Source organism: Muscardinus avellanarius (assembly GCF_963383645.1).
Source record: "Muscardinus avellanarius genome assembly, chromosome: 16".
Taxonomy (NCBI): domain Eukaryota; kingdom Metazoa; phylum Chordata; class Mammalia; order Rodentia; family Gliridae; genus Muscardinus; species Muscardinus avellanarius.
Window position 1 is genome coordinate 49,027,124 of NC_137802.1, and position 55,731 is coordinate 49,082,854.

A 55,731-nucleotide genomic window follows, 5' to 3' on the forward strand; every position below is an offset into this window, starting at 1 on the left:
TTTCTTAAGCAAGTATTTTGAACATTTTCTTTCTAGCAAAAGAATAAGGAATTCTTGGTAACCAGAATCAAACCCTGTGGTCTATTAGTAGGGTCTGAATATACTTTTTTAAAATTCACCCAGCTTATTATTAAAGCCATGCCTTTTAGGATTCTTAAAGACAAATCAGACCTGTCTGACTCACCCCTTGTGTTGGTTTACATATAAACTTATTGGTTTCTTCCCTGGCTATGTCTGTTTAGAAAGTAAGGTTCCTAATTGCCAATCAAAGCCACATCCATTAGATCATCATCTTCCTCCCCAATCATAAAGTCAGGGCTAAGCCTTGAAGGTCTATCTGTAGATAAGATTGTGTTACTTGTCAAAGACAGGGACTGGTCTGAAGAGATGGGTGATTTAGACCAGCTCTCTGGCTTCATGCTATGAGATTTTTTCTTGTCTCGGTCTTTATCACGGTCTTTGTCTTTTACTTTTTTCTTTTCCTTTTTGTGCTTCTTATGCTTCTCTGTGCTGTATTCTGGAAGTGGTCGGATGCCATCATCTGAGCTAGGACTGTTTTGATAAGATTTCTCTGCTATGGAGGAGCCTGACTCACTTTCACTGTCCAGATTCTGGGGGGTATAAGCTGGTGACTTACTATGGCTGGGAGAGCCACGTTCATGCTTTGGAGTGGAACCACTGATCAGCGGAGAGCCATAGTTTTTGGAAGAGGCCATCTGTGGCCTGAGGCTTTCTCCACTACTTTCCCCAGGTTTCTGCAAAGTCACTTTGGCTTTAATGCTAGGGGAGCCTCCATCATGCTTGCTGATGATAATCTTTGCCACACCTGTGCTCCCCACATTTTTTGACTCTGAGGTCTTCTTAGAAGAATCCACTGAGCCCCCAGAGGTGGAAACCTTTGATTTGTCTTTATCACTTTTCTCACGCTTTCCCTGGAACTCTCCTCCTGACATATTATGTTTGGAGGACATGGGATGACTAGAATTTGTGCTTACTCCCATCTGGCCATCCATTGGATCTTCACCCCCAGGACCACTGGTGACAACCCCATGCTTCAGTTTATCTATGACAGCTGTCAAGGACGGCTTCTTATTTCTGCTGGGAGACTTCCCTTTGGAACTCCCATGCTGGTTCTGAGAGGATGACATGGAAGAACCACTTGAGGAAAATGAGGAAGATGCTGTACAAGAATTAGATGATGGGGGAGTTTTCTGGGACAGTGAGCCTGAGGATCCTAACCCTGAAGAAGACTTCATGCCAGAGCTTGAACTAGTTCCAGACATATGAGAACCACCAGAACCTGAACTGATAGGGGACTTAGCTTTAGAGGATGGAGGAGTCCCAGGAACAGGCTTCATTGGAGAAGCAAGCTTATCAGAGCCTCCAGGAGGCCTTGAATGAGAAGGGGATATGTTTGGTTTACTTAAAGAAGGATTCATGAGTGATGATGGCTTGCCTTGAGGTTTCATCTTGGTACTGCTAGAGCCACTGCTCAGTCCATGCTTAGTAATGGGTGAGGAACCTGGCTTCCCCCCCGACTGGGATGAATTTTTGGACTGACTAGATCCAGAAGACCCTTGGCTAGAATACATACTGCTACTTAACTTGGAACTTGATGAGCCTTCTGATTTACTGCTTTTCATCTTGCCTGAAGTGGAAGCAGAAGATGAGGAAGAAGAGGAAGAAGAATGGCTATGGTGGCTTTTGCTGCCTGAGGAAGACACAGAACCACTGCTGGTATACTGACTGTGAGAGGGCTTGCCCACCATCACTGTTCCCTTAGGAATTTGAATAGTGATTTTGGGAATGGGTGGTGTGGCAACACCTGGAGGAGTCTGAGATCTTCCTGAACTGCCTGGAGATTTGGACCCACCTGTACTGGTAGGTGGGGTGAAAGGTCGATTAGAAGAACTGTGAGATGGAGACTTTCCCTCAGTGTCTGCTTTCTTCCGCTTTGGAGGCTTATCTTTGCTTTTCCCATCATTGGAAGGGGTACGACTGCGCTTCCCTGGTTTGCTGTCTAATCCTGGGCCTGACAGATTACTATTACTAGTACCATTCCCTTCCTTTGCCCTCTTTTGAGTCTTTTCTTTCCCTAAGTCCCCAGTAGTCAATAAAGGACTCTGACTGCCACTGTGATGCTCCATAAGATCTGCAGGACCCAAAGCCTTACCAGCTACTGATATAATACTGAAATCAACTGTGTCAGCTTGGCTATTGCCTTTAAATTTTGTCTCACCATTATCACCTGCAAGCATTGGCACTCCCAAAGTATTCAGTGCTTGAGATGTAAATCCTTTAAAATCATCATTATCCCCACTTTGGCTGCTTTCATCAAAATATTCTTCTCCAAAACCACTTTGGCTCTGGCTGTTTAATAAATCAGGATTGAAATCTACTCCATCAGGGAAAAAATGATTGGTAGGAGAGTCACTACTGGGGCTTCCAGCAGCATCTGCAATAAGATCAGCTGGATCAGTATATGGATTTTCGTTATTATTTGTTTGAAATACATCAGAGTCAAAGAGGGCACTCTGAGAATGCCCAGAACTTGAAGAATCTCGAACAGGGGTGCCAATGGGTGGGCAATCATCACTAGTGCTGGGAAGCTTAGCAGCTTCTTCTGCAATGTCTGAAAGGATATCAGTTACATCTGGGCCAATGCTGTCTGAACTGGATAGTCGGACCATCCTTTGAATACTGGGTTGGGGATGAGGTACTGGTTGTGGGTAAGTTGTTGGGGGAGTGCTACACTGGCTTGGAGCTGGAGTGATATGTGGCGTATCCAGTGTGTCAGCTGTCATGTTGACATCAAAGATAGGGTTCTGTGAGTCAACATCCATTGAAAATAGTTCCCTCTGAAAGTCATCTTCAGTCTGGTGCTTGGGTTTATCCGGTGGTAATCTTGATGATTTCTTTTTCTTGGTCTTGTTGCTCCCTGAGCACATTTCCATCCGGGGTGAGCCTGAAGAGGAGTTCTGCCTTTCTAAAGGGCTGCTTCCATAAAGGGTTGAGAAATCCTGGGCAGGATTATCTTTAAGAAGGTTCATGAGCATCGGGTGGTTCTTGGTGTTGCCGGCCATCGAAGAGACAGGTGGCGGCGTGTGATGAGGAGGGGTCGGACTCGAGCCAATGGTAGACCCCCCGTTCCCTGTGATTTGCAACAAACTGGTAAGAATTGGGTTCTGAGACACCTTGCTGAAGTCCTCCCCATGGCCCACCGACTCATGCCGATCTTTGATGCTCATGCTCATATTAAACAAGGTGGTAATGGGACCCCCCGGAAAGGTGTTGGTTGGTGTAGTGGTACCACTCATTGGGTTGTTGCCTGTGGTCATGCCATACCCTGGGCTGCTAGCCGGGGGCAGGTTCTTTTTCACCATGTCTTCAACTGTCTCTGCAATGAGGGACAGTGCTGGGGTATCAGCCTGAATGGTTTCAGCCTTCCTCCGAATAGCCCTCATCGTCACAGGGATGGACATACATCTGTAAGATAAGATGGAAAAACAAAGTTAACAATGCGCTAACTACTGAACGAAACCAATTTTTTTATTTGGGAAAACAAGCTCTAGTTTTACCTAAGATTTAAGTAAGCCACCACAAGTTTCCACTAAGCAGTTTTCAGGTAAAACAAGTAATCCAGAAGGCAAGAGTTTCTATTAAATGCTAAATATTCATTCCAAAGAGAATCTGACTTTGTAGGCAATTGTTAACCTATTATAAAAACACAAAAATCAAATCACAAACAAGAGTCCAAATGACTGGATTTCATGTTGAACTCAAAGAAAACTGGTAAAGTCAGATGTGATAGTGCACACTTGTAATCCCAGTACCTGGGAAGCTGAGACAGGAGGACTGCAGGTTTGAGGACAGCCTCAGCAAGGAGTGAGTCTCTCATGAACTTGGTGAGAGTTTCAAAGGAAAGAAGACATTGTGCTTAGAACTTGTCAGCAAACTTTTTCTTCTTGAGCCAGATTATTTTTGGCTTTGTAAGTCCTAGGTTTTCTACCCAATTACAATGCCATTTTAGCTTCAAAGCTTCCATAAACATATAAAATGAACAGAGTTCCAAAAAAATAATTTTAAAAATGTGGTGCTAGTTGGGCGTGGTGGCGCACGCTTGTAATCCCCACGCTTGGGAAGCTGAGACAGGAGGATCGCACGGGTTCGAAGCCAGCCTCAGCTACTTAGTGAGGCTTTCAGCAACTTAGTGAGACCCTGTTTCCAAATAAAATATATAAAAAAAAAAAAGGTCTGGGAGTATAGCCCGGAGGTAGAAAGCCTCTGGGTTCCACCCCCAGTACCACCAAAAAAACAAATAAATAAAAATGTGGTGCTAGTCCCTGCTTTACGAAAACTATCTGAGTAGCCGGGCGTGGTGGTGCACGCTTGTAATCCCAGCATTTGGGAGGCTGAGAGTGGAGGATTGCGGTTCGCGGACAGTCTCAGCTACTTAGTGAGGCCCTCCGCAACTCAGTGAGACCCTGTTTCAAAATAAAGAATAAAAAATTGGACAGGAGGTGTAGCTTGGAGGTCTAATGCCTCTGGGGTTCCATCCCCAGACCCGCAAAAAAAAAAAAAAAAAAAAAAAAAGAGAAAACTATCTGAAAAATTCAAACTAATGTTTCTAGAAAGCTGGTTGGTTTAAATAGTTCCATATACACTGCCATTTAACATGGTATATGTGTTCAAAAAGTATCAAAAGAAGATAGGTAAAAAAAAAAATTTGTTTCACCTTATTTTAGCTTTTTCCTACCTTAAAGTTCCCTAATGCAAGGATTAAAGTTATCTAACTTATTTCCTATTACTTTCATAATGATATTAAATTTTTAAAAAACAAAGCTCAGAGAGTGAATTTAAAGGAATAAAAACATTATTTTCTCCTTTATTTTCAATACAATCTAATACTAAAAAACAACATACTTCTAGCCAAGCGTGTAATCACACTTGTAATCCCAGCACTTGGGAGGTTGAGAGAGGAGTATCGTGCAGGTTTGAAGCCAGCTTCACCTACTTAGTGAAGCTCTCAGGCTCTCAGCAATTTAGTGAGACACTGTTTCCAAATAAAATATGAAAAAATAGGTCTGCGCCAGGTGTGGTGGCCCACGCTTGTAATCCCTGCACTTGGGAGGCAGAGACAGGAGGATCGCGCAGGTTCGAAGCCAGCTGCGCGTGCTGGCTTAGGAGACCCTGTTTCCAAATAAAAATGTAAAAATAGGTCTGGAAGTGTAGCCCGGAGGTAGAAGGGCTTCCAGGAACCCCAATACCACCAAAAAAAAAAGAAAAAAAAGAAAAAATAGGTCTGGGAATGTGGCCTGGGGATAGAAAGCCTCTGGGTTCCAATACCACACACACACACACACACACCAAAAACCAAAACCAAAAACATACTTCTAATGGGGAGACTCAGATGGAAAAGGGCCAGTGCTACCTTTGAACAACTTTGGCAATGAAGTCATCTGTGCAGATGAGTGCATCTGACAGTCCCTTGTAGAGTTTACAGCTCACATGTGTAGAATCCTGAACATCCATTACCACTGAAAGACAAAATATATAGGAGATATTTGTGACAGATTTAGTACCTGACCCTCCAAAAATGATACAGGGACCAAACTGCTACCCCAAGAGAGATGTTAGCTATCCATACTCACCACACACCAATGAGTCATTCACAGGGTGCTGAAAAGATACACTGAAACGGGACTCTGAGAGGGGACACACTTCAAACTGGAGGAGCCCAGGAGAATCTAAAAGGCAAAATAAAGTTCATAAGACAATGAAATTTAAGAAAAAAAAAATTGTTTAATATACAGAGTGAAAAATTTTCCCCCTTTTTGGAAACTAATTCTACACTTTTTTTTCCACATAAGAAACCTACTTTAACCAAATTTGACAAAAGGCCTAAGATTCCAACAAATTGTAAAGTTGTCCAAAACAAAAAAAGTAACTGAAGTTATAAATTTTCCTCTTATGCCGGGCGTGGTGGCGCACGCTTGTAATCCCTGCACTTGGGAGGCTGAGACAGGAGGATTGCACAGGTTCGAAGCCAACCTCAGCTACTTAGTGAGGCTCTCGGCAACTTAGTGAGACCCTGTTTCCAAATAAAATATAAAATAGGGCTGGGAGTATAGCCCGGAGGTAGAAAGCTTCTGGGTTCCACCCCCAGTACCACCACCAAAAAAAAAAAAAAAAAAAAAAAAAAATTCCTCTTACAACCCCTGCCCAATTTTACTTATTTGAGAACAGTCTCACTAGGTTGCTGAGAGCTTTGCTAAGTTGCTGAGGCTGGATTTGAACCTGCAATCCTCTGTCTCAGCCTTCCAAGTACTGACATTTCAAGTGTATGCTACCACACCCAGATAAACTTTCAAATTTCAAGATGAAGATAATTGATACTAAAATATTTTTTAAACCATAGCAAAAATAAACACACTGCCTTGAAAGTAAATTCTGAAAATATGGACAAAAATTTTTCTTTTTTATAAGCAGAAATCGAGAGTCAGTCCTAAAACCCTGCTTTCTGCTGGTATTTATAAAGCAATTGTCTGTGTAGCCCAGTGTTTGGTAAGCAGAGCTATAGAGACTGCAACCTAAAATTATAGATTTATGCCAAACACATAAGATATCTACCATCATAGGTCTGGGGTCTCTCTCTCTACTTTGTTTTCCTGTAGTACTAGGGATTAAACCCAGGGCTTCACACATGCTAGGCAAGTGATCTATCATGGAGCTACATCTCCAACAGTCAACAGTCGTTCTTCTTTTTTTAGTACTGGGGATGGAACCCAAGGAACATTCTACCTCCAAGCTCTAATTTATTTATTTTGTGGTACTAGGGACGGAACCCCAGAGGCATTCTACCTCCAAGCTATACCACCAGCCCTATTTTTTTAATTCTTTATTTTGAAACAGGGTCTCACTGAGTTGCAAAGGGCCTCACTAGGTAGTAGCTAAAGCTGTCCGTGAACTGTGATCTTCCTGTCTCAAGCTTCCCAAATGCTGGGATTTCAAGTGTGCGCCACCACACTCGGCTAATTCTTTATTTTGAAACAAGGTCTCACTAGGTTGCAGAGGGCCTCACTAAGTAGCTGAGGCGGTCTACAATCCTGTCTCAGCCTCCCAAATACTGTGATTACATGCGTACACCACCACACCCAGCTCAACCCTAGTTCTAAACCAAACATTCTGGTAACACAGACACAAAGATCACATACTTTCTTGGGGGAAAAAATCATCTAACTCTGGAGCTAGCTCCATTACTACCCAATGAAAATTCATTTTTAGGTACCCTGAAGCTACTGGAGAATCTTCCTAGGATTCAAACTTTCAAAATCACAAAACGATCTGTCATTATTCCAAATGTTGAAAACCTCATTTTTAAAGCAATTGTAATCCCCATGAAAGATATCTCCTGATATCTTCCCTATTTCTTTTTGCCAATATGTGCATTGATACACAGCTTTTACTAAAATTCTTTATGAATAAGGTAACAAACTGTGAAGATGGACACAGTACATTTCTGTAATCCCAGTACCTGAGACAGTAGAATCATAGGTTCAAAGTTAGCCTCAGCAAGTTAGCAATGCTCTCAGCCATTTACCAAGACCCTATTTCTGAATAAAAAATAAACAAAAATTTGGGTGTGGTAGCGCACGCTTGTAATCCCAGCATTCGGGAGGCTGAGAATAGAAGTTTGCGGTTCTCGGACAACCTCAGCTACTTAGTGAGGCCGGGCGTGGTGGCGCACGCTTGTAATCCCCACGCTTGGGAAGGGGATAGTTCAGGTTCGAAGCCAGTCGCGCCAGCTTAAGAGACCCTGTTTCCAAATAAAAAAAATGTATAAAATAGGTCTGGGAGTGTACCCCAGAGGTAGAAGGGCTTCCAGGAACCCCAGAACCACCAAAAGAAAAAAAAAAAAAAAAAAAAAAGAAAAAGAATAAAAAATAGGGCAGGGGATGTAGCTCTGAGGTCAAATGTTCCTGGGTTCCATACTCAGACCAGCAAAAACAATAAATAAACAAACAAACAAACAAACAAACAAATAATAAAATAAAATAGGGCTGGGAGTGCAGCTCACAAGTAGAACGTCCCTGGCTTCCATCCCCAGCACCAAAGAAACAAAACAACTGGGCTTGATGATATACGCCTGTAATCCCAATATTTGGGAGGTTGAAACAGGATTGCAGGTTCATGATCAACCTCTGCAACTTAGTGAGACCCTGTTTCAAAATAAAAAATAAAAAAGGGGGCCTTGGGGCATATCTCAGAGGTAGAATGACTATGGATTCAATCCCCAGTAACACACACACACACACACACACACACACACACACACACACACACACACACTTCTAATACTGTGTTTGAAAAACATCAGCCTTGCCGGGCGTGGTGGCGCACGCTTGTAATCCCTGCGCTTGGGAGGCAGAGACAGGAGGATCGCGCAGGTTCGAAGCCAGCCGCGTGCGCTGGCTTAGGAGACCCTGTTTCCAAACAAAAATGTAAAAGTAGGTCTGGGAGTGTAGCCCGGAGGTAGAAGGGCTTCCAGGAACCCCAGTACCACCAAAAAAAAAAAAAAAAAAAAAAAAAAACAACAACAACAACAAACAAACAAAAAAAACCATCAGCCTCCCAGAATCCTGGTGGGGGGGAGGGGATAGGGCACAGATCTTACCCCTTTAACCCGTATAATTAAGATCTCCAAACAATAGGGACAAAAAAATATACGAAGGACTAGAGCATGAAGTGCTTTCCAAACAACCTATAATTTAAATAACAAAAAAAAAATCTCTCAGCTGAGTATATGGTGACACACCTGTACCCCAGCCTCAGCAACTTAGTGAGATCCTATTTCAAAATAAAAAAATAAGCCTGGTGTGATGCCGCACGCTTGTAATCCTAGCACTCCGGAGACTGAGACCAGAGGATTGTGGTTTGCGGACATCCTCAGCTACTTAGTGAAGCCCTCTGCAACTTAGTGAAACCATGTTTCAAATGAAAGAATAAAAACCAGGGCAGGGGGTATAGTTTGGAGGTCAAATGCCCCAGGGTTCCATTCCCAGACCCGCAAAAGAAAAAAAAAAGAATAAAAATAGGGCTGGGCATGTAGCTTGGAGGTAGAATGCCCCTGAGTTCCATTCCCAGGACCAAAATATAAATTAAAAAATAAAAAATAAAAACAGGGGTGGGGTATAGCTCTCACAGAAGTAGAACACCTCTCAGCTGAACCTTCAGTTCTCTCTCTCACACACACACATATACACACACATATCATTTCTCACTAAATCAAGATAGCTGATGCAAAGAATAGGTCTTAAAATACCCAATTACTGAGCCAGGCATGGTGGTACATGCTTATAATCCCAGTACTTCAGAGGCTGAGACAGGAGGATCACAGGTTCACAGCCAGCCTCAGCTACTTAGTGAGGCCCTTGGCAACTAATCAGATTAAAAATAAAACAGGGTTTGGGGTATATCTCAGAGGTAAAATAGCCTTGGGTTCAATTCCTGGTACCTCCCCCCACAAAAACAAAACATTATATTCAGAAAAATATTTAAACCTATTAAACTGGTTTCCAAATGACAGCTGGAAGACTGGTTGGATCAAAATCATTTGTGGCAATTAAACTAGACTCCCAACTATTCCCACTAAGGTTCTAATTCAGTTCATCTAGTTCTAATTCACTTCTGTATAAACCAATCATCTGTAGTTTAAAAAGAGCTCCACAGGGGTGTTTTGATGGGCCACTAAATTAAAGAACTACTGCAGTAGTTCCCATCTTTCAGTAAATTTATCAAAAAGAATGGAAATACCTTCTTTCAAAATAGTTCTTTTGACACAGCTTCCAATTAGGGTGTTATAGGCCACTTGGTGTCTGATCATATTGAGGATAAGAGGAACTCGGCCAGGGTGCTGAAAGGTGATTTTACTAACAAGTGTTCCTTGTAGACTTCGGCCATCTGGAAGAGGAGCATCCTTGTTGAGGAAATAGCAATGCTGCTGACCTGGAAGAGCCTGAGCAAAAAGAACAAGAAAATGAATGTTATTTACTGACCCACGCTACTCCAACTATCCTGAATAAAAGCCTGGTCCTCAAAAAAGTACAGTGAAGCCTGGCATGATAGCGCATGCATGTATTCCTAGTACTTGGGAGGCTGAAACAGGATTACAGGTTCGAGGCACGTATTAGCCACTAAAGCCAGGCCCTCATCTGTTTTATGTAGTACCAGGGATTGAATTTAGGGCATCACACATGCTGGGCGAGCAGTCTAACACTCAGCTACACCCCAAGCCCTCCCCTTTTTTATGGCAGTACTGGGGTTGAAACCCAGGGACATTCTACCTCCAAGCTACACCCTGGTCCTATTATTTTATTCTTTTTATATTTTTTTAATTTATTATTATTATTTTTTGCAATACTGGGGATGGAACCCAGGGGCATTCTACCTCCAAGTGACATCACCAGCCCTTTTATTTTGAAACAGGATCTGAGTTGCAAAGGGCCTAAGTAAATGACTCTGCCTGCGAACCGTGATCCTCCAGTTTCAGCCTCCCAAATGCTGGGGTTACAAGTGTGCGCCACCACACCCAGACAATTCTTTTTATTTTTTGAAACAGGGTCTCATTGAGTTGTGAAGGCCCTCGCTAAGTAGCTGTCTGTGAACTAGGATCCTCCAATCTCTGCCTCCTGAATGTTGGGATTACAAGTGTGTGCACCATGCCCAACCCCCCCCCCTTTTTTTTTGGTGGTACTGGGGTGGAACCCAGAGGCTTTCTACCTCCGGGCTATACTCCCAGACCTATTTTCTATTTTTTTGGAAATAGGGTCTCACCAAGTTGCTGAGAGCCTCACTAAGTAGCTGAGGCTGGCTTCGAACCTGTGAGATCCTCCTGTCTCAGCCTCCCAAGCACGGGGATTACAAGCATGCGCCACCATGCCTGGCCTGGCCCTATTTTATATTCTTTATTTTGAAACAGGGTCTCACTGAGTTGCAAAGGACCTCATTAAGTAGTTGAGCCTGTCCAAGAACCGCAATCCTCTGGTCTCAGCCTCCCGAATACTGGGATTACAAACGTGCACCACCACGCCCAGTTTTTATTCTTTATTTGAAACAGGTTCTCACTAAATTATGGAGTGCCTCACTAAGTAGCTGAAGCTGCCCAGGAACCTGTGATCCTCTTGTCTCAGCCTCCCAAGTACTGGGATTACAAACGTAATCCACCACACCAGGCTCCCAAACCATTTTTTAATATTTATTTATTTATTTATTTATTGCAGTACTAGAAATGGAACTCAGGGGTTTTGTACCTCTGAGCCACACCTCCATCCCTATTTTTTACGTATTTATTTATTTATTTATTTATTTATTTATTTTTGCAGGTCTGGGGATGGAACCCAGGGGCATTTGACCTCCAAGCTACACCCCCTGCTCTATTTTTTTTTTTATTCTTTATTTTGAAACAGGGTCTCACTTAGTTGCAAAGGGCCTCACTAAGTGGCTGAGCTGTCCAAGAACCCAAATCTTCTGGTCTCAGCCTCTCAAATGCTGGAATTATAATCCTGTGCACCACCACGCCAAGCTTAATCCTTTATTTTTTATCTTGTTTTTTTTTTTTTTTTTTTTTTTTTTTGGTACTGGGATGGAACCCAGGAGCTTTTCTACCTCCGGGATATACTCCCATACCTATTTTATACTTTATTTGGAAACAGGGTCTCACTAAGTTGCTGAGAACCTCACTAATTAGTTGAGGCTGGCTTTGAACCTGTGTGACCTCCTGTGTCTCCCATAGGCTGGGATTACAAGCGTGCACTACCATGCCCAGCTAATCCTTTATTTTTTGAAACAGGGTCTCAGTGAGTTGCATAGGACCACATTAAGTAGCTGAGGCTCTCAGGGAACCATGACCAGTCTCAGCTTGTCTCAGCCTCTTGAATGGTGGGATTACAAGTGTGCTCACCACGCCCGACCAAGCCCTTTTTTCAAAAATAAAATTTACCTTGGTGTGGTGGTGCAATGTTATAATCCCAGTATTGAGGATGCTAAAACAGGAGGATCTGAGGTTCAAGGCCTGCCTCATCAATGTAGTGTGTGATCCTCAGCAACTTAAAAAGCCTGTTTCAAATTAAAAAAATAAAATAGGGCTGTGGTTGTAACTCGGAAGTAAAATGCCTGTGAATTGAACCCCAAGTACCACACACAGAGAAAAAAAAATTATTTTGAACAGTGTCTTGATAAATTGCCTGGGCTGCCCTCAAACTTGTGATCCTCCTGTCAAAGCCTCCCAAGTAGCTGGGATTACAAGTATGTGCCATTGTACTCAGCTCAAAATCTTCTTAATAAAATTTAAATAAAACATCATATGCAAATATAATGCTACCAAAATTTGAAAACTATGTTAGTCTAGACTATAATCAGATATTCAAATTAATTCAAGTCCAACATGCCTGTAATCCTAATATGTGAAAGGATGAGACAGAGAGATCACAGATTCAAGGCCAGACTCAGCAATTTAGCGAAATGCTGTTTCTTATTCTTTTCTTTTTGGTGGTACTGAAGATTGAAACCAGTGGCACTCTACTTCCAAGTTATTACCTCAACCATTTTTTGTTTGTTTGTTAGTTGGTTGGTTTTCTGTGATACTGGGGATTGAACCCAGGGGCACTCTATCTCCAAGCTGCATCTCCAGCCTTTTTTTTAATTCTTTATTTTGGAAACAGGGTCTCACTAAGCTGCAGAGGGCCTCACTAATTTGCTAAGGTTGGCTGCAAAATTGGGACCTCTTATCTCGGCCTCCCAAGTACTGGGATTACAAGTGTAACGCCACCATACCCGGATGAGATCTCTGTAATTTCTTTCCTCACTGAGTAAATAGGTCATGATCAAGCAGTAAACAAAGTATCAGACCTCAATAATACTATCTTGCATCCAAACATAACTTAAAATAGTCTAACTAGATAAGGCCTTACTTACAGCATAAAATCGCATGTTGTGATTCAATGGTAAGGGGTCAGGATCCTTTGACAGTTCAAATTGAGTGATCAGTTCATAGAGAGGTACATAAGTGGGCTGAGTTTCAAACAATGGAATTCCTGGGAAGACAGGATTAATACAGTGATCACATTAATATCAAAATGTGGTGCGCTCAACTATCCCTTCCTATGTTTTACATTCATTCACCCCTTTATTCACAGAGTACTAAGTAAGCATTTACAGATAGAAAACACTGTAATATCTCTGTCCATCAGTACTTTTATGAGGCCTACAACATTGTAAGCAGTCTAGGGTATTCTGAATTTAAAGTCTCTTGTTCACATATATAACAAGTATTATTAGTTCCTGATGACTTTAAGGAAAAGTACAAAACTCACCTGTGCAGTTCTGCAGCTTCTGAACAAAAGTTCTAGATACTGGGATTGGCTTGGGAAACTTCAAGAAGAAACAGGCAGGAAGATCAACACTGTTGGCACTGGTGATGGAGGAGAAAGAAGGGGTCCTTCAAAAAACGGGGGGGAGGGGGGTTGATTTGATATGAAGATGAAAATTCCAAACACCTATACTCAGACATGTATGTATCATATAGACACATATTTACATATCCTATCATAATCTCATTAGCTCGCTCTTTGATTTTATGTCTTTTTTTTTTGGTAATACTAGGTATTAATCTCACAGGTGGTCTATACTGAGCTACACTCCAACCCTTTTTTAATTTTATTTTATTTGTTGCAGTACTGAGGATGGAACCCAGGGCATTCTATCTCCAAGTTATAACCCCAGCCCTATTTTTTATTCTTTATTTTCGTTTTCTTTTTCTTTTTTTGGTGGTACGAGGAATGGAGCCCAGGGGCTTTCTACCTCCATCTATACTCCCAGAACTATTTTATATTTTATTTGGAAACAGGATCTCACTAAGTTGCTGAGATCCTCACTCAGTAGCTGAAGCTGGCTTTGAACCTGTGCGATCCTCCTGTCTCAGCCTCCCAAAAACGGGACTTACAAGCTGAGCCACCACGCCAGGCTTATTCTTTAATTTAAAACAGGGTCTGAGTTACAAAGGATTTCACTAAGGTAGCTGACGTCTGCAAACCATGATCCTTCAGTCTCAGCCTTCTGAATGCTGTGATTAAAATCGTGCATCACCATATCCAGCTTCCTTTTATTTTGCTTTATTTTTTTTGGTACTGAGGGTGGAACCCAGGGGTATTCTACCTCTGAGCTACACCCCCTACCCAATTTTTTATTCTTTACTTTTTTTGAAACACGGTCTCACTAAGTTGCGGAGGGCCTAAGTAGCTGGGGCCGTCCGCAAACTGCGATCCTCCCATTTCAGCCTCCCAAATGCTGGGATTTCAAGTGTTTGCCACCACACCGACCCTTTTTTTATTTTGAAACAGCATCTTGCCAAGTTTGCAATCCTCCTATCTCAGCCTTCCAAGTACTGGGATTACAGGTATGTGCTACTGGGCTCAGCTCACTCTTTGAATTTCTTTATAGTAATTCCAAAGTGTATTATTCTGTTAATGCTATAGTATTGACAAAAACATTATCTAAGAGCCAGGCATGGTGGCGCACGCTTGTAATCCCAGCATTTGGGAAGCTGAGCTAGAAGGACTGAGGTTCACAGACAGCCTCAGCTACTTAGGCCCTTTGCAACTCGGTGAGACCCTGTTTCAAAATACAGAATAAAAATAGGGTTGGGGGTGTAGCTTGGAGGTAGAATGCTCCTGGGTTCTATCTTCAGTACCACACACACAAAAAATCAAAGGCCTGGGCAAAACTCATGGTCGGCCATGTGCTTATTAGCATTTGTAAGACCCAGCGTTCAATCCCCACCAAAAAAAAAAAAAAAAAAAAAACATTTATTCAGGGAAGAGAATGTTTTATGAGCAGGCCTAAAAAGAGAAACATTCAAACATATACTGAAAAATGAGAAATTACTAGACAAAACAAGAAACCAACGTTTAGAAATTCAATAAGGAAGAGGGCCAAATTTAATGCTTGTTTAACACTATATTGCAGTTGAAAAACTAGACTTTACTACTCTGAAATTATATGTTTACATATAATAAATAATAAATATAATAATTTTTTTTGGTACCTGGAATGGAACCCAAAGGCTTTTCTACCTCCAGGCTATACTCCCAGAACTATTTTATACTTTATTTGGAAACAGGGTCTCACTAAGTTGCTGAGAGCCTCACTAAGTAGCTGAGGCTGGCTTTGAACCTGTGCAATTCCTCCTGTGTCAGCTTCCGAAGTGCTGGGATTACAGTACACCACTACACCCAGCCTCTAAAATTATATTTAACTTACCATTTGTTGTCTACTGGATGTGACCCCATAATTAATGGTGCAATTGGAAGTTTGTACATAGTAGATGTTCCTTCAATTGTCACTGATGCATTCATGCCCAAAGATCGAGGAACTAGAAATAGGAAAAAAAAGGATATTTTTCAGAACAACACAAATTATGGGGTTCATAATTTTTTTTTTCAGTACTAGGGTTGGAACCCAAGGTCCTTCTACCTCTGGGCTATACTCCCAGACCTATTTTATATTTTTATTTGGAAACAGGTTCTCATTAAGGTGTTCAGAGCCTCACTAAGTAGCTGAGGTTGGCTTCAAACCCACACAATCCTCCTGTCTCAGCTTCCCAAGTATTAAGATTATAAGTATGCACCACCACGTCTGGCTTTGGAGTTCATAATATTAAAATAATAACTTCTGAGTTAGGCATGGTGGTGCACACTTGTAATCCCAGCGCTTGGGAGGCTGAGACAGGAGGATCACATAGGTTCGAAGCCAGCCTCAGCTACTTAGTGGGGCTCTCAACATCTTAGGAAGACCCTGTTTCCAAATAAAGTATAAAATAAGTCTGGGAGTGTAGCCAGAAGTAGAAAAGCCCTTAGGTTCTACCCCAGTACCCCCCCCCACAAAATAATAATCATAACTTCTGCACTTTTTTATTGGTGCATTGTTGTCATTTATCTTAAAGGGGGTACAAGATGAAAGAGGCAATATAGCTCTTCCTCAATTCCCACCCCATTCCCACCCCCCTTTCAAACTTCTGCATTATTTATATGCCATATTTACCAGATCCTCTGCTTCCTACATAGCTTAGAAATGCCAGAAGTTACCTTTCTAGCCAATCATCATTTCTTTCTGCTAGTAAGAAACAATGCAGTCCAATAAAAAATTTTGAAGAGCTCACTAACAATACTTATTTTCTCTGATTTCTAAGTGCAATTAAATGAGGTGTGTGTGGGGGGGGGTCATGGGGGTTGAGCCCATAGGAATTACAATTCCAAGCTATACCCCAGCCCTACTTTATTTTCTACTCTGAAACACAATCTTGCTAGATTGATGATTTGTTTCATTACTCGTTGAGGCTGTCCTCAAACCTGCGATCCTTGTGTCTCAACCTCTCAAGTACTGGGATCACAGGTGCATGCCATACAGGCTTAAATATGATTATAATTATGGAATAAGGTCAATGACTTAAATTTTACAAGGGACCAAATGAAATAATAGTACATTTCTCATTATCGTTTTTTTTGTGTGTGTGTGGTAATGGGGATTGAACCCAGGGACATTCTACCTCTGAGCTACACCCCCCAGCCCTATTTTTTGTCTATCTTTCTTTCCTTCTTTCTTTCTTTCTTTCTTTCTTTCTTTCTTTCTTTCTTTCTTTCTTTCTTTTTGCAGTAGTGGGGATGGAAACTGGGGGCATTCTACCTCTGAGCTACACCCCCAGCCCTATTTTTTATTCTTCATTTTGAAACAGGGTCTCAGTGACTTACAAGGAACCTCACTAATTAGTAGCTGAGGCTGTCCTTGAACTACAATCTTCCTGTCTCAGCCTCCCAAATGCTGGGATTACAAGTGTGCACCAACAAGCCTGGCTTATTCTTTATTTATTGAAACAGGGTCTCACTAAGTTGCAAAGGCCTCACTAAGTAGCTGAGGCTGGCTGTGAACCTGCAATCCTCCTGTCTCAGCCTCCCAAGTACTAGGATTACAAGCGTGTGTCACCACACCCGGCTTCTCATTATCTTTTAGTAAATTAAGGTCAAATAGAAAACAATATGCATTACTGTAGTGCTTTAGTAAGCTGAATGCTTCACCTTTTATAATTAAAGCTGATTAAGGTTAAAGGTTTAGTGTGTGTGTGTGTGTGTGTGTGTGTGTGTAGTAGTAGTAGTAGTAGTAGTAGTAGTAGTAGTAGTAGTAGGGATTGAAAATGGATCATTCTCCTCTGAGCTACACCCAGCCCTATTTCATTTGTTATTTTGAAACATGGCCATGCTAGGTTGCAGAGTCTCATTGTATTACTGAGGCTGTCCTCAAGCCTTCAATCATCCTGTCTCAGCCTCTCAAGTACTGGGATTACAGTCATGTACCACCACACTTGGCTGGTATTTTACTTATTTACGTACTAAGCAACCATTATGTATGTGTATGTATAAATAGTGTGTGTGTGTGTATGTGTGTGTGTGTGTGTGTGTGTGTGTGTGTATGCACATTTGAACAGATAGGTATTTGTATGGGTCTTATATCAGGTACATAATAATAAGTCAAAAACTTTATGAAAGCATATCAAACTAGAAATTACAGGCAGGATTGGAACTCAAAGTTTACAAATATATTAGGCTGGGTGTGGTGGCGCGTGTTTGTAATCCCAGCATTTGGGAGGCGGAGGCGGAAACTGAGAATCACGGTTTGCGGACAGCCTCAGCTACTAAGCAAGGCACTCCACAACTCAGTGAGACCCTATTTCAAACAATAAAAGGACTAAAATATCGGGCTGGAGGTATAGCCCGATGCCCCTGGGTTCCCTCCCCAGACCCACAAAAACAAAACAAAACAAAAAACCTTCAGTTGCTTTACAGTTAAAGACTTACCATTATTCTCATGCAAAATGATAGGAGATGCAGTCTTATCATCTAGCAGGTCAGAAGGAGAGGCATAGTACTTCATATTCATTAAATGACCTACGTAAAGTAAAAAACTTATTAGTATATCTTTATTGGCAAGTTATAAATTTAAAAAAAGCATTCTCATTTCTATAAACCTGCAAGGAAGAAACCTGTTTGGCAGATATGAAGAGTCATGTTCCAAAGAAGTTTATGAAATATCAAAATATTAATTCTTGATTCTGAGAGTGACAATTTACTTCACACAACTGAAAAAAGAAGTAGGGAAGGCAGGTATTGGTATCATAAGACATTATTAGAAAAGAAGGAAAAGATTGGAAATTTTCTGCTGCTTATATCTATATATGAGCCCAAGGTGAAAAATAATGACTCCTAAACTAAAATTAGACACTTTTCTAAATATTCAACCTACCCCCGCTCCTTGGAGTGAGATAGCCAACACTTCCATGAAGAATCTTATCCAAGGGGCCAGCATTAGTTGCTTTCCTGCAAAACAAATTATCTGTGTTTGATTTTATTTAAGCCCTAAAGGTCTTAATGCACAGTGTGGTACAGAGATCAGTTCTTAAAAGTGGTATATTGAAGCCGGGAGTAGTGGCGCACACTTGTAATCCCCACACTTGAGAGGCAGAGACAGGAGGATCACACAGGTTTGAAGAGACCCTGTTTCCAAATTAAAAAAATATAAAATAGGTTTGGGAGTGTATCCCGGAGGTAGAAGGGTTTCCAGGAACCCCAGCACCACACACAAAAAAATAAATAAATAAAAATAGAAAAAGAAAAAAAAAAAGGTATATTGAAGCCGGGCATGGTGGCGCATGCTTGTAATCCCAGCATTCGGGTGGCTGAGACCGGAGGATCGCAGTTCGTGGACAGCCTCAGCTACTTAGTGAGGCCCTCTGCAATTCAGGGAGACCTGGTTTCAAAATAAGAATAAAAAATAGGGCAGGGGCTGTAGCTTGGAGGTAGATTGCCCCTGGGTTCTATCCCCAGACCAAAAAAAAAAAAAAAAAAGGTATATTGAAGCCAAGCATAGTGGCACAAACCTGTAATCCCAGTACTTGGGAGGCTGAAAGAAGATGATCCCAAATTCGAGGACAGCCTGAGCAACCTAATGACCTTGTTACAAGCAAAATAAAAAGGGCTGGGGATGCAACTCAGAGGTAGAAGGCCTCTGGATTCAATTCCCAGTTGAAGGGGGGAAAAAATGGTATAATGAGCCAGGTTACTCATATCTGTAATCCCAGTACATAGGAGGCTGATACAGAAAGATCACAGGATCCAGGCCAGCCTCAGCAACTTAACAAGAACTTTAGCAGCTTAGCCAGAGCCTGTTTCAAAGTAAAATGCAGGCATAGTGGCACACACCTGTAAATCCTGTGCTTGGGAGGCCAAGATAGGAGGATTGCAGGTTTGAGACCAACCTCAATGACTTAGCAAGACTCTCAGCAATATAGCAAGACCCTGTTCCAAACAAAAAATAAAAAGGGCTGGGGTGTAGCTGAAGGATAGAATGCCCCTGGGTTTATTCCCTAATACCATACCAAGTGCAAAGAGCCATATGTGGTGGCTCACAAGTGTAATCCTAGTACTAGGAGGCTGAGACAGGAGGATTGCAGGTTCACAGCCAGGCTCAGCTATTTAGTGAGGTCCTGAACAACTTAAGTCAGACCCTGTTTCAAAATAAAAAATAAAAAAATAAGGCTACGGGGGTGTAGCTTGGAGGTAAAAATAAATAAAGAAAGAAAGAGAGAAATGAAAGAAAGAAAGAAATGGAAGAAAGAAAGAAAGAAAGAAAGAAAGAAAGAAAGAAAGAGCCGGGGATGGTGACACACGCCTAAAATTCCAAGTACTTGGGAAGCTGAGACAGGAATTGCAGGTTTGTAGCCAGCTGTGCCAACTTAGCAAGACCCTATTTCAAATTAAAATAGGGCTTGGGATATAGTTCAGAAGTATAATCCCACTGGGTTCAATTCCCAGCAACACATCAATCAATCAATCAATCAATCAATTAATAAATAAGTATCCCCATGCTTGGGAGGCGGAGACAGGAGGATCACACTGGTTCCAAGCCAGCTTTACTGGCTTAAGAGAGCCTGTTTCCAAATAAAAATATAAAAATAGGTCTGCGAGCCGGGCCTGGTGGCGCACGCTTATAATCCCAGCATTCGGGAGGCTGAGACCGGAGGATCGCGGTTCGCGGACAGCCTCAGCTACGTAGTGAGGCCCTCTGCAACTCAGTGAGACCCGGTTTCAAAATAAAGAATAAAAAAATAGGGCAGAGGGTGTACCTCGGAGGTCGAATGCCCCTGGGTTCCATCCCCAGACCCGCAAAAAAAAAAAAAAAAAAAAAAAAAAAAAAGGTCTGGGAGTGTAGCCCAGAGGTAGAAGGGTTTCCAGGAATCCCAGTACCACCAAATAAGTAAGTAAGTAAGTAAGTAAGTAAGTAAGTAAGTAAGTAAGTAAATGGGGACAGGATGTAGGCCAGCGGCATATGCCCTTCAGTTCACTGCTGGGTGTCAGAGCGCACACTTATAATCCCAGTACTTGGGAGGCTGAGACAGAAGGATTGCACAGGTTCGAAGCCAGCAGCTTAGTGAAACTGTTTCCAAGTAAAATATAAAATAGGTCTGGGAGTATAGCCCAGAGGTTGAATGCCCCTGCGTTCCATCCGCAGTACCGCAAACAACAACAACAACAACAACAACAACAACAACAACAACAACAAAAAACCCTTCCGTTCAATTTTTTTTTTCTTTTATGGTACTGGACATGGAACCCAGGGGCATTCAACCTCCGGGCTACACACCCAGCCCCATTTTTTAGTCTTTAATTTGAAGCAAGGTCTCACTAACTTGCAGAGAGTCTCACTAAGTAGATGAGGCTGTCCGCGAACTTTCATCCTCCCGTTTCAGCCTCCCAAGTACAGCCTCAGCCAGTAATGAGACTCTCATTAACCTAACAAGACCCTGTTTCCAAACAAACAAACAAACAAACAAAAAAGCAGAACTGGGATATAGTTTGATAGTAAAATGACTCTATATTCCATCCCCATACCACACACAAAAAATGAATATAATTCCAGCTACAAAGAAAGATGAGATATGCGGACTATAAACTCAAAACCAGCAATACTGAGATTACAGCAATATAGCAGAGTCTTGTCTTAAAATTAAAAAATGACAATGGCTGGATATAAAGCTCACTGGTATAGAGACAGTACTGCCTCTTCCTCACCCTATCCCCCCCAAAAAATCTCATAAAACACAGGAAGAGCTAGGAGTGGTTGCATACTCCTATAATCCCAGTACTTGGGAAGCTGAGACAAAAGGATGGCACAGTTGAGGATAGCCTCAGCAACATAGTAAGACTATGGTTTCTTTTTTTTCTTTTTTTTTTTTTTTTGGTGGTACTGGGGTTCCTGGAAGCCCTTCTACCTCCGGGCTACACTCCCAGACCTATTTTTTTATATTTTTTATTTGGAAACAGGGTCTCCTAAGCCAGCGCGCATGGCTGGCTTCGAATCTGCGCGATCCTCCTGTCTCTGCCTCCCAAGCGCGGGGATTACAAGCGTGCGCCACCATGCCCAGCAAGACTACGTTTCAAAAGCTAAAAAAAAAAAAAAATGACTAGGTATATAGCTGAAAGGTAGAATGCCCCTGGGTTAAACACCTAGTACCACACAAAACAACAACAAAAAGGCTCTAGGTACCATACCTAGAACAGGAAAAAAAAGTCTCACAGTACTATCCTAAGCAACGCATGATGGAGCATGCTTGCAATCCCAGTACCTGGAAGGCTGACACAGGAGGAACTCAGGTTCAACAACAGGCTCAGCAAGTATTGTGAGACTCATCAACCTAATGAGACTGTGTTTCAAATATAAAAACTAGCTGAGCCTGATGTCGCATGCTTGTAATTCCAGTACGTGGGAGGATGAGACAGGAGGATAACGGGTTGGAAGCTCATATCAACCTACAAAACTCTGTTTCCAAATAAAAATTAAATAGGGCCAGGGGCATAGCTCAGAGGTAGAATGCCTCTGACTTCAATTTCCAGCAGCACACACACACAAAAAAATACAAATAAAATAGAACTAGAGGTGTAACTCAGATGTAGAATTCCTCTGGGTTGGGTGGTATTGGGGTTCCTGGAAACCCTTCTACCTCTGGGATACACTCCCAGACTTATTTTTATATTTTTATTTGGAAATAGGATCTCTTAAGCCAGCAAGGCTGGCTTTGAACCTGTGCAATCCTCCAGTCTCCGCCTCCCAAGCGCGGAGATTACAAGCATGCGCCACCTTGCCTGGCTTAAAAATAGACTATTCTAATGACTGTTCTAAAATGAGGTATATGACAAGTATAATTCACTTTCAAAGAAAAAAGATGATTTTTAAGTACAAACCAGTATGTAATTTAGTGAATAAAAATTAAGCTGGGCATGGTGGTCCACACTTGTAACCCCAGTATTTGGGAGGCTGAGACAGGAGGACTGCACAGGTTCAAAGCCAGCTTCGGCTACTTAGTAAGACCCAGTTTCCAAATAAAAATACAAAATAGGTTTGGTAGTGTGGCCCATCCCCAGAACCACAAAAAAAAAAGAGAGAGAGAGAGAGAGAGAGAGAGAGAGAGAGAGAGAGAGAGAGAACGAACTAGACTACTATTCATCATATGGGTGTCCAAGTTTGACAAGTTTTCAGATAAAACCTATGGAAAATGAACAACAATTTAGTGGTAATGATACTTAGAAGATGGACTATAACCATTATTTGGGAAGAAAAAGTAGATGATGACACTGATGTACAATAAAGATATAAGCTGGGTCTGGTAGTACATACCTCTAATCCCAGTACGTAGGAAGCAGAGACTGGAGGATCACAGGTTCAAGGTCAGCCTCAGCAACTTAGCAAGGCCCTCCGTAACTTAGCCAGACTATTTCCAAATAAATAAAATAGGGCTGGGGATATATCTTAGAGGTAAAATGCCCTGGGTTGCATCCTCAGTACCACAAAAACAAAAACAAACAAAAAAAGGGCAAAGAAAAAGTCTACAAGTATAACCCATAGAGGCAGAATGCCTCTGGGTACAATCCAAGTACCAAAAAAGGGCACAATATTTACATATAATATACATATGTGTGCACATATGTATAACAGAGATGTATAAATTAGGAGTCTAATAATTCCCTGGTAAAAAACCAAGAGTCATATAGAATTGATTCTTTAGCCAATCTTACCAGTACATAATTGCCATTTTAGATAGATCTTGTTCTAAAGACTGGAGAGCCAAGTACATTTTAGTCTTCAGTTTGCTGTAGAGTAGATGAAGATAAAATGAGTTGAACCGTCAAAAATATACAGATACATACACACAGATATTGATCCTAAGTACCCTAGCCAGGAGAGTGGTGCATGCTTGTAATTTCAGTACTCGGGAGGCTGGGACACCCTCAGCTACTTAGTGAGGCCTTCTGCAACTTAGTGAGACCCTGCTTCAAAACAAAGAACAAAGCCGGGCATGGTGGCGCACACAGAGTCAACAACTAAAATTTTTGGTTATTGTTTTCTTGTTCCGGGGGAATGAACCCAAGAGAATTCTCATCTTACACCCTATTCACTTTGTTGGGGGGTACTGGGGATGGAACATAGGGGCATTCTACCTCTGAACAACACCCCCAGTCCTATTTTTTTATTCTTTATTTTGAAACAGGGTCTCACTGGGTTGCAAAGGGCCTCACTAAGTAGTGAATGCTGGCGGCAAACTGTGATCCTCCTGTCTCAGCCTCCCAATTGCTGGTATTACAAGTGTGCACCACCACGCCCAGCTCCAATCACTTTTTTTTTTTTTTTTTTTTGGCCGGCCTGGGGATGGAACCCAGAGGCATTTGACCTCTGAGCTACACCCCCTGCCCTATTTTTTATTCTTTATTTTGAAACAGGGTCTCACTAAGTTGCTGAGGGCCTCTCCTGAGTAGCCAACCGCGATGTTCTGTGATTACAAGTGTGTGCCACCACGCCCGGCTTCCAATCACTTTTCTTTTTCTTTCTTTTTTTTTTTTTTTGCAGTACTGGGGATGAAACCCAGGGGCATTCTAGCTCTAAGCTGCACCCCAGCCCTATTTTTTTTAATTCTTTATTTTGAAACAGGGTCTCACTGAATTGGAAAGGGCCTCACTAAGTAGCTGAGGCTGTCCACGAACCACATCCTCTTGACTCAGCCTCCCAAATGCTGGGATTACAATGTGTGCCACCATGCCTGGCTTCCAATCATTTTTTACTTTTTATTTTGAAACAAGTTTTGCTAAAGTGCTAAGGATGTCCTAGAACTTATGTTTCAGACACCCAAGTATTAGGATCATAGATGTGTACCACCATACCCAAAACTAAAATATTCTTTTTACAAAAAGAAGCACTTTTGGACGTGGTTTTGCAAGCCTATAATCCGAGTACTTGAAAGGCTGAGAGAGTAGGATCACAGGTTTGAGGACAGCCTCAGTAACTTAAGAAGACTCTGAGTAACTTAGTCACACCCTGTTTCAAATTAAAAAAATAAAATAGAAAGGGCTCAGGTATATAACTTAGAGGTAGAACACCCTGAAGTTCAATCATCAGCACAAAAAAATTAAATAAATAAATAATCAATAATGAGATGGGCATGGTTGCTTATGCCAGTCTTTAAAACTGATCCTAGCCGGGCCTGGTGGCGCATGCTTGTAATCCCTGCGCTTGGGAGGCAGAGACAAGAGGATCGCGCAGGTTCGAAGCCAGCCGCGCTGGCTTAAGAGACCCTGTTTCCAAATAAAATATATATATAAAAAATAGGTCTGGGAGTGTAGCCCAGAGGTGGAAGGGCTTCCAGGAACCCCAGTACCACCAAAAACTGATCCTAGCCGGGCGTGGTGTCGCATGCTTGTAATCCCTGTGCATGAGAGGCGGAGATAGGAGGATCACACAGGTTCGAAGCCAGCTGGCTTAAGATACCCTGTTTCTGCCAGGCGTGGTGGCGTACGCTTGTAATCCCCGCGCTTGGGAGGCAGCGATAGGAGGATCACACAGGTTCGAAGCCTGGAGAGGTGGTGCATGCTTGTAATTTCAGTACTTGGGAGGCTGGGACAGCCTCAGCTACTTAGTGAGGCCTTCTGTAACTTAGTGAGACCCTGTTTCAAAATAAAGAACAAAGCCGGGCATGGTGGCGCACAAAGAGTCAACAACTAAACTGGCTGGCTTAAGAGACTGTTTCCACATAAAAAAGTATAAAATAGGTCTGGGAGTATAGCCCATGGGAATGCAGCCCGGAGGTAGAAGGGATTCCAAGAACCCCTGTACCACCAAAAAAACCCAAACAAACAAAAACTCTGTGATCCTCCTCAGTCCCAAGTACTGATATTACAGGTGCCTACTACCTACTACCATGCCCAGCTGTACAATATCTTTTTTTCAGTACTGGGGATGGAACCCAGGGGCTTTCTACCTCCAAGCTACACTTCCAGCCCTATTTTTTATTCTTTATTTTGAAACAGGGTCTCTCTGAGTCTCAGAGAGCCTCACTAAGTAGCTGTGGTCCGTGAACCACAATCCTCCCGTCTCAGCCTCCTGAATGCTGAGTCTCACCCTCCCAAATGCTGAGATTACAAGCGTGCGCCACCACACCCAGCTTATAAAACACCTTTAAAAGACAAAAAGTTGAAGCTAGGCGTGGTGGCGCATGCTTGTAATCCCAGCATATGGGAGGCTGAGATAGGAAGATTGCGGTTCACAGACAGCCTCAGCTACTTAGGCTCTCTGCAACTCAGTGAGGCTATGTTTCAAAATAAAGAATAAATTATTATATATATATATATATATGTGTGTATATGTGTATATGTGTATGTGTATATATGTATACGGCTGGGGGTAAAGCTCGGTGATAGAATGCCCCTGGGTTCAAGCTCCAGTATTACCAAAAAAACAAGTATATAAAAAAAATTAAAAGTAAAAAAAGTTTGAATGTTTGACTCAAAGATAGAACTCCACTAGGTTCTATCCCATATCAAAAAGAAAAGAAAAGGACAGAGTCAGAAGTATGAGTAGAAGCTGGGTGTGGAGGCGTATGCTTGTAATCCCAGCATTTGGGAGGCTGAAACAGAAGCATCACAGTTTGCAGACAGCCTCAGCTACTTAGTGAGACCCTGTTTCAAAATAAAGAATAAAAAATAGGGCAGGGAGTGTAGCTCGGAGGTCAAATGCCCCTGGGGTTCCATCCCCAGACCCCCCCAAAAAAAAGAAGTATGAGTAGAAATCAAGAATGACATATAGCAAGAATCTAAGCAAATTTCTAAACCCCAATGGCTTATAAGCTTATACTGACTTTTACAAAATGAAAATAAATGAATTAATAATTTAATAGATAAATAAAAATACTTACTTGTCTCCTGGAAGATTATAGAGATTGACAAGACCCTTAAGGTGCTTAGAAAATTCATCAAAATTTTTTTCTCTGTAAGAAATTCAGGGAAGGGAAAGAATACAAAATACAAATATTACTCAATATTACAAAACAGTGTCAAAATTTGCTTTTAATCTGCTTTAATCTATTCCCTGTTTCTTTACAGTCAATCAAGACTAAAAAAAGAAGTATTTTCCTTTTTCTTTCTGGGCCATTTTTCAGGATAAGGTGCTAATAAGCAAACCAAAGGTCAAAATAAAGAGACCTGATAATTTATATAGTAATGCTCCTAAATAATGAAACCTAGCTGGGCGTGGAGGCACACGCTTGGAATCCCAGCACTTGGGAGGCTGAGACAGGAGGATCGCAAGTTCTCAGCCAGCCTCAGTTACTTAGTGAGGCTCTCAGCAACTCAGTGAAACACTGTTCCCAAATAAAATATAAAATAGGTCTGGAGGTGTAGCCCAAAGGTAGGAGGCCCCTGGGTTTCATCCTCAGTAACATACACACACACACACACACACACACACACACACACACACACACACAGAAACCTAGTTGAAATAAATCCCATTCCTTTCCTCTTAATAATTTGACGAGGAATAAATGTTAATAAAACCACAAATTTTTGAGTCATACATAGTGGTAGATGACTATAATCTCAGCTACTTGGGAAATTGAGGCAGGATGACTGTATGTTCAAAGAAGGACTGGGTAATTTAGTGAGACTCAAACATAAAAAGGACTGCACATGCTGGGACATGCCTCTAATCCCAGTATTTGGAAGAACAAGACAGAATGATCACAGGCTCAAGGACAACCTTACCATATAGAGAGACTCTCTCAACAATCTAACCAGACACTGTCCAAAACAAAACATAAGAAAAGGGCCAGGGGTGCAGTTAGAAGTTAGCATGCCCCTGCGTTCAATCCACAGTATCACAATAAGGGTTGGGGGACACAGTTTATTGGTAGAAGGCTACTTGTTTAAACCACAAGTAGTAAAAAAATAAAAAAAATATTATTTTTGCAGTACTGGAAATTGAAACCAGGGTGTTCTACCTCTAAGCCTTAGACTTTTTATTTTGTATTTTGAAACAGGGTCTCACTAAATTGCTAAGGTTAGCCTCAAACCTAAAATCCTATCTCAGTCACCAAAGTACCGGCATTACAGGTATGCACCAAAACTCTCAGCAAGAATAACTTAAAAATATAAAATTTTAAGCCAGGCATGGTGGTGCACGCTTGTAATCCCAGCATTCGGGAGGCTGAGACTGGAAGATTGCAGTTCGCGGACAGCCTCAGCTACTTAGTGGGGCCCTCTGCAATTTAGTGAGACATTTCAAAATAAAGAATAAAAAATAGGGCCGGGCATGGTGGCGCACGCTTGTAATCCCCGCGCTTGGGAGGCGGAGACAGGAGGATCGCGCAGGTTTGAAGCCAGCCATGCTCACTGGCTTAAGAGACCCTGTCTCCAAATAAAAAAGTATAAAATAGGTCTGGGAGTGTAGCCCGGAGGGAGAAGGGCTTCCAGGAACCCAGTACCACAAAAAAAAAAAAAAAAAAAAAAGAATAAAAAATAGAGCAGGGGGTGTAGCTTGGAGGTCAAATGCCTCTGGGTTCCATCCCCAGACCTAAAAAAAAAAAAAATTTGTAATAATGTAATAATGATAAGTATATAAACTGGGAAGACAGAATATCTGCAAAAATATGGCAATTTAAAAACAGGAAAAGCCAGGAGTAATGGTGCATACTTGTAATCCTAGCACTTGGGAGGCTGAGACAGGAGGATCGCATAGGTTCAAAGCCAGCCTCAGCTAATCAGTGAGGCTCTCAGCAACTTAGTGAGACCTTATTTCCAAATAAAGTATAAAATAGGTCTGTGAGTATAGCCCGGAGGTAGAAAAGCCCCTGGGTTCCACCCCCAGTACAATCCATCCATCCATCCATCCATCCATCCATCCATCCATCCATACATACATACATACAGAGGAAAGGCAGAGGGTACTGTGGAGGCAAACTACTTTTTCCAAAATACTCCTCTATGACCAGATCTTCCATGAATACTACTATAATATCTGGCTTTATTTTTTTATTTTTTGGTAGTATTAGTACTGGGGGGTGAATTCAGGGGCATTCTACCTCCAGGCTATATGTCCAGCGCTTTTTTTGTTTTGAAATAGGGCATAGCTAAGACTCAAAACCTATAATCCTACTGTCTCATTCTCCCAATTACTGAAATTACAGGTAGGCACCTTCAGATGAGTTTTTGTGGATAGGTCTAGGAAGCCAACATATTTCAGCAATTCTTTTTTATTTTTGGTGATACTGAGGTTCCTAGAAACTCTTCTACCACCGGGCTACACTCCCAGACCTATTTTATACTTTTTTTATTTGGAAACAAGGTCCCTTAAGCCAGTGCGGCTGGCTTCAAACCTGCGCAATCCTCCTGTCTCCGCCTCCCAAACTCGGGGATTACAAGCCTGCATCACCACACCAGGCTTTTTTCTTTTCTTTTTTTTTTTTGCGGGTCTGAAGATGGAATCCAGGGGCATTTGACCTTTGAGCTTCAACCCCTGCCCTATTTTTTATTCTTTATTTTGAAACCGGGTCTCACTGAGTTGCAGAGGGCCTCACTAAGTAGCTGAGGCTGTCCGCGAACTGTGACCCTCCAGGTCTCAGCCTCCCAAATGCTGGGATTACAAGCGTGCGCCACCACACCCAGCGGCTTTTATTTTAACAGTATTGGGGAGTGGAACCCAGGAGCATTCTACCTCCAAGCTATACCCCGAGCCCTATTTTTTATTCTTTGTTTTGAAACAGAGTCCCAAAAATTTGTGGAGGGCCTCACTAAGTAGGCTGGCCACAAACATGAAATCCTCCTGTTGCAACCTCCCAAGTACTGGGATTCCAAGTGTACGCCACAACACCTGGTTCTATTTTTTTTCTTTATATTGAACAAAGGGGCATTCTACATCTGAGCTATACCCCCACTCATTTTTTTGTTTGTTTTTGTTTTAATTTATTTATTTATTTATTTTTGTGGTACTGGGGATGGACCCTTCTACCTCTGGGCTACACTCCCAGACCTATATTTATTTGGAAACAGGGTCCCTTAAGCCAGCGAGGCTGGCTTAAAACCTGCAAAGAAAAAAAAAACCTTCAAAAAGATTCTCCTGTCTCTGCCTCCCAAGCGCGGGGATTACAAGCGTGCACCACCATGCCCGGCTGCTGTTTTTAACTTTTTTTTTTTTGGTGGAATTGGGGATGGAACCCAGGGGCAATCTACCTCCAAGGTATACCCCCAACCTTATTTTTTATTCTGTGTGTGTGTGTGTGTGTGTGTGTGTGTGTGTGTGGTATTAGGGATGGAACCCAGGGGCCTTCTACCTCCAGGCTACACTCCCAGACCTATTTTATATTTTATTTGTAAACAAGGTCTCTTAAGCCAGCTGAGGATGGCTTCGAACCTGCACTATCCTGTCTCAGCCTCCGAAGCGCAAGGATTACAACTGTGCGTCACCACGCCCAGTTTTATTCTTTATTTATTTTTATTTATTTATTTGGTGGTACTGGGGTTCCTGGAAACCCTTCTACCTACACTCCCAGACCTATTTTATATTTTTGAAACAGGGTCTCTTACGCCAGCCGGCTGGCTTCGAACCTGCTTCAAACCTGCGCGATCCTCCTGTCTCTGCCTCCCAAGCGCAGAGATTACAAGTGTGCGCCACCACACCTGGCCCTTTATTTTTTATTTTGAAACAGGGTCTCACTAAGTACCTGAGGCTGGTTGCAAACCTGCTAGCCTACTATCTGAGACTCCCAAGTATTGAGATTACAAGTGTATGCCACCATGCTTGGCTCCTATTTTATTTTTATTTTGAAACAGGGCCTCCTTAGCTTGATAAAAGTCTCAGTACTTATTGAGGCTATCCTCAAACCTCCATCTTGTCTCAGCCTGCCAAGTACTGAAATTATAAGTATGCTCCACCATGCCCAGCTTAATTCTATTTTTTTTTTTTTTTTTTTGAGCTTAACGAAAAGGAGAAAAAAAGTGCCTCTGGAAAGCTCAACTGCCATCACAAGGCCAAACACTTTATCAGACATTCTGTGAGAACTGACTGAGCACTTAGAGCCCATAGTGGTTAGTGCCTCAACACAGTGAAAAGAACCAGGTGAGGTGGTACACACTTGTAATCTCAGTAATCGAGAGGCTGAGACAGGAGAATTGCAGGTTTGCAGCCAACTCAGCTACTTGGTGAAGCTCTGTGTAACTTAGTGAGACCCTGTTTCAAAATAAAAAATAAAAAATAGGGTTGGGTCAGGCATGGTGGTGCATGCTTGTAATCCTAGCATTCAGGAGGCTGAGACAAGAGGATCGCAGTTTGCAGACAGCCTCAGCTACTTAGTGAGGACTTTGAAACTTTTATTTTTATTTCAAAATAAAAAATAAAAAATAGAGATAGGGGTGTAGCTTGGAGGAAGACTTAATACACACACACACACACACACACACACACACACACACACACACACACAGTAAAAGGAAATGAGTAGAAGCAAAACATAGTTCCTATCTTAATATTGCCACATATACTAAGTGAACAAAAATATCATGCAAAGGTTAATGACCAGAAAGGGTCTCAATTCTAAATAGGCTTACAATTTAACTTTAAAACTCTTCTAGTTCCTAAGTTATTACAATTTCCTTTCCAGCTAAGAACCAGAAATACTGGCATTTTCTGGATATTTTGGTAATATACTTTTGTAGACATTGATTTAATGAAATCATTAATAGGTTATCCTTTTACTTTGCATTCTTTTTTTTTTTTTTTTGGTGGTACTGGGGTTCCTGGAAGCCCTTCTACCTCCGGGCTACACTCCCAGACCTATTTTTACATTTTTTTATTTGGAAACAGGGTCTCCTAAACCAGCGCGCAGGCTGGCTTTGAACCTGCGCGATCCTCCTGTCTCTGCCTCCCAAGCGCGGGGATTACAAGCGTGCGCCACCATGCCCGGCTGCATTCATTTTTTTTGTTTTGTTTTTGTTTGCGGTACTGGGATGGAACCCTGGGGCATTCTACCTCTGAGCTACACCCCTAGCCCTATTTTTTTATTCTTTATTTTGGTGGTACTGGGGTTCCTGGAAGTCCTTCCTCTGGGCTATACTCCCAGACAGTCATACATATATATATATATATAATTTTTTTTTTTTAATTTGGAAACAGGGTCTCTTAAGACAGCACGGCTGGCTTCAAACCTGCGTGATCCTCCTGTCTCCACCTCCCAAGTGTGGGAATTACAAGCGTGTGTCACCACGCCTGGCATATTCTTTATTTTGAAACAGGGTCTCACTGAGTTGCAAAGGGCCTAAGTAGCTGAGGCTGTCCTCCAACCACAATCCTCCTGTCTCAACCTCCCAAATGGTGGGATTACAAGTGTGTGCCACCACACCCAGCTGCATTATAGTTTTTTAAAACTGGCTCAAATTTGGTGTATTTAGCTATAAGTATATTAAATTGACAACTGAGAAAAATGAGTGTAAAACTTATTTCCTCCATCTAATACTCTATGTCCTCTCCCTGTATTAAACAACTTTACATTTAAAAAAAAAAAAATTGAAGGCAGACATAGTGGTGCACACTTGTAATCCCAGCATTTGGGAGACCGAGACAGGAGGACGGCAGTTCAAGAACAGCCTCAGTTGCTTAGTGAGGCCCTCTGCAACTCAGTGAGACCCTGTTTCAAATTAAAGAATAAAAAATAGGGATCGGGGTGTAGCTCGAAGGCCCCTGGATTCCATCCCCAGTACTGGAAAAAAACAAAACAAAACAAAACAAAAAAACTGATGAAATGACTTTCCTCAATTCCCAGAAAGACTTAAATCCATAGTTATATTTAAGCCTGGCCAGGCATGGTGGCCCATGCTTATAATGTCAGTACTGAGAGGCTGAGACAGGATTGCAGGTTTGCAGCCAGCCTCAGCTACTTGGTGAGGCATTTTGCAACTTAGGGAGGCCCTGTTTCAAAATAAAAAATAGGAGCCAGGAGTGGTTGCATATGCTTCTAATCCCAGCATTTGGAAGGTGGAAACAGGGGGATTGCAATTCCTTGATAACCTCAGCTACTTAGTGAGGCCCTTTGCAACTCAGGGAGACCCATTTCAAAATAAAAAATAAAAAAATAGGGCTGGGGTGTAGCTTGGAGGTAGAATGCCCCTGAATTCTATTCCCAGTACTGCAAAAAACAACAACAACAACAAAAAAAAAAAACCAAATAAACAAACAAAAAGAAAATAGGGCTACAGGTGTAGCTTGGAGGTAGAATGACCCTGGGTTCCATCCCCAGATCCTCCAAAAAAAAAAAAAAAAAAGAAAAAAGAAAGAAAGAATGAAAAGTCAATGCGAATGCTATCAAGTCCCGGAAATAAAAAAAACAAACTTAAATGTAGAAATTTCCATATAATCCACAGGGTAAAGAAAAGTTAGTGGGAAGCCAGGGCTGTGGCACAAGCTTATAATCCCAGCATTCAGGAGGCTGAGACCGGAGGATCGTGGTTCTCAGACAGCCTTAGCTATTTAGTGAGGCCCTCCACAACTTAGTGAGACCCTGTTTTAAAATAAAGAATAAAAAATAGGGCCGGAGGTGTAGCTTGAAAGTTGAATGCCCCTGGGTTCCATCCCCAGATCCTCCAAAAAAAAAAAAAAAAGAAAGAAAGAATGAAAAGTCAATGCGAATGCTATCAAGTGATAAGATATCTACAAACCTACTATACGTATACCTTAAATGTAATAAAATTTTTCTTTTTTGCCGGGCGTGGTGGCACACGCTTGTAATCCCCACGCTTGTGAGGCGGAGATAGGAGGATCGGGCTGGTTCAAAGCCAGCTGCGCTGGCTTAAGAGACACTGTTTCCAAATAAATATAAATAAAATAGGTCTGGGAGTGTAGCAAGAGGTAGAAGGGTTTCCAGGAACACCAGTACCACAAAAACAAAAAAATTTTTTCTTTTTTTTGCTTTACTGGAGATTAAACTCCTGTGCTGCATTCTACCTCCAAGCCAAAGCTACTCCCAAGGGCTATTTTATTTTTTTTAATCTGGAAACGGTATTACTAAATTACGAGACTGGCTTTGAACTTTAATCCTGTCTCAGCCTCCCAAGAACTAGGATTACAGATGTGTACAACCACACCAGCTAATATTTTTTTCCCCAAAAAACAAAGTAAAAAAGATGTTTTGAAGCTGTATACTCAATTTCCTCAAGACTTTTCTGACTCAATGATTAGCTGAACAGGAGGATAGCAGGTTCAAGGCCATCTCTTAAACTTAATGAAATCCTTATTTCAAGATAAAAAGCACTGAGAGTATAATTGGGGGTAGAGTGCCCCTGGATTCCATCCCCATTATCAGAAAAGGAAAAAAGGAAGGAAAGCTGGTTGATTTTCGGAAAAAAAAAAAATTCTATTCAGGAAAATTTCTTTCTCTCTCTCTCTCTCTTTCTTTCTTTCTTTCTTTCTTTCTTTCTTTTTTTCTTTCTGTGGTACTGGGGGGTTAAAACCAGGGGCTTTTCTACCTCCGGGCTATACTCCCAGACTTTTTTATTTTTTATTTTTGGTGGTGGTACTGGGGTTCCTGGAAGCCCTTCTACCTCCAGGCTACACTTCCAGACCTATTTTTATATTTTTATTTGGAAACAGGGTCTCTTAAGCCAGCTCAGCTGGCTTCGAACCAGTGAGATCCTCCTGTCTCCACCTCCCAAGCGCGGAGATTACAAGCATGCGCCACCACGCCTGGCTCCAGACCTTTTTTTTTTAAAATATATTTTATTTGGAAACATGGTCTCACTAAGTTGCTGAAAGGCTAAGTAGCTGAGGCTGGCTTCAAACCTGTGTGATCCTCCTGTCTCTGTCTCCCAAGCACTGAGATTACAAGTGTGTGCCACCACGCCCAGCCCTATTTCAGGAAAATTTCTATCTTACCATTCTCAAAATCTAGCTATAACTGGTAGTATACACTTACAATTCCAGTACTAGAGAGGCTGAGACAGGAGGATCAAAGGTTTACGGCCAACCTCAGAGACTTAGTGAGGCCCTCTGAAACTTATTGAGACCTTGTTTTAAAATAAAGTATAAAAAACAGGGCTAGGGGGTTCAGCTCAGAGGTAGAATGCCTCTGGGTTCAATTCCCGGTACTGGGGGGGGGGGGGGGGGGAGCTAGCTATAAGCTAAGCATGCCTTTAATGCCAGTACTCAGGATTCAGAAAGGAGCACCACAAGTTCAAGGCCAGCCTCAGCAACTGACATCCTGTTTCAAAAGAAAATAAGAGCCAGGTGTGGTGGTGCACCCTTGTAATCCCAGCATTCAGGAGGTAGAGACCAGAGGATGGGGTTTGTGGACTGCCTCAGCTACTTGTCGAGGCCATTTGCAACTCAATGAGACCCTGTTTCAAAAATAAAAAGACTATTGGGAGGCTGAGACAGGAGGATCACTCAGGTTCGAAGCCAGCCGCGCGCACTGGCTTAGGAGACCCTGTTTCCAAATAAAAAAAATGTAAAAATAGGTCTGGGAGTATAGCCCGGAGGTAGAAGGGATTCCAGGAACCCCAGTACCACCAAAAAAATAAAAAATAAAAAAATAATAATAAAAAGACTAAAATCTAGGGCTGGGGGTGTAGCTTACTGCAAAAAAAAAAAAAAAAAAGGAAAAATAAATAGGGTAGAACTCAAGCCAAGTGTGGCGGCATATGCTTGTAATCCCAGTATTTGGGAGGCTACAATAGGAGAATCTCAGTTCGAGGACAGCCTCAGCTAGTTACTGAGGCCCTTTCGAACTTGGTGAGAACCCGTTTCCAAATAAAAGAATAAAAAAATAGGGCTGGGATTGAAGCTCGAAGATCAAATGCCTCTGGGTCCCATCCCCAGTACCAAAAAAAAAAAAAAAAAAAAAAAAAGAAAGAAAAGAAAAAGAGTATAACTCAGATATAGAATGTCCCTGGGTTCTATAAGTATCTAATAAATAAATAATGTATAAAAAATAGCTCTAAAAATAAATAAAGTATAAAAAAACCCTAGCTCTAAAGAACAGCAGTGATGCACACCTATCCAAGGGAGGCAGGAGTAAGGTTTAGCCCCAGGAGTTCAGGATTAGTCTGGACAACATAGTGAGACCCTATCTCAAAAACAAAAGAACAGGATTGTCAATATCAAGGAATATAAGTGTTATTTGCTCACCTTAACTGCTGTACAAGCTCTGGACAGCTCTGAAATCAAAAAAATTATGTTAAAACATTAAACTACACTAACACCTTTGAAAACATCAAAAATATTTTATTAATAGCATGTTGTGTAACAAAAACATTAAAACTACAAAAGGCCCTTATATTAATATATCATCAGAAAACCTCTTCCTACTTGGTCAATTATGGGGTTAGGGCAGGAAATTAAAAATCAAAATGTATAAAATAGTATATAAGGGAGTCAACTTTTAGTAGTTTGTTTAAAACATTGGATTCTCTCTTTAATGCCATCGCTAGAATCTTATAGAATAACTAGTTATACACACTATGCAATCATTTCCAGTATAGGATTTTTCAGATTACGTCCTTTAATCTCCTTGATGATGGGAACTGTATGATTCATTCTGTATCCCTATCACCTATTGTTCAACTTCGGCTCATGTTTGTTGATATGAAATTCAAAGGGTTCCTCTGGTGTTTCCATTTGTCAAAGCCCTTGGATGATGTCAGAGATGGACCCGTGTTACTCTAAATTTCATTCAGATGTAGCCCATCACATCATCTCTACAGTGGCTCATGAAAAAGTCTACACACAGACTATTTAAACCAAAAAAATTCATTTATAAATTAAAGTTTCTATATAAACCCAACAGATTCCAGTGAAATATCAACAACACATACCACAGGATTCTCCCCATGGTGAGCCACTTTTACATCACAAAGCTGTCCTGCAGGATCTAACTGCACTTCCACATAGAACATATCTGACGTGATGTAACATTCAGTGCCACTGGCACTGAGATGAGAGCCCAGTCTAGCAGGAACAAACCAAAACAAAAATTAATAGAAGACACATAAATAAAGCCACCCAAAGTTAACACTAAGTTAAACATTTCTACCTACGGATAAGATTACATACCCATTCTGTCTTGCTATTGACTCCAAACGATCAGTCATTGCTGGTAAAGATGTTACTATAAAAAATAAAAAATGAGAATCACCAAGAATATTCCAAATAAACTGTATTCCTCAAAGACAAAAACATACTAAGGAGTATATCCATACTTCCAAAGACATTAACATAGCCAATGGTTAAAATGCTTGTGATTGTACAAAGTTATTTGGTATGGCTTTGCTATGGGGCCAAGGTAGTAATAGGAGTAAGAGCAAAATAAGATCTATTTCAAAAATTACTGGATCATTGTCTTTTCCCCCTTTTCATTACTCCTTATTTGGGACTTGTCATTAAAGAAAACATATTTATCTGCTAATACTGACCAGGCATGGTGCTATGCCTGTAGTACCAGTGAAAGGAAGGGGTGGGGAAACGACCATCCTATCTGTGCTAGAAACAGAATAAGGAAGATAAACATCAAAGAAAACCCTAAATTGAACCCCAGCACATACAAAAAACAAAATAAAACAAAAACAAAAAAAACCTTTAAAACAGTTGGGCATAGTGGTGCACACATGTAATCCCGGTACTTGGAAGGATGGACAGGAGCATCACAGATACAAAGCCAGCCTCAGCAACATAGCAAGGCTCCCAAAAACTTGGCAAGACCTGGTTTCAAAATAAAGAATAAAACAGGGCTGGAAGTGTAAATTGGAAGTAAAATGCCCCTTCATTTAATACCCAGCACCACACAAACAAACAAACAAAAAACCTTTAATAACAAGAACTTGAGGCTAGGCGTGGTACACTTGCCTGGTACATATGGAAAAAAACCAATATATGCTTAATGTTCCTGATATTATTCACAACACTCCTAAAATGAACATAATCCAAGTGTCCACCAACAAATGAATTATAAAACAAAATGTTGCATAAACATACAGTGGAATACTATTTAAACTTAAAATGAAAAGATATTCTGATATATGCTTCAACAAGGATGAACCTTGAAAACATTCAGCAAAATGTCTAAATGAAATAAGCTAGTCAAAGACAAAAATTGCTGGGCGTGTTAGTGGATGCTTGTAATTCCAGCATTTAGGAGGTGGAGACTGGAGGACTACGGTTCACAGACAGCCTCAACTACATAGTGAGACCCTTCGCTACTCAATGAGACCCTGTTTCAAAAATAAAAAAGACTGCAGGGCATGGTGGCGCATGCTTGTAATCCCCGCGCTTAGGAGGTGGAGACAGGAGGATTGTGCAGGTTCGAAGCCAGCTGTGCTGGCTTAAGAGACACTGTTTCCAAATAAAAATATAAAAATTGGTCTGGGAGTGTAGCCTGGAGGTAGAAGGGCTTCCAGGAACCCCAGTACCACCACCAAAAGAAAAAAAAAAAAAAAAGACTAGCTGGGCGTGGTGGCCCACGCATGTAATCCCCTCGCTTGGGAGGTGGAGACAGGAGGATCACACAGGTTCGAATCCAGGGCAGCTGGCTTAAGAGACCCTGTTTCCAAAAATAAAAAAGCATAAAATAGGTCTGGGAGTGTAGCCCAGAGGTAGAAGGGTTTCCAGGAACCCCAGTATCACCAAAAAAATAAATAAAAATAAAAAATTAAATTAAATTAAAAAATAAGTAAGACTAAAAACAAGGCCTGGGGCTGTGGCTCAGACGTAGAATGCCCCTGGGTTCCATCCCCTGTAACTAAAAAAAAAAAAAAAAAAAAAAAAGACAAATATTGATTCCAGTCACATGAGGTACACAGAGTAAATAAATTCATAAAGACAGAAGGTAGTATAGTGGTTAAGAGGGGCTGGGGGAAGAAAGGAGTAAGATTGTTTACAATAGGCACAGACGAAATGGGAAGATGAAAAAATTCGTACAAATGGATGGTGGTGGTGATTACAGAAAATATAAGTGTACTTATTGAACTACATATTTAAAAATGGTTAAACCAGGCATGGTGGCACATGCTTATAATCACAGTACTTAGAAGGTTGAGACAGAAGAATCACAGGTTCGAGGACAGCCTCGAACAGCAGGTAGTGAGACTTTTAACCTAGAGAAACCCTGTTGCCAAATAAAAATAAAACAGGAACTGAGCATGGTAGTGCACTCTTGTAATCCCAGCATCCGGGAGGCCGAGACCAGAGGATCGCAGTTCGCGGAGAGCCTCAGCTACTTAGTGAAGCACTCTGCAACTTAGTGAGACCCTGTTTCAAAATAAAGAATAAAAATAGGGCAGGGGGTGTAGCTGGGAGGTCGAATGGCCAGACCCACAAAATATAAATAAAAATAAAGATAAAAATAAAATAGGGCTCGGGTTGTAGCTTGGAGGTAGAATGTCCCTGGGTTCATTCCTCAGTTCAACATAATAAAAAAAAATTTTTTTAACAAAGGTTAAAATGGAAGCCGGGCGTGGTGGCCCATGCTTGTAATCCCTGTGCTCGGGAGGTGAAGACAGGAGGATCACGCAGGTTCGAAGCCGGCCTCTCTGGCTTAAGAGACCCTGTTTCCAAATAAAAATATAAAAAAATAGGTGTCTGGGAGTATAGCCTAGAGGTAGAAGGGTTTCCATGAACCCCAGAACTACAAAAAAAAAAAAAAAAAGGTTAAAATGGTAAGTTTTAAGTTACGTATATTTCACAATTTAAAAAACACTCAGATGAATCACGTGCATTTGTGCTAGAACAGGGTGTGTGTTTGTGTGTATGCTTGGGATAAAACTCAGATTCTTGTGTATTCTTTTTTTTTGCAGATTTTGGGGATGGAACCCAGGGGCATTTGATCTCCGAGATACACCCTCTGCCCTATTTTTTACTCTTTTATTTTGAAACAGGGTTTCACTAAGTTGCGGAGTGCCTCACTAAGTAGCTGAGGCTGTCTGAGAACCGCGATCCCCTGGTCTCCGCCTCCCGAATGCTGGGATTACAAGCGTCCGCCACCACGCCCGGCTTGTGTATTCTTTGTGTGTGATACTGGGGATTGAGCCTAGGAGCATTCTACCTCTAAGCTACAATCTAAGCCTTATTTTCTTTCTTCCTTCCTTTCTTCCTTCTTTCTTTGTGGTACTGGAGATGGAACCCGGGGGCATTCTACCTCCGAACTACACCCCCATACTTATTTTTTATTCTTTATTTTGAAACAGGGTCTCAATGAGTTTGCTAAGGGCCTCACTAAGTAGCTGAGGGTGTCCGTGAACCATAACCCTCCTGTCTCAGCCTCCTGAATGCTGGGATTACAAGCGTGCGCCACCAAGCTCATCTTGATATTTTCTTTATTTTGAAACAGGGTCTTACTAAATTGCTATGTGACTCACTAACTTGTTGAGGCTGGCTGCGAATCTTCAATCCTCCTGTTTTGGCCTCCCAAATACCAGGATTACAAACATGTTCCACTAGGCCCAGCTGAGTCTTATGTATTCTAAGCACATGCTCTACTATGACCTAGATCTGCAGACCCTTAAAATCTGGCTTTGTTTTGTTTCACTACTGGGAATTAAACCCAAGGGGATTCTATCTCCAAGCTACCATACCCTCAGCCCTTTAAGTGTGTGTGTGTGGGGAGGAGTTGAAGGGTACTGGAGATTGAACCAGGGCATTCAACCTCTGAGCAACCCCCAGTCCTATTTTATTTTTTATTCTGAAACAAGATATTGCTAAGTTGCTGAATGCCTAAGTTGCTGAGGATGGTTTTGAACCTGTGATGTTTCTATCTCAGCATCCCAAGTACAGGTATTATAGGCGTGTGCCATCTGTCACCATGCCTTTCTCCTGAAAACTTTCTGTAACCATTCTAGTTAAAATGTCCATCTTCTCATTGAGAGTTAATTAAAAGAAAATGTAAAGAAACAAAAAGAACTTTCCTCCATCAATTATCATTTATCTATTAGCACCAAAATAGGATCAAAATAAACGTTTCGAAAGTTCAAGAGCCAGGCATAGTAGCCCACACCTGTAATCTCAGAATGTAGGAGACAAAGACAGGATTTAGGAGGCCAAGACAGGATGATCACATGTTCAAGGCCAGTCTAAGGAACTTGTTTCAAAATAAAAATAAACTGGGCATGGTGATGTATGCCTGTAATTCCAGTACTTGGGAGGCTGAGACAGGAAGATCACAGGTTTGTGACCAGCCTCAGAAGCTTAGTGAGGCCCTCCAAACTTAACTGTTTCAAAATAAAAAATAAATGCAGGCATGGTGGCACATGGTAATCCCAGTACTTGGGAGGCTGTGACAGGAGGATTACACGTTCAAGGACAGTCTCAGCAAATAATGAGACTCTCATGAACCTAGTAGGCTTTATTTCAAAATAAAAATTTAAAAAGTAGGGCTGGGGGTGTAGCTTGGACATAGAATACCCCTTGGTTCAAGTTCCAGCCCCCCACCCCCCCAAAAAAAGAGTTCAGAAAGGAGCTCATTTTGGCCCAGCATGGTAAAACACACTAGTAATCCAGCTACTCAGCAGGCTAGGACAAGAGGAGGATCACAAGTTTGAGGCCAACATGGAAAACCTAGCAAGACCCTGCCTCAAAATAAAAAATAGAAGCCAGGTGTGGTGGCGCATGCTTGTAATCCCAGTACTGGGGAGGATGAGAAAGGAGGACCACAGGTTTGTGGACAGCCTCAGCTACTTAGTGAGGCCTTCTGCAACTTAGTGAGACCCTATTTCAAAATAAAAATTTAAAAAAAAAAAAAAAAAAAAGGACTGGGAGTGTAGCTTGGAGGTTGAATGCCCCTGAGTTCAATCCCCAGTACCACAAAAATAAATAAATAAATAAATATATAAAGGCAGGCCTAGTGGTGCATGCCTATATTCCCATTACTTGGAAGTTTGAAATAGGAGGATTGCATGTTCAAGGCCAACATAAGAAATATAGCAAGATCATCCGAAACTTAGCGAGATCCAATTTCAAAACAAAAAATAAAAAAGGGATGGAAATTGTTTGTAATCCCAGGACTTTGGAGTCTGAGTCAGGAGGATTGTGGTTCACAGACAGCCTCAGCTACTTAGTAAAGCCCTCCGCAACTTAGTGAGACCCTGTTTCAAAAATAAAGAATAAAAAACAGGGCAGAGGGTGTAGCTCGAAGGTCGAATGCCCCTGGGTTCCATCCCCAGACCCGCAAAAAAAAAAAAAAAAAAAAAGGATGGGAAGCCGGCGTGCTAGTTAGTGCACACTTGTAATTTCTATACTTGGGAGGCTGAGATAGTAAGATCACAGGTTCAAAGGCAGCCTTGACAACTTAGCAAAGATCTCAGCAAAACAGTGAGACCCTATTTCCAAATAAGAAATAAGTCAGGCCAGGTGTGGTGGCACATGCTTGTAATTCCAGCATTTGGGAGGCTGACACAGGAGGATCATGGTCGTGGCCAGCCTCAGCTACTTAGCAAGGCCCTCTGCAACTCAGTGAGACCCTGTTTCAAGGTAAAAAATAAAAAATAGGGCTGGGGATGTAGCTCAGAGGTAGAACGCCCCTGGGTTCCATCCCTAGTACCGCAAAAGAAAAAAGAGAAAAAAGAAAGAAAGAAGTCAAGCTGTTCGTGTAGCTTGGAGGTAGAATGCCTCTGGGTTCAATCCCTAGGTCCCCCATCCTCCCCCCAAAAAAGGCTGGGAATATAGTTTGGAGGTAGAATGCCCCAGTTTCAATCCCTGTAATACAAAAACATAAAAAGGACTGGGGGTGTAGCTCAAATGTAGAATGCTCCTGGGATCAACCTCCAGTACCCCCCCCAAAAAAAATTATATATAAATAATAGAAAAGGCTGGGCAGCCAGGCGTGGTGGCGCACGCTTGTAATCCCAGCATTCGGGAGGCTGAAACCTGGAGGATCGCGGTTCGCAGATAGCCTCAGCTACTTAGTGAGGCCCTCTGCAACTCAGTGAGACCCGCTTTCAAAATAAAGAATAAAAAATAGGGCAGGGGGTGTAGCTCGGAGATCAAATGCCCCTGGGTTCCATCCCCAGACCCGCAAAAAAAAAAAAAAAAAAAAAAAAAAAGAAAGAAAAGGCTGGGCATATTAGCTCAGTAGTAGAGTGCCCCTGGGCTCAATCCCCAGTAATATGTGGGTGGCAGGACTAATTTCAACTCCACAAATTAAAACAAGAGCAACATCTAGCACAGAAAGTTGACCTCTCTCAGTTTATACTTCTAGTTTAAATATAAAACAGTCCTTATCAGAGGTTTTATGAAATCAACATATTTCAAAGATGTTTACAAACCTTTGAGGGCCTTCTGCAATGTCTCCAAACAGGTGACCAAATGTTGATGCCCTCCAGAACTCATCACAACCCTTTTTTCCTGTATCAAGTGGGAAAACAATCTATATAAAAATCAACCAAGCTAACCATGTTTCGGGTAAACATACATATTATCCTAATAGTAAGGTTTTATGATCTTTGGAGTCTACATACTCTGTACAGTCTCTTCAGTATTTTTCTGCCCAGCCATCCAAAGGAAGAAAGGCTCATATGAACTCATGAATACATTCATATTTATCACAGTAGAAAAAAGTATTTCCATGTCTAAATAAGCTTCAGGGAGAATTAGAATTAAAACATAATAGACAGCTGGGCATGATGACACACCCTGTAATCCCAATACCTGGGAGGCTAAGATGGAGGATTTCAAGTTCACGGCCAACCTCAGCAACTTAGTGACACCCTCTACAACTTAGTGAGACCCTGTTGCCAAATAAAAAAGTAAAACAGAACTTGGTGTGGTGGCATACATTTGTAATTCCAGTACTTGTGAGACTGAGATAGGAGGATCACAGATTTGAGGAGAACATCGGCAAATAGTGAGACTCTCATCAACCTAGTGAGAGTGTGTTTCAAAATAAAAATAAGAATAAAATTAAAAAATAAAAAGCAAGCCAGGCGTGGAGGTCCATGCTTGTAATCCCAGTACTTAGGAGGCTGAGACATGAGAATTGCAGGTTCGCAGCCAGCCTCAGGGACTTAGTGAGGCTCGCCATAATTTAGTGAGACCATTTCAAAATAAAAAATGAAAAACAGAGCTGAGAGTGTAGCTTGGAGGTAGAATGCAAATGAGTTCCATGCACAGTACTGAAAAATAAATAAATAAATAAATAAATAAATAAATAAATAAATAAGAAAAAGAAAAGGGCAAGGAGTGTAGCTCTAGGGCACAATGCCCCTGGCTCAATCCCTAGCACATACACATACAAAAAAAGAGTAACAAATGAGATCTACTTCCTGTAGAAATGACTATATCTAGCTAGGTGTGGTGGCCCATACTTGTAATCCCAGTACTTGGGAGGCTGAGACAGAATCACAGATTTATGGCCAGACTCAACTACTTAGTGAGGACTTCTGTAACTTAGTAAGGCCCTGTTTCAAAATAAATAAAAAATAGGCCTGGACTGCAGCTCAGAGGTAGAATGCCCGTGAGTTTAACCCCTAACCCCCCCCCCAAAATAAATAAATAAATAAATAAACAATAAAAGGGCTGGAAAGTTGGGCGTAGTGGCACACACTTATAATCCCAGTAATTGGGAGGCTGAGACAGGAGGATCGCACAGGTTCAAAGTCAACCTCAGCTACTTATTAAGGCTCTCAGCAGCTTAGTGGGACCCTGTCTCCAAATAAAATATAAAATAGGTCTGGGAGTATAGCCAAGAGGTAGAAAGCCGATGGTCCATTCCCAGTACGATAAAAAATAAATAAAAGTAGGGCTGGGGGTGCAGCTCAGAGGTAGAATGCCCCTGGGGTGTGTGTGTGTGTGTGTGTGTGTGTGTGTTTGTGTGTGTGTGTGTGTGTGTTACTGGGGATGGAATCCAGGGGCATTATACCTCTGAGCTACAACCCCAGCACTTATTTATTCTTTATTTTGAAAAAGAGTTTCACTGAGTTGCAAAGGGCCTCACTAAGTAGCTGAGGTTATTGGCCAACTGTAATCCTCCTGTCTTAGTTTCTGGAATGCTGGAATACAAGCATGCAACACCACGCTGAGCCACAGTCCTATTTTGTTTATTTTTATTCTTTATTTTGAAACAGGGTCTCACTGAGTTGCAAAGGGCCTCACTAAGTAGTAGCTGAGGCTGTCCAAGAACCGAGATGCTCCTGTCTCAGTCTCCCAAATGCTGGGATTTCAAACATGCACCAACACGCCTGGCCTCTATTTTTGTTTATCTTCAAATAGGGTCTTGCTGCCGGGCGTGGAGGCGCACGCTTGTAATTCCCGCGCTTGGGAGGCTGAGACAGGAGGATCGCACGGGTTCAAAGCCAGCCTCAGCTACTCAGTGAGGCTTCCAGCAACTTAGTGAGACCCTGTTTCCAAATAAAATATAAAAAAGGTCTGGGAGTATAGCCTGGAGGTAGAAAGCCTCTGGGTTCTACCCCCAGTACCACCAAAAACAAAACAAAACAAAACAAAAACAAAACAAATAGGGTCTTGCTAAGTTACTAAAGTTGGCCGGGCGTGGTGGCGCACGCTTGTAATCCCCGCGCTTGGGAGGCAGAGACAGGAGGATCGCGCAGGTTTGAAGCCAGCCGCGCACGCTGGTTTAGGAGACCCTGTTTCCAAAATGAAAATGTAAAAAATAGGTCTGGGAGTGTAGCCTGGAGGTAGAAGGGCTTCCAGGAACCCCAGTACCACAAAAAAAAAAAAAAAAAGTTACTAAAGTTGGCTGCAAAACTGCGATTCTCCTGTCTCAGACTCCCAAGTACTAGGATTACAAATGTGTTACCACCCCCAGCCAGTATTGTATTTCTAACCCTATCCAGAGAAATTTCTCCCTGCAAAACATTTGAGTCCCACAAAATGTGAATAGTTTTATGGCATGAGAATAATTTTTCAAGCTGGATGTGTGGAGCATGCCTGTAATCTGAATACTTGGGAGGCTTAGACAAGAGGAACACAGATTCAAACCCAGCCTCAACAATTTACCAAAACACTGATTCAAAGTAAAAAACAGGTCTGAGGGTTAGGCTCAGAGGTAGAATACCCCAAAGTTCAAGCCAGGGATGCTGATGCACACTTGAATCACAGGTGTGCGGCCAGCCTCAGCTATGTAGTGAGGCCTTCAGCAACTTAGTGAGACCCTGTTTCAAAATAAAGAATGAAAAATAATTTTTGAGATGTTTTTCAGATCCTAAATAAATCTTTCTCTAATTCCACCCTCACAAAATAATCTGATTTCCCTTCTACCACAAATGGAGCAGTGGGTACTCTGAATAATGAACATCAGTATTTTGAAAGTATAAAGATAAATGTTCTGTCACAAAATAATACACTCACACTCCAATTTACATGTTCATTTACCGATATTTGGTTAATATATTAGCAGTTAAAAACTCCCCATCTCAGCTTTGGCATGTACGAGGATTACAGGTATACAGCACAACACTGAGCTCTTTTTTTATGTTTTGAAACAAGAGTTAGGGTGTCACTAAGTCATGGAGGGCCCCCCTAAGTAGTTAAGGCTGTCTGCGCAATGACTTTCTGGTCTAGCCTCCTGAATGTCTCAGCTACTTAGTGAGACCCTGTTTCCAAATAAAGTATAAAATAGGGCTGGGAGTATAGCCCAGAGGTAGAAAAGCCCCTGAGTTCCACCCCCAGTACCACAAAATAAGTAAATAAAAACTGGGTTCCATCCCCAGTACCATAAAATATATTAAATAAATAAATAAATAAAATAAAAAATAGAGTCGGGAGCCAGACGTGGTGGCGCACGCTTGTAATCCCAGCATTCGGGAGGCTGAGACAGGAGGATCAGGGTTCATGGCCAGGATCAGGTACTTAGTGAGGCCCTTTGCAACTCAGTGAGAATGTTAAAAAAAAAAAAAAAAAAAAAAGAAATGAGCCATGCATGGTGGCGCACACTTGTAATCTCAGCATTTGGGAGGCTGAAACTGAAGGATCGCAGTTTGCGGAAAGCCTCAGCTACTTAGTGATGCCCTCTGCAACTTAGTGAGACCCTGTTTCAAAATAAAAGAATAAAAAATGGGGAAGAGAGTGTAGCTTGGAGGTAAAAATGCCCATAGGTTCCATCCCCAAACCTGAAAAAAAAAAAAGGTACCAGGACACAGTGGTGCACACCTGTAGTCGCAGTAGTTGGGAGGCTAGACAGGAGAATCACAGCATCAAAGCCAGCCTCAGCAATTTAGTGAGGCTCTCAGCAACTTAGGTTTCCAAATAAAAAACAAAATAGATCTGGCAGAGCTGGGCATGGTGTGTACACACTTATAATCACAGCATTTGGGAGGCTGAGACAGGAGGATCGTGGTTCATGGACAACCTCAGCTACTTAACGAGGCCCTCAACAACTGAGACCCTGTTTCAAAATAAAAAATAGGGCTGGTCCGGTCATGGTGGTACATGTTTGTAATCTCAGCATTCAGGAGGCAGAGACCAGAAGATCACCTTTTGCAGACAGCCTCAGCTACTTAGGGAGGCCCTTTGCAACTCAGTGAAACCTTGTTTCAAAAAATAAAAAGAGCCTGGTGTGGTGGCACATGCTTGTAATCTCTGCATTTCGGAGGCTGAGACCAGAGGATCGTGATTCAAGAACAGCCTCAGCTACTTAGTGTGAGGCCCTTTGCAATTCAGTGAGACCGTGTTTCAAAATTAAAGAATAAAAATAATAGGGCCGGATGTGTAGCTTGGAGGTAGAACGCCCCTGGGTTCCATCCCCAGTTCTGCAAAAAAATAAAAAAATAAAAATAAAAAGCCAGGTGTGGTGGCGCACACTTGTAATCCCAGCACTTGGGAGGCTGAGACAAAAGGATTGCACAGGTTCAAAGCCAGCCTCAGCTACTGAGTGAGGTTCTCAGCAACTTAATGAGACCCTGTTTCCAAATAAAGTATAAAATAGGTCTGGGAGTATAGCCTGGATGCAGAAAAGCTCCTGGGTTCCACCCCCAGTACGACCAAAAATAATAAATAAATAAAATAAAATTTAAAAAGACTAAAAAATAGGGAAGGCTGGGGGGTGTAGCTCGGAGGTAGAATGCCCATGGGTTCCATCTCCAGTAATGCAAAAGTATTTTTTTAAATAAAAAAAAGTAAAAATAGGGCTAGGAGCTGGGCATGGTGGCGCAAGCTTATAATCCCAGAATTCAGAAGGCTGAGACAGGAGGATCGCAGTTCACAGATAGCCTCAGCTACTTAATGAGGACCTTTGCAACTCACTGAGACTCTGTTTCAAAATAATTAATAAGCCAGGCATGGTGGCACACGCTTGTAATCCCTGCGCTTGGGAGGCAGAGACAGGAGGATTGCGCAGGTTTGAAGCCAGACTCGCTGGTTAATAGACCCTGTTTCGAAATAAAAAATATAAAATAGGTCTGGGAGTATAGCCCAGAGGTAGAAGGGTTTCCAGGAACCCCACTGCCACCAAAAATAAATAAATAAATGAATAATAAAACATAGGGCTGGGGTGTAGGTCGGAGGTAGAATGCCCCTGGGTTCCATCTCCCATACTAAAAACAAAACAGGGTTCTCACTAAGGTACAGAGGAGCTCACAAATAACCGAGGCTGGCAGCAAACATGCAGTAGATTGAACCCAGGGGCATTCTATCTCTGACCTCCAATCCCAGCCCTATTTTCTTCTTCTACCTCAGAGCTATACTCCCAGACCTATTTTTTATACTTTATTTGGAAACAGGATCTCACTAAGTGGCTGAGAGCCTCACTAAGTAGCTGAGGCTGGCTTTGAACCTGTGCAATCCTCCTGTCTCAGCCTCCCAAGTGCGGGGATTACAAGTATGCGCCACCACACCCGGCTCCTATTTTATTCTTTATTTTGAAACAGGGTCTCACTAAATTGCAGAGGGCCTCACCAAGTTCCTGAGGCTGGCTGCAAACCTGCAATCCTCCTGACTCAGCATCCCAAATACTGTATACACTATGCCCACACCCCCAAGGATAGCAAGGAAGAAATGTATACCTTCTTCCTAGGGAGAGTCCTGAACTTGAAAAGCACCATGTACTCAGGAGTTTTGTGAGAAATAATATTGAAAACACTATCATAGTTGGGCGTGGTGACGCACGCTTGTAATACCTGCGCTCGGGAGACTGAGACAGGAGGATCGCACAGGTTCAAAGCCAGCCTCAGCTACTGAGTAAGGCTCTCAGCAACTTGGTGACACCCTTTTTCCAAATAAAATATAAAATAGGTCTGGGAGTGTAGCCCGGAGGTAGAAAGCCCCTGGGCTCCACCCCCAGTACCAAAAAAAAAAATTAAGAAAACACTATCATATTATTTTAAGCAAATTTACATTGTGAGCTTAGCATATTAAATCATTATCTAAACAACAATTAACCCACTTCACCACAGTCCTCACCATGACTTGACGCACAAGCTTAATTGTTTCACTCCAAGGTCTATTTTGGTTAAATTTTGCATGGAGCCGTTCCAAGAGAGAGCTCATTTTACTCAGCTTTTCCGACTCTATAATATAAACCAAAAAAACATTATTAGAATATCAATTTTGCCAAGACTTTCCACAGGTTTTTCTTGCAAAATACACACTTACATTTCATCTAAGAATTCAGTTCAGCCAATATGATGGCACACACCTATAATCCCAGTACTTGGAAAGCTGAAGCCGGGCGTGGTGGCGCACACTTGTAATCCCAGCATTCGGGAGGCTGAGACCTGGAGGATCGCGGTTCGCGGACAGCCTCAGCTACTTAGTGAGGCCCTCTGCAACTCAGTGAGACCCGGTTTCAAAATAAAGAATAAAAAATAGGGCAGGGGGTGTAGCCTGGAGGTCAAATGCCCCTGGGTTCCATCCCCAGACCCGCAAAAAAAAAAAAGAAAGCTGACAGGCAGATGGCAGGTTCGAGAACAGTCCTACTAACTAAATAAAACTCTTAGCAAGCCGGCGTGGTGGCGCTAGCTTGTAATCCCAGCATTTGGGAGGTTGAGACAGGAGGATCGCTGTTCGCAGAGAGCCTCGGCTACTACTTAGTGAGGCCCTTTGCAACTGAGTGAGACCCGGTTTCAAAAATAAAGAATAAAAAACAGGGCAGAGAGTGTAGCTCAAAGGTTGAATGCCCCTGGGTTCCATCCCCAGACCCACAAAAAACAAAACAAAACAACAACAACAAAAAAAACTCTCCGCAACCTAGAGAAATTCAGTTTTTTTCTTCTTTTTTTTGTGGTAAAAGAGATAGAACCCAGGGGCATTCTACCTCTGAGTTACACCCCCAGCCTATTTTTTTATCTTTATTTTGAAATAGGGTCTCACTGAGTTACAAAGGTTCTCACTAAGTAGTAGCCGAGGCTGTTCACGAACTGCAATCCTCCTGTCTCAGGCTCCCAAATGCTTGAATTACAAGCATGCCATTACCACACCTGGCTAATTCCAGTTTCAAAAGAAAAAATTAAAATAAGCAGGGAAGTCAGGGTGATGATACACACCTGTAATCCTAGTACTTGGGAGGATGAGACAAGAGGATCACAGGTTCAAGGCAGAGCTCAGTTACCTAGGCTCTTCATAACTTTGTGAGACCCTCTTTCAAAATAAAGAATAAAATAGGGCCAGGGTTGTAGCTCAGAGGTAGACTGCCCATGGCTTCAATCCCCAAAACTGAAAGGAAAAAAAAAAAAAAAAAAAAAAAAACCAGGAAAGGAAAATGCTCACCGAATGCTTGTGTTCAATTCCTAGTACCATTAAAAAAAAAAAAATTATTTTTCAGTTAAAATAGTTTTCTTGATAGCTGGGCGTGGTGGCACACGTTTGTAATCCCCGCGCTTGGGAGGCTGAGACAGGAGGATCATGTAGGTTTAAAGCCAGCCTCAGCTACTTAGTAAGGCCTCTCAGCAACTTAGTGAGACCCTGTTTCCAAATAAAATAGAAAATAGGTCTGGGAGTGTAGCCCGGAGGTAGAAAACCCCTGGGTTCCACCCCCAGTAACACCAAAAAAAAACCAAAAACAAATAATAAGCCAGGCATGGTGATGCATGTTTATAATCCCAGTACTTAGGAGGCTGAGACAGGAGGATCATGTAGGTTCGAAGCCAGCCTCAGCTACTTAGTGAGGCTCTTGGCAACTTAAGTGAGACCCTGTTTCCAAATAAAGTATAAAATGAGTCTGGGAGTATAGCCTGGAGGTAGAAAGCCTCTGGGTTCCACCTCCAGTACCACCAAAAAAAAAAAAAAAGTTTTCTTGAGCCAGGCATGGTGGTGCACACTTGTAATTCCAGCATTCGGGAGGCTGAGACTAGAGGATCACGGTTCGCGGACAGCCTGAGCTACTTTTTTTTTTTTCTTTCTTTTTGTTGGTACTGGGGGTGGAACCCAGAGGCTTTCTACCTCCGGATTATACTCCCAGACCCATTTTATATTTTATTTGGAAACAGGGTCTCACTAAGTTGCTGAGAGCTTCACTAAGCAGCTGAGGCTGGCTTCGAACCTGCGCGATCCTCCTGTCTCAGCCTCCCAAGCGCAGGGATTACAAGCATGCGCCACCACGCCCGGCTCAGCCTGAGCTACTTAGTGAGGCCCTCTGCAATTCAGTGAGACCCTGTTTCAAAATAAAGAATAAAAAATAGGGCAAGGATGTAGCTCAGAAGCCAAATGCCCCGGGTTCCATCCCCAAGCCCGCAAAAATATAAAATAAGATAAAATAAAATAAAATAGTTTTCTTTTAGCCGGGTTTGGTGACACACATTTGTAATCCCAGTATTTGGGAGGCTGAGACAGAAGGATCACGGTTTGAAGACAGCCTCAAATACTTGTTGAGACCCTCTGCAAATTAGTGAGACCCTGTTTCAAAATAAAGAATAAAGCTGAGCATGGTGGTCCACGCTTGTAATCCCAGTACTTAGGAGGCTAAGACATGAGGATCTAGGATCGCGGCCAGCCTCAACTATTTAGTGAGGCCTTCTGCAACTTTGTGAGACCCTGTTTCAAAATAAAAAATAAAAAAATAAAATAGGGCAGAGGATATAGCTCAGAGGTAGAATGCCCCTGGCTTCCATCCCCAGTACCACAAAAAAAAAAAAAAAAAAAAAAACAAGGATAAAAAATAGGGCTGGGGGTGTAGCTCAGTGGTAGAATGCCCATGAGTTCAATCTCCAGTACAACTAAAAAATTTAAAAATTAAAAAAACAAGCTGGACGTGGTGGCACATGCTTGTAATCCCAACATTCAGGAGGCTGAGATAGGAGGATGCAGTTCGCGGACAGCCTCAGCCACTTAGTGAGGCCCTCTGCAACTCAGTGAGACCCGGTTTCAAAATAAAGAATAAAAAATAGGGCAGGGGGTGTAGCTCAGAGGTCGAATGCCCCTGGGTTCCATCCCCAGACTCACAAAAAAATAAACAAACAAAAATAAAATAAACAAAGAAGCCAGGCATGGTGGCGCACACTTGTAATCCCAGCATTTGGGAGGCTGAGACCTGAGGATCGTGATTCCCAGACAGCCTCAGCTACTTAGGTCCTCTGCAACTCAGTGAGACCCAGTTTCAAAATAAAGAAAAAATAGGGCAGGGGTTGTAGCTCGATGGTCAAATGCCCCCTGGGTTCCATCCCCAGACCCACCAAAAAAAAAAAAAAAAAAAAAAAAGAAAAAAAAATAGATCTTCAGGTATAGAGCTCTGGTATAGAATGCCCCTGGTTTCAATCCCCCAGTAGCACACACAAAAAAGTTTTCTTTACTCTTTCACGGAAAACATGTTGCACATGTCTGTAATCCCAGTACTTGGGAGGAAGGCTTAGACAGAAGAATCCCAGGTTCAAGGTCATTCTCAGCAATTTAGAAAATCCCCGTTCCCAAATAAAACAGTAAAATAGGACTGGGGTTGTAGCTCAGAGGTAGAGGTAGAATATCTCTAGATCAATCCTTAGTAGTCTTCCCACTTACTTTCTCTTTCTTTCTCTTTCTTTCTCTCTCTCTCTCTCTCTCTCTCTCTCTCTCTCTCTCTCTCTCACACACACACACACACACACACACACACACACACACACACATTATTTTTGTTTTGGGAACTAGGAACTGAACCTGGAGGCATTCTACCTCTGAAATAAAGCCCCAGCCCCCCCCCTTTTTATATTAAAACAGGTTCTAAGTTACTTGAAATTGTGAGCCTATCTTATACTCCCAGGTATTGGGATTACAGGTGCATACCACTACACCATTATTTTTATTTTTTATTTTTGCAGTACTGAAGGTGAAACCCTGAGAATTCTACCTCTGAGCTATACCACCAGCCCTATTTTTTGTCTTTTTATTTTTTTTGAAGATTTAAAGTTTATTAAAAGATAGAAATACAGAGGATAGGTACAGCTCCATACTAGACTGGCATGGAGGGATGACTCGAATGAGTACACCCTGTCTTTTTATTTTTTGAAACAGGGTCTCACTGAGTTGCGAAGGGCCCAAGTACCTGAGGGTGTTCACAAACCACTATCCTCCAGTCTCCGCCTCCCAAATGCTGGGATTACATGCATGCACCATGACGCCTGGCTCTACCTTTTTATTTTTTTTTAGTAGAAAGAACTGAACTCAGCTCAGAGGCATTCTACCTTTGTGTGTGTGTGGGGGGGGGGGGGTCTGGGGATGGAACCCAAGGGCATTTGACCTCTGAGCTACACCCCCTACTCTGTTTTTTATTCTTTATTTTGAAACAGTGTCTCACTAAGTAGCTGAGGCTGAGACAGGAGCATGTGTGTTCACGGACAGCCTCAGCTACTTAATGAGGCTTTTTGCAACTCAGTGAAATCCTGTTTCAAAATAAAGAATTAAAAATAGGGCTGGGGGTATATAGCCTGGAGGTAGAATGCCCCTGGCTTCCATCCCCAATATGGGGAAGAAAAGAAAAAAAGAAAAAAAAAAACAGGGCTGGGGGTGTAGCTCAGAGGAAGAATTCATCTGAATTCCATCCCCAGTACCACAAAATAAATAAATTAATAAATAAATAACAAATGACAGGGATAGGAATATAGCTCAGAAGTACAATGCCTCTCAGTTCAATCCTCAGCATCAAAAATAAGTATAAAAGGCAGGGGAGGTGCCACAAAGAACGCCCTTGATTTAAAACCATAACCAAAAAGGAAAAGAGAAAAATAAATGTTCAATTTGGCATTCAGATTTTTTCCTATTTGAATTCTTTTTCTGTGCTGGGGATAGAACCCAGCAGCATTCTACCTCTAAGCTATAACCCCAGCCCTTCCCATTTTTATTTTGAAAAAAAGTTCTGGCTAAGTTTCTGAGACTGGCCTTTAACTTATGATCCTTCTGTCTCAGCCTCTCAAATACTGGAATTACAGGTGTGATCCACCACACACAACCTCTTTTTTTTTTTTCCTATGTTACTTTTTATTTTGAAACAGGGCCTCAATAATTTGCTACTGGGCACAAAACTTCTATTTTCATGTCTCAGCCTCCCAAGTACAAAGATTACAAGTAATGAAATTACACCACCACAACAGCTTTTCCTATTTGAATTCTAACTAAAATTATATGAATAGAGATCAAGAGTCAAAGAATAGGTTTCTAGCAGAGGCAAGAGAAATATAAAAAAGACTGCTCCGACTAAGGCTAAAAATGAATCTCTCCAACAAACTAATTCTTTAACTGCCTAGCATAAGCAAAGACCTCCACTACATACCACTTGCAGATGAATACAAGAAAGTTTGAGATGACATCTATGAGAAGGTGTGAATGAATTAATGTAAAAATAAGCCAGGCATTGTGGCACACGCTTGTAATCCCAGCATTTGGGAGGCTGAGACAGGAGGATCGTGGTTCGCCGAAAGCCTCAGGCACTTAGTGAGGCCCTCCACAATTTAGTGAGACCCTGTTACAAAGTAAAAAATAAAACAGGAAAGATGAGTGTGGTGGCACATGCTTATAATCCCAGCACTTGGGAGGCTGAGAAAGGAAGATCAGACAGGTTCAAAGCCAGCCTCAGCCACTTAGTGAGGCCTTCAGGAACTTAGTGAAACCCTGTTTCCAAAAAAAATATGAAATAGGCCTGGGAGTATAGTCCAGAGGTAGAAAGCCCCCAGGTTCCACCACCCAGGACCACAAAAAAAAAGGGGGGACAGGGGGCATAGCTTGGAGGTAGAATGCCCCTGGTTCCACCCCAAGACCCGCCAAAAAAAAAAAAAAAAAAAAGAAAAAAAGAAATTAATGTAAAAATAATCATCATAAAGCCAAGTGTGGTGGTACATGACTGTAATCCCAGTACTTGGAAGGCTGAGACAGAAGGACCACAGTTTCCAGGGCAGCCTCAGTAAATCATGAGACTCTAATCTAGTGAGAACATGTTTCAAAATAAAATAAAGTCGGGCATGGTGGTGCATGCTTGTAATCCCCACCCCCACCCCAGGTTGGGAGGCAGAGACAGGAGGATCGCTCAGGCTCGAAGCCAGCCTTGCTGGCTTAAGAGACCCTGTTTCCAAATAAAATATAAAATAGGTCTGGGAGTGTAGCCCAGAGTTAGAAGGGTTCCATCCCCAGTACCACCAAATAAATAAATAAATAAATAAATAAATAAATAAATAAGAAACTGTGCATGCGTGTGTGTGTGTGTGTGTTTGTGTGAGTGAGTGAGTGAGTGAGAGAGAGAGAGAGAGAGAAGAGAAGAGAAGAGAAGAGAAGAGAAGAGAATAGTCTGGATTCAATCCCCAGTACCACAAAAAATAAAATAAATAAAATAAGCTGTGCGTGGTGGCGCACGCTTGTAATCCCAGCATTTGGGAGGCTGAGACCGGAGGATCATGGTTCACAGCCAGCCTCAGCTACTAAGGCCCTCTGCAACATAGTGAGACCCTGTTTCAAAATAAAGAATTAAAAATAGGGCAGGGGGTGTAGCTCGGTGGTCAAATGCCCTTCAGTTCCATCCCCAGACCCGCAAAATAAATAAATAAATAAATAAATAAATAAATAAATAAATAAATAAAATACATCTTAGTGTGGTAGCACAGGCCTGCAATTCCTGTACTTGGAACACTGAGACTGAGGATCACAGATTGAGAACAGCCCCAACAATGTAGTAAGACTCATCAACCTAGAGAGACCCTGTTTTAAAATAAAGAGCCGGGCGTGATAATACAAACTTGTAATCCCAGCATTCCGGAGGTTGAGACCAGAGGATTGCGGTTCACGGTCAGCCTCAGCTACTTAGTGAGGCCCTCTGCAACTCAGTGAGACCTGGTTTCAAAATAAAGAATACAAAATAGGGCATGGGGTGTAGCTTGGAGGTCAAATGCCCCTGGGTTTCATCCCCAGACCTGCAAAATAAATAAATAATAAATAAAA

General features: G+C 41.9%; 1 protein-coding gene across 2 annotated transcripts; it reads right to left on the reverse strand.

The window, feature by feature from the left end:
• Positions 1 to 254: 254 nt before the first annotated feature.
• Positions 255 to 48,900, reverse strand: MED1 (mediator complex subunit 1; the record flags this gene model as incomplete). Of its 2 annotated transcripts, XM_080713725.1 has the most annotated exons (17): positions 3,037 to 3,151; positions 3,346 to 3,486; positions 5,432 to 5,537; positions 5,652 to 5,747; positions 9,814 to 10,015; positions 12,973 to 13,091; positions 13,371 to 13,495; positions 15,316 to 15,427; positions 17,904 to 17,993; positions 18,349 to 18,422; positions 23,175 to 23,249; positions 26,342 to 26,413; positions 35,593 to 35,621; positions 36,279 to 36,411; positions 36,517 to 36,571; positions 42,714 to 42,792; positions 48,802 to 48,900. In XM_080713725.1, the coding sequence occupies 17 exons, from the start codon at positions 48,886 to 48,888 to the stop codon at positions 3,037 to 3,039; spliced, it is 1,710 nt and encodes a 569-aa protein (XP_080569851.1). The 2 variants fall into 2 exon arrangements, with proteins under 2 accessions (XP_080569850.1, XP_080569851.1); XM_080713724.1 differs by having other exon boundaries at positions 255 to 3,486; positions 48,802 to 48,888.
• Positions 48,901 to 55,731: the final 6,831 nt, after the last annotated feature.